This window comes from Polypterus senegalus, chromosome 10, assembly GCF_016835505.1.
Source record: "Polypterus senegalus isolate Bchr_013 chromosome 10, ASM1683550v1, whole genome shotgun sequence".
NCBI classification, from domain to species: domain Eukaryota; kingdom Metazoa; phylum Chordata; class Cladistia; order Polypteriformes; family Polypteridae; genus Polypterus; species Polypterus senegalus.
The window spans coordinates 131,435,058-131,507,146 of record NC_053163.1 but is presented as its reverse complement, the minus strand read 5'-3'; the positions used below and the strand labels follow the sequence as shown (position 1 = coordinate 131,507,146).

Here is a 72,089-nt window from a genome sequence, read left to right as displayed (position 1 = left end):
AGAATGGAAGGCAGCAAAGCTCAGAACTTGGGAGATCTATGGGTAAGTTGTATGTATGTAATGCTTTTCGTAAGTGAAATATATATAAATATGAATAAAAAAAGTGAAATTAATAAAGTATCTATCTTACTGTATAAGTGAGGTGCGATCAATTCTGTTTGTGTATCATTCTCCAAAAAGGACATCAGCAGCTGGTCAAATGTTCACAGGCTGACAGAATACATCACAGTTAGAAATGGCATGGTGGCTTCAAGCTTGCCTGAAATTTGTACTGCGTGTATTTTGTTTTTGACAATTCCTATAACAGCAGCAACAGCTAAAAGATATCAGATTAATAAACAATAAACCAATTTGATATCAACAGTCTCACAAATGAGACTATAAAGCTTAGCAATTTTATGGAAATGAACAAAGAAAGAGCCAAAAAATAAACATAAGAAGTCTCATCAAGGAATCTGCCAAAATGAAATCTTAAGTAGAAAGAAAACAACTTACCAAATATTATTGAATAAATAGTTTTCCTATATGACTAGCATTTATGAGAACAATTTTCTAGTTTTAATTGTAATATTCTGTTGTGAACATTAACATGAGAATATAATTAACAAAGACTTTCTAGTTTATTTGTGTGATATTAGAGTAGCGTTTCTCAACCTTTAAGTATTTGCGACTCGAGTTTTCATAACAGCTTTAATTGCGCCCCCCTAAGGTTTTTTTGAAAGGAGCCCACTAATACCAATTTGTTTTTAATTAATAATATATCATAGATGCATATTTTATTATACCTACTTAACTTTTCTCGACATTTATCTAACTCTATATTTATTTTTCTAGTATCAGAATGTAGTTTAAGTTCATTTGTTTTGGTTTCAGTAGATGTATTTTTCATATTTTCTATTCTTGTTTTCTTTTTTTCACATTTTTGTACCCCCCCTTTTTGTTACTTCGCTACCCCTTAGGGAGGCCTGTCCCACAGTTTGAGAACCACTGTATTAGAATAACATTTCAATAAACTGCAAATCAGGCACTGTGAAATATAGAAAATAATAAATTGATCTGATAAAATACAATCCAGTGTTTGCTTGATGTCATTAATATTACCTTAAGCATATTAAACAATAAAGTGCCCACTTCTCCTGAGGTGACAACCTAGTAAAAAATCTATGCAGCAGTCATTTTAAATTACTTTACATTAAATGTCAATTCAATTAAAATAAATAAATAACCAACAATAACATACCCAGTATTTTAATTTTAAGTGGCCAATTCATGTTTCTGAAGTAATGTATTTACAATCACCCTCTTATACAAAAATTAAATATTTGATGTACAAAAACTTATTTCAAATAAACTCTACATTCAATTAGAAATCCCACATTTTTTCTTAAGTCTTTACATTTCTTTTCCTTTACATTTATATAGTGCTTTTCTCACTACTCCAAGCACTCCATTGATTGGGGAGCCACTTCAACCACCACTAATGTGTAGCATCGACCTGCATGATGCGACAGTATCCATTTTTTGCACCAGTGCACTCACCACGCATTAGCTGTTAGGTAGTGAAGGGAAGAGAGTGAAAGCCATGTTTAAGGGGCTAGAATGACTAGGCCATGGTGGGCAATTTACCCAGGATACACCATGTTCTTTACAATGGATGCCCAGGGATCATTTATGACCAGAGATAGTCAGGAGCTCAATTTTACATCTCATCCAAAGGTTGGTGCCATTTTTACAGCACGGTGTCACCATCACTGCACTGGGGCCTTGGGTTCCACACACCAGCTACAGGGTATTTGCTCCCTGCTGGCCTCACCAACTCTTCTTCCAGCAGCTTTTCCTGTATGGTCTCCTATCCAAGTACTGGCCAGGCTTGAACATGCTTAGCTTCTGGTGGATGACCTGTTCTGAAGTTCATGTAGTATATTTTTGGGGGGACCTCCTCAATATTATGTACTCACTACACCACTGACAAGCAATCAAACAACATATGCAATGCTCTCTCTCACACACACACATACACACTGATATGGAGGGATGAGTACTCAGCATAGTCATCTGAAAAAGTAAGGCCTCTCAATGAAATGTCTGTTTTTTTAACACATATGGACATATCAAGATGTGTTCTTCATTTAAACAGTATTTATAGATAAAGGTGATTTGACAGACAACATACCACATTTACATTTTGTAGTTTATTGTATAATTTAAATAAACATAATTGCAGACTTCACACATTGAGAAAGTAAGCCCATCACTACATTTATCACCCCCTCAAACACCTAAAATTACAATCAGGAGTAGCAGATCAGGTGCACATGCTTAGAACATCATTAGAGAGGACCTTGTCTGAACATGTTTTATTTACTCCTCAGACATTTAGTTTGGTTTTTCTCTTTGTTTCTGAAGAGTGAGTTATCACCATGCCTTTCTAAGGTTACAGATGCTTATGAGGCTGGAAAGTGCTTTAAAAAGATTTAAAAACTACAAGAAATTAACTGTTTCACTATCTAGAAGATCACTGACTAGTGGAGAAGATTTCAAGCAAATACCATCTTTTCCAGGTTAGGCCTCTCCGGCAAGCGTAGCCCCGAGAGCAGAATGCAAGATGCTGAAAGATGTCTCAAATAACGCCATAACCTCAGGTAGCCCTTGCAATTCTTGATGTCAAAGTGCTTGAGTCTACCATTACAAAATGGCTGTGCAAATTAGATCTACATCGGAGGTGTGCCAGGAGGAAACCTTTGCTGTTCAGACAGAGCATATGGGCAAGACCAACGTTTGCCATGTTCTACTAGATAAAGACTTCTGGAACAATGGCTTATGTGTGTCATCATAGGGCAGAGTTTGAATTAGATGAAGAATGTAAAGGTTTTCATGCAATTAGTTTTGCAATGCCAAGATTGAGGTTTGTGCACATTGCTGTGTACTTCAGGAGTTCTGTTCATAGTTTTCAGAAAATGGTGCATTGTTTCAGGAAATGTATCTTAGTAGCTGAGAAAGACTGTAATGAAAGGGTATGTCAAAAAAAGTATAATGAGGAGGAAATACTTGAAGATCATTACAATGCAATACTTTTAGTGAGTCCTTTTGTGAAACACAAATAGACTTGCTGTACATCTGCTTATATAAAAGAGAGTTGGGCACCGATTTCACATCTTTTGCACCTAAGAACCAGAAAGACAGGTGGGGGAGGACTAAAGTAACAAATGCATTTAATATGCTTTAGTAATTGTGAGTGATTTTGTATGGTTTCATATATGCATTACAGGCACGTGAAGTGCCCCGATTCTACTTTGCTTTTTCATCGGGTCAATTTCATTGCAAAGAAAATCAAATTTTTGTGAAGGAGTGTAAGTGCAGAAGTCATAAGTGGTGCATGCTTTGCACACACAGACTGAGAGTGAAAATATTAAAAACTAGTTACGTTAGAGGTCTTCAAATCTATCCATCCATTATCCAACCTGCTATGTCCTAACTACAGGGTCACGGGGGTATGCTGGAGCCAATCCCAGCTAACACAGCTTGTGTCTCAGCTATCGTAGCCAGTGCTTTCTACCTCAATTGTGTTTCCATGAAGCATGCTTCTCAGACTCTGTCATTTCAAGGTGCATTGCTCGGCTCCTGTTGACTTTTTTGACTACTAGCAATGCTAGAGAGGCCCCCATTACCGGTGTGAAAACATAATTTGTATTCTTGTGAATAATTCCCATGTTTGAAGGCAACTCTCACCATAGCTCCTATGTCTTTCCTCAGTATTCTCGTGTGTGTCAGTCTACCTGTCATAACACTTCCTGTCTCAATCATGTTTGACTGAGCAACCACAGTGAAAATGACAAATCAAACCAATACCAAACTGACCAATCAGGTTGCTCAGGGGACTAGGAACACACACACACACACACACACACACAAACATTAGCATTTTATTATACAGATAGATAATGAAGCACACAAAAATGCATTAAATACAAAGATACACGCAGTAACACTAAGAACTTTTTAACTATTGTCAACTGAGAAAATTTGGGGTGCCAACCAAGCCACCACCCTGTTTAATAAGTGGCAATTCAATAACAGAAAAGAGTCCCTTAAGCAGAAAGCAAAGTAAATATGTGCCTCTCGAACAATGACAGAGAGCCCCATCTCATTCTGTTGTGCGGATCATAAAATGACCTCCATATCTCGGCTCCCCAGTTATATTGGCCCGGCGGGTGAGGGAGGGCATGGTGCCATTTCCTGTCAACAGCTCCATGGTATGGAGGAAACATAAGACAGGGTTGGCAACAAAACCTCCTTCTGCCTAGTGGTTGTATTGCTTGGCTTACTTGAGCCATCTGGGATGTCTCCAAGCATGCATGAAATTATGCTCAAATATATTTGAATATTTATTTATTCTTAATATGAGTATTCAAAACCTATTTTTTGTAAAATTTGACAACCTTAATATATGCACACCAGCACATACACTGAGAGCTCTGCTGCCTCCATTTTTTGTGATAGCCGCAAGTCAGATCTATAACAATTGCTCCACTTGGTGCTGTTAACAATGGCACTGCTGAGATACAAACCTACAGGGCTTCTTACAGAAGTGAGGCCTACCAGTCGGCTCCCTGGGATGAAGACTATTCTGTGTAACGATACTCACTTCCTAGAGAGACCCGTTTAACAGAATAATGCCTGCATTTCAGAGAGTGTGGTGGCAGATGGGTTATTGCTCACTGCATCACAGTTCCAAAGAGTTTAGTTTACTTTATGTCATCGACTATGTGAAGCGCCCATATTCTCCCCATGCTTAAGATGGCTTCTGTGGTTTCATTGTACAAGCCCTGTTCAGGGATTTTTCCTGCCTTGTTCCCAATGTTTGCTGGGATAGACTCTAGATCCACCACTACCCATTTCAGGGTAAAATGGGTTTAGGAAATGGATGGCTAGATTGTGATGATATACATGCCAAGTGGATTGGTGACTTTAAACTTTGGAAAAAGTGGGTTAAGAAAGTGAATGAACAAATAAAATCACTGAAGCCTGCTCCATGGAATGTGCACGTTGAAAAGAAGCCTTTCCTACCTTCTGTAGAGAAACCTGCTCTGATCATTTGAGTGCACTTGCACGTGATCTCCAACTTATTGTTTTTATAAGCAAGCGCTACCTTGTCTGCAATGCCCGCCAGATTAGGGTCAGGCCTGCAGGCCTCAGACACCACGTGTGCTGAATGCTTTCTGTGTTCCATAAAACCTTTCTGCCTACTAGAAGGGCTTTCCTTTTTCACACCTGACCATCGGTCATTAGTGCCCGCCTTTCACCCGCATTTATATCCCACATTAGAGCTTTAAAAGGAGAGGCACTTACAACCGGAACCTGCAACGTACTGATGAGCTGTAAGACCGACGCAGATAGGCAGCAGCAGGAAGGAAAGGGAGGGCCTCACAATGGGCGACACGCACCCACAAACATCCGTGGGGTTGGCGTCCCCTTATCAGCAAAGGGCAGGAAGCGGCATGGGGGAAGGGGGGTTCACAGCGAGGTGCCTTCACTGCCAGCCTCTCCCTTTATTTTTGCCACAGTATCAGTGCAGGGAAGAGGATGCGCCATTTGAGCTGTGACGGCAGGCCAGGGGTTCCGCTGAATTATTTTTATACTGGAAGGAACCACTGGGGGTGGGGGTATGGGGGGGGGCTGGCTTTTGGCTGCTGGGAGGACATGAGGCAGGCAGCATCAACAGGCCTTAATGGGATCCAGAGGCAACAGGATGAATCAAAGAAATGAGTTCACTCACACACAGGCAGGCGAGTAGGCAGATACGGTGGAAAATAATATACGGTCATGTGAAAAATTATGTTTTTTCTTTTTTAACATATGTGGACATTTCAGGATTTAATCTTCATATAAAGAGTATCTTTAGAATAAGGTGATTTAATTGAAAGTAAATGAAAACTTGATTTTGCAACAATTTATTCAATGCAAAATGAACAGATATGCCATTTCTATCTGTGGGAAAAAGTCCAGCCTTGACTCTCCAAGCAGGTGTTGCCTTCTCAAGCTGATGTTTCCTATCCCATCCATTTCTGTCCAACAGTCTCTGAGATTGACTGGGAGAAAGTGTTTCCCACTTCTCCATGTAGAATTCTTTCATCTATGTGAGCTTTGAGGGTTGTCATGCATGCACGGCCCATTTCAAATCCCCCCTCAGCAACTGAATGGCATTCAGTTCTCGACTTTCATTGGCCACTCCAGAACCCTCCAGTTCTTTCTTTTCAGCCATTCTGTGCCATTACTTGTATGGTTAAGGTTATTATCACTTTTTGGTTGAGCTTCAAGCACATTACCCTCAAGCACCCTCTGCTACAATAAAGAATTCCTAGTAGATTCTGCAATGGTGAGATGTCCAGGCCCATGTGCAGCAAAGCAGCCACAAATCATAGCATTTCCATCAGGTGCCAGGTTCTTCTGGTCAAATGCTGTGTTTGGTTTTCACCAAACCTACCTTCTGGTAATGTGGCCAAATAACTACGTTTGCCTCATCTGTCTAGAGCACATTGTTCCAAAAGTCCTGGACTTTGCCAAGATGTTCATGGGCAAACTTTGGTCTTGCTCTGATGTTCTTCCTGGTCGGCAAAGGTTTCATTCCTCTTGGCATACTTCCCATGTAGATCTAATTTGTGCATCCTCTGTCTAATGGTAGACTCATACACTTTGAAATTCTTTAGTTTTTCAAGACTTCTCTTAGCATCGTGTATCCCGTTCTCATACTTAATTTACTGGGGTAGCCTGGCCTGAACAAACTGGCAGTTGCTTAAACTTTTCCCCATTTGCAAATGATTTTCCATATAGTGGAGCTGTTGATTTCCAATTGTTTGGAGATTTTTTTTTAAAATCCCTTTAAAGTCTCATAGGTGCCTCTAAACTTTTATTTTCTAAAGGCCTCAGAAAGCTCTTTTGACCTTGGTCTGGCAATACACAAGGAGCAACTAAAAGGAGCAAACCAAACTAAAGATCTGAGGTGTAAATAAGACAGGTTCCTTCTCCAATGATGTTCTAATCATTTGCTCTTAATCTGGTAACACCTGATTATAATTTTAGGTGTTTGAGGTAGTGATAAATGTAGGGGGGGCCCATTTTTCCATGTGTGAAATTTGCATTTATGTTTATTTAAATCATAAAATGGACTAGTATCAGTGGTTCATTGGGAGCATGTGCTGATAGCGCGTGTTGCATGATATTTGTCAAATCACCTTTATCTAACAGATTCTGTTAAATGAAGATTGAATCTTGAAGATTAAATGTCCTCATATGTTAAAAGAAACATGGGGGTCCTTACTTTTTCAGATGACTATGGATGTGTCCTCAGCCTTCCATATCAGAATGTACTGTATGTGTATGTGATGGCAGGGCATATGCTGTTTGTTTGCTGTCAGTGGAGTAGCTAGTACATTTCTACAGATACAATTTGCATTTATTTTTATTTAAATTATACAATGGACTACAAAATGTAAATGTGGCATGATGTTTGTTATTTTGCATCTCCTTTATCTATAGATACTGTTTAAATGAAGGTCTACTCTTGAAATGTTCACAAATCAACATTTCATTTCAATTTTTTCACATGGCTATAGACACAAACACAAAGACAACAGCATGTCTAGGCATAATATAACCCCCCGAGGCCAGGGGGACGCATACAAGCCATGGCTTAATACACAAAGCATTTCTGCGAACACTAAGGAAGACATGTGTAACACTTGCATGCTATAAGAGAAAGGAGATGACAATGATAAGGAATTTTGGGGTGCAACCCTTGTCACCCAGTATAATTAAATTACAAAATAAAGAAAAACGCATCCAATGATTGCCGAGACGACCTTTCAGACGTGTGTTTAGGATAGAACTGACAAAAGATGGCAGAGTGTCCAGTGTTCCTTCTATCCGGCAGGAAGAGGATCCAGGTGGACGGAGACCAGAAGTGATGTCAGAGGTGTTATAGCTGTCAATCATTCAGTCTACAGAGGGAGGATGAGAAAAAAAGGCATTAGCACATAGCGCCAACCGCTGGAGTGGCGGTAGAATTACAATCACTAGAGCCCTTCAGTTGCCCCCTATGTACACGCATGTGACAATGCATACTCAGGAATATGTCCCCTAAAGGGACACTTGAGCTCACTAGCGTATACACCACAGAGGCACACACTTTTTCAGACACAAAACATGTCCATAAGCTCCTTAGAGGTAAATGTCTCTAACACATGAACACAGAGGCTCAATATTGTGATCTAATAGCACACTTCATTAAATGAGCAAACACACACTCATAGACAGTCACACACACAAATGCTTTCTGTGTTTTCAGACACAATTTGTGTCCACATTCAAGTACACGCATATTACTTAAACATAAGAATTTCAGTCTACACTTGAGAATACGTACACATATACATACCATATATAACATAGTATGTGCAGAAAGACTTGCATACACAAGCATTGAGATGAATAAAAGTAGCCCATACAGATGAGAACATGCAGCTTACATGCAGCACTCCTTTTAGACTTTTATCACTTATAAACTCGTGCATATATTTTGAGACAGAATTTGTTTGTGAATCTGCATGTAGCATATGCATACAGGTACAGAACTTTATCCACACCCAGCAACACATTGTAAAAACAGAGACATAGAAAATAGAGTGTAGGAGGAGAACAAGCATTCTAGATGAGATGGGGAGAAATACATTACCCAGATGGGAAGCCAGTGTGACAATGTGAACAGATTGGCCAGAGCAATAAATAAATAACTTTGATACCTGGTGGATATAAGTTAATGGAGGGTCCAGCAGAAGCTGAGAGTAGGAAGGGGCCATTTCAAATCCCCCCTCAGCATCTCAATAGCATTCAATTCTCGACTTTCATTGGCCACTTCAGAACCCTCCAATTCTTTCTTTTCAGCCATTCCATTACTTGTGTGGTTAAGGTTATTGTCACATTTCGGTTGAGCTTCAAGCACGTTACCCTCAAGCACCTTCTGTTACAATGAAGAATTCCTAGTAGATTCTGCAATGGTGAGCTGCCCAGGCCCAGGTGCAGCAAAGCAGCCTCAAACCATAGCATTTCCATCAAGTTCTTCCTGGTCAGCAATGGTTTCTTTCTTTTTGGCATACTTTCCATATAGATCTAATTTGTGCATCCTCTTTCTAATGGTAGACTCATCCACTTTGAAATTCTTTAGTTGTTTGAGACTTCTCTTAGCATTTTGCATTATGTTCTCATACTTAATTTGCTGGAGTAGCCAGGCCTGGACAAATTGGCAGTTGCTTAAAATTTTCCCCATTTGCATATGATATTCCATATAGTGGAACTGTTGATTTCCAATTGTTTGGAGATCTTTTTTAAATCCCTATCAAGACTCATAGGCGTCTGTAACTTTTTTTTCTGAAGGCCTCAGAAACCTCTTTGGACCTTGGTCTGGCGATACAAGGAGCAACAATAAGGTTTCATCCCCCAACTTCTGGACCATAAGGAAAGTAAGGTTGTCCTCTCCTGACAGCGCCCTCTCTTGATCCCCCAGGGTCTGTGTCAGGGCTGCACTTCCAGACTCCATCTCCCAAGCACCCCTTCGGGTGTCCCAACTGAGTTCCCATACGAGGAATTCTGCCACCTGGAATATGGGGGATGGAACAACTCCCGACTCTTGGCTTCTGCCGGTCCCTCCATTAACTTACTTTAGACAGGTATAAAGTTATTTGTTTGTTCCGCCAGCCATTCCATCAGCATCTTCGCACTGGCCTCCCATCCATGTAATGTATCTCTGCCCATTCTCATCCTATAAGAGAAAAGGGTTGAGGTTCTGGCAGGGAAACATTGCTGAAAGCTGGTTTTGAAGAGGCTGCGTGAAGACACCACGCACACTGAAAGAGACAAGTCCATCTACTTACAGCCATTAAATAACCTGTGCATCCTCCCTGTGACTCTTTTAAGAGCAGGTAACGTTGTGGTAGAGCTGGCCAGGGCCCACAGATTGTCATCTGGATCAATGGCTTTGAGACTACAAGAGAAGCAGAGAAATATGTGAGCTCTCAAGCATTTTCTAGAACTCGCTCCCATAGTCCCGTTTTCTTAGTCCCATTGCATTCATGTAAATAAAGAGACCCTTGACAACATACATAAATGTGCACAAGAAGGTTAAGATGTATACTTAACACACAACCTTAATGTACATTTGAGGACACAATCTCTTTTCATGACCAACTCAATGTAGACATCTGCAACACACATACATGGCACTAGAAACACATGGCCTAAATGAGAATATTAGCACTCACTGCCACAAAAAGTCCAGTGTGGCGTGACGTGTCTGTGACCACCTTAAAGTACAAGTGTACAACCCATACACAGATGCACACTAGCACATAGAGGTATAGAGAAACCTGAGACCCCTTATGAATATCTGTAAACGCTGGCACCCACCCCCACACTACCACCAGTCTGCCCGTTTTTTTTTTTTTATAAGTCTTCGCGCTCGTGCCCCGCTCTGTTGTGACAGCTGCCTCACACGCCTCTTTCTGTGCCTTGTTGTCTTTTGTGGCCGGCCCAACACTGACAGCTGTTTTGCTTTCGTTAGGATTAGGCTTGTATTGCTGGCAGGTGAGGCGACTCTGGCCCACGCCCTGTGCAGCTCCAGTTCCCGGCACTCTTTTGTATAGCACCTTTCACACAACAGACACGGACTCACTGGCGGCCAGCGTTCAAACATGCTCTCGGGAAGAGACGCGGCTTCAATGGGAGCAAAGAACAAAAGACAGACCCATTGCCAGCGTCTCCTGGTCTGCAACACGTGGTGACCTCTGACCTTTCAAGGGTTTCAGTTACTCTGCACAGCTGGGTGGGGGTTGGGACACCTTGCTTTTCTAAAGGCGGCCACCAGCCAACTTGCAGTTTGTGGTGTGGAGTGGGTTGTGAGTGTCTGTACCCATATACTGACTGCTTGTGTATGTGTGTGAGAGTGTGTGGCTGAGCAAGAGTGTATGCATTTTGATGTTGTGTATGTGTGTGTGTGCATTTAGATTAATTGTGGGCTGTTTTTGTCTACGTGTGTGTGAGACAAGTACTCCTTATGGACAGTTAGATGAATAAGGAAAGGCCAGAAAAAGCAGGAGATCAAAGTTCACAGTGGCAGAACAGAAGGGTCACTACACCAGGGTCACATCTTAATATTGAACAAATTGAATTCGACCAGAATTGACCTGTTATGCAGACAATCCACAAAGAACAATTTCAGCAAGGAGCTGACTCCATCTGGGGGTATTGTACACACGGGTGCATGTATGTGTGTTTGTGTGTGTGTGTGTTCGCATTTGAGCTTTTGAGAGTGTGTTTATATGTGTGCATTTTAGTGTGTGCATGTACATATTTGTGCTTTTGTGAGTGTGTTTCTTTGACTTTATCTTTATAGGTGGAGTTCTTGGTGTACGATGGGTGTAGAAGTGTTTACATCTTTGTGTCCTTCTAGTCATGCCTCTGAGTTTTTAGGCAATGCTTCTGTCTCTGGCGTGTGTTTTTTGTATATATTTATGCATTTGTATATCTCTGTACGTGAAAGTCTTGTTCAGCTACCAGTGTGTGTATGTGCATGTGTGTTTGTCTGAGTGCATCTTTTTGTGCTTTTGTGAATGAGTTTGCATGGACAAGCATGTGTTTTCGTACTTCTTACGTATATGTGCTTGTGTATATCATTGTCTGTGGGTTGGTTCAGCTTTGCACCCAGTGCTGCCAGAATGGGCTTTGTCACTCTACGACCTTCAATTGGAATACATAAGATGGAGAATGTGAGTTAGGCTGAGTGTTGTTGTGGCTGGCACTGCTCCATCGTGGATCTTGGGTCTGAATCTCTGAGTCTTTGTGTTGTCTGTCTGTGGCGTTCCTGCATTAGGAGTGAGTGGGACATAGATAGATAGATAGATAGATAGATAGATAGATAGATAGATAGATAGATAGATAGATAGATAGATAGATAGATAGATAGATAGATAGATAGATAGATAAGAAGGGCACTATATAATAGATAGATAGATAGATAGATAGATAGATAGATAGATAGATAGATAGATAGATAGATAGATAGATAGATAGATAGATAGATAGATAGATAGAACTTTATATCCCTAGAGGGAAATTTGGCTTTTTACAGAAGCTCTTTCAATAAATAAATACATAAATAGGCAGACTAATAAATAAATAAATATATATACTGTACATATGTATACATGCTGTACATTTACTGTATGTACACACACACACTATAGTCTGAACTCATATGCAAATGACTGAAAGCAAGAAAATTAAAAAGAAAGACAATTTTGGATTTGCCAGTCCCAGTCCTAGTGAGGCATTATGCAAACGTATTGTTGTGGGCATAAAGGAACATTTCTTGACACATGTCTGCTGAATGATTCATTGGCTGAAAGTCCTCAGTGTTAGTGTGTCAGAGAAAGGATGTGCACCATTATTCATAATGGCACTCACTTATGAATTTGCCTTTGTGCTGAAGGTTGCAGTACTGCTTTTGGTTGAGCTGATGGAGCCAGACCAATTGGCCCTGTAGTGTTCTCTATACCCTTTGATATGTGCACATGTGCAACTTGAACTTTCCAGTATAGCAAAGAAGCTGGAAGACAAGAGCCTCCACACTCTTGGAATTATAACAACAGCTTTGTTTCTCCTTTTTAATTGCTTCTCTGCTCTTCCAGTCTGAGCTTTTCCCAGCCAAGGTCCTCCAGCACTCGCTAGCAAAGAGGTACAAAAAGTCCATTTCCATTGTTCCCTTTAAACAAAAGAAAGGAAGAAGATCAATATCAGGAATGTATTGTTGACAGGACACTACAGTGCAGTCTGATATTCACCCACCACTGAGGAGGACCACACTAAATTTGAAGAAGCTGCCAAAGAAGCCTACATGCTCTAGCTACTTGGTTGTATAAAAGAAGCCAATAGTCTGACATTCCTACGTCTAAAAAGTGCTTTGTGTGGAAAGAACAGGCCTGTATATAGAAATTTGCTTTTTCAATTCTTTGCTGACCTCACATTGACTGGCAAACACCTGATGTTTACCGGACAGTTTGAGTCATGTGTGTAGTCTACATGTTCTGTCTGAGTTATTGTGGCTTGTTCTTTTTCACCTCAAACCCATTCAGTTCTAGAGTTGAATTGTTGTTGTTTCAGTTTACAACAACAACAACATTTATTTATATAGCACATTTTCATACAAAAAATGTACCTCAAAGTGCTTTACATAATGAAGAAACACAAAAGACAAAATAAGAAATTAAAATAAGACAACATTAGTTAACATAGAAAAAGAGTAAGGTCCGATGGCCAGGGAGGACAGAAAAAAAAAATAAAATAAAATCTGCAGGGGTTCCAGGCCATGAGACTGCCCAGTCCCCTCTGGGCATTCTACCTAACATAAATGAAACAGTCCTCTTTATATTTAGGGTTCTCACGGACGCTCTTGATGATGATGGTCATGCAGACTTCTGGCTTTTAATCCATCACTGTTAGAACATCACGGTGCTTTGAGTAGATGGTGCTGGCGCAAGCCACCACCAAAAGGACACCAGAAAAAGAAACAGAAGAGAGAGTAGGGGTTAGTACAGAATGAATGAATAGTTATTATAATGAATTGGATATACAGAGTATCAGGATTAAATTACAGTGAAGTTATGAGAAGGCCATGTTAAAGTAATGTGTTTTCAGTAGTGTTTTAAAGTGCTCCACTGTATTAGTCTGACAAATTCCTATTGGCAGGCTATTCCAGATTTTAGGTGCAGCAGAAGGCCGCCTCAGCACTTCTTTTAAGTTTTGCTTTTGGAATTCTAAGGAGACACTCATTTGAGGATCTGAGGTTACGATTTGGAATATAAGATGTCAGACATTCCAATATATAAGATGGGGCGAGATTATTTAAGGCTTTATAAACCATAAGCAGAATTTTAAAGTCAATCCCGAATGACACAGGTAACCAGTGTAGTGACATCAAAAACTGGAGAAATGTGCTTGAATTTTCTTTTCCTAGTTAGGATTCTAGCAGCTGCATTCTGCACTAGTTGCAAACTAGTTAGTTTAAACTGTCTAGTTTAGACAGCTCACAGCCAATAGATTTTCCTAAGCAGTGATGGTTATGAGGCTCTCACTTTACTTAGCATTTAAATGTCCAATGCCATATTTTGTCAGCTGATAGAGATGTCAGAGTCTATCACAATCATCTGATGCCTACCAAGGCAGGCCAGGGCACCAGCTTCCCATTGTATGACTAATTTTCTGTGACGTGAAGACTGTGAATTTGCACATCTCGCTTGTCATTAGCCAAAGAGGGCAGACATTATTAGATAGGTAAGTTACTGTTAATATTAAATAAGTCAGTACACAGAAATGACAGTTCTAGTATGGCCCAACCTGTATTTTCATGACATAAACACCACCGTTCTCCTTATGTCTATGTGGGTTCTCCACCTAGTACGCCAATTTTTTTGCAACAAACCAAAAGATACACAGTTAAGTTTAACTGGTGACTCTGAATTGGCCCTTGTGTAGGTGTGTGTGGGTGGGCCGCATGACAGATTGGCAACCTTCTTAAGGCTGGTTGCTGCCAGGATAGGCTCTGGCTCTGTGTGATCCTGCATTAGACTAAACAGGCTCTGATAGCATTATGTTATCATCAGAGTCGGCCTTAGGGGTGTGCGGGGCTTAGGGCTGACCAACCCCACACAGGGCCGGTTACGTCAAACGCTGTTACTGGTATGTGTGGACTGCATAAATTTGCTCGCAAATTTAATAAAAATAATGCTAACATACATTGGATTTTCTCATTACAATATTAAGCTAAATTGTGGCAAGATAACGCATGGACTTTATGAAAATATCTACTCTATATATATAAAATCCTATGCCTAAAAATGCAACGATTTTGTGCAATTTTATGTGACTTTTTTGTCACGGTTTAATTCGGGCCTATTTTAAAACCTACATATATATGTTTGGTATCATTCTTTTCAGAATTTATCGAATTTTAATGTGATGTTGGTATATTTTCAGATTCTTATTACATTTTTAAATTATAAACTAAAAAATATCAAGAACTCACATCCAGCGAGACGAGACTTAACCAAGAGTGCCAAGAGATTTGACCAAGCCCGGTGCCGGAAATGAAACACAAAGACAGCTGGTGTACAGGCTTAAAGAGGAGGTAAAAAAAACTGTATTTGATTCCCATTGTATCACTGTTTAAGAAGGGGTTTCGGAGGAGCAACTGCGTCTCCTTGGGGTGCGTTCAGCCCCCCTCTTCACAATGCGAGTAGCAAAGACGTGAAGTGGCTGGCGCATAGCGCAGGCCGGGGGGATGGCAAGCGAAGCGAGCAGAGGATGAACTCCCTAGTAACAATATAATTTATTAAAAAGTGCAATTCATAATGCATGACAATACCACGACAGTGCAAAATGTGATGCGATGTCATGCGAAAATTAGCAGGGCCTCTTCTAGAATTGCCCAAACTGCAAGTATATTCTGAGTCTCGATATGCAGGATGTCAGTCATAATTCACGTTGATGTCATGCCAGCCGGTTATCATTAGCGATACATGTTTTTGGGCATTCATTTTCGGACATGTCTATGGCCTATGAATAAAATGTGAGTTTCAGTGTTTTAACAGGAAGTATGAAATTAATGTAGAGGTATCATCATGAAATCTCTTACCGGTTACCAGGTTCAGAGACGAAAATCCACTTTCCTTGCCTTCGAATTGGAAAAGTCGTTGATGACATCTTCATAGTCTAATCTAGATGCATTGTCTTTTTTCTATAGATAGGAGAAGTCAACCCAACATCTAATGGGTTATACTGTACCTATTTTAGGAAGGGATTATAACGGCGACCCTTTTTGGGTGATGAAGTTGGACTATGGAATGTTCCCAAAGATGTACATGTATGGTATTTGACCTTGAAGAGGGATTTTAAAAGGGTTCCTCTTAGAAGCACCTCAAATGTATATATACTGTATATATACTGGAGAATATAATTTGACAAATCCGCTTAGGCACGGGGCCTGGGGCAGTCACCCCACTTGCCACCCCCAAACGCCGCTCTTGGTTATCTTATTGTAAATGAATACATTTGTGTATATTTGTGAGATGAACTGGTTTTTCAGCATGTGTGTGTTTTTGCACTTGTACAATATGTTTCAGTATATATGCATATGTGAAAGTCTTGTTTTTCTGTCTATGTCTGTGTTTCATTGTATTTGGGTTTTTTACATGTCTCTGTGTGTGTTTGTGTGTCTCAACAAGTGGTCAGGACTTAACATTTCATGACTCCTAACTCGGATTAATGATGGGCACTGTGAACTCACAAATGCTGTAGCAGATCCAGAAGGCCCTTTCAGCCAGGAGGTTTGAGCCTGTGTGGCACCAGAAATGCACTTTTGCACACCTGCAGCCCATTTCACATGTGTGGTAAGATCCTCGTGACTAAGGAGCCAGGACAGGACCTGCCTGAGGGCATCAGAAATACAAAAGTCATTTCTAGAAAGGCTGCAGACAGCTGACTGCCATCATAGGGTTTCCGGCATACCTCATGACTCATATTGTCCCAGTGCCACAAAGACGCAGGCACGGCTGAAAAAAAGAGTAGCTAATATGAGGAGCCAAAGGGTTAAACCAACCCCACTTGATGTAGGCCACATCAGCAGCTCTGAAAGTGATGCATCTTATGTTAGAAATATGTGAAAGACACTATACTGTATACTACCAGCTATGACACTGTAGCTCGGTAGCTCGGCCACTCAGTCTGGACCGTCACACTTCTGCAAGGAATGAGGTTGTTCCCAGCAGTCTTTGCTCTTCTGACAACCTGGAGGATGGAGACAGACAAATGATCCTCATGATGATGCTCCTCATTCTTGTTATTAACAGGCAGACATTAGGATTCACATTGTGCTATATCCATGTGTGTTTTCAGGCCTCATAACATATGTGTGTACATGATTGCTTGCAAGTGCTTCTCAATCATATTATCAGCATTTGACTCATATAGTGCCTTTCACAATATGAGCAGTGTGTATGCCAGTTGATACATGTGCTTGCCCATGTGGCTTCTCTGTGTGCCTTTTGCATGTCTGTTGTATATATGTGTGCTTACATGCATGTGTGTTTTTGTCTCTTGACCTACAAGCATATATGCATGCTATAAAAGAGAGACCTGGGGGAACTGCAGAAAAAATGGATTAGCACAGGACAGGAATCAGGCCATGAGATGTTCTGGAGGCAGGCACACTGACAATGATGACATTGTTGAGCAGAGAGTCGAAACCTAAAATCAGGCCTGTCTTTTCTCTGCACCCAAATCTAAACCCAAGAATCATAGTGAGGAACAGTAAAAGTTTAAATTGCAAAACTATTACACACACAAAGGTTGTGAATATCCAAGAACTCAGATTGTGACACATCTGAAGCAGTGGATCATTATGATGGTAAAGAAATGGCACCCCACAAATAACAAAATGGTAAGGGTAATAATGAAAAGCAATTTTTTAATAACTGAAAAAAAAATTAGATAGATAGATAGATAGATAGATAGATAGATAGATAGATAGATAGATAGATAGATAGATAGATAGATAGATAGATAGATAGATAGACAGGAAAAGCTTGCATTGCTGCTAGAAGAGGTGTTGGTGTGGCTAGCGGGGATACCTACTCAGTGGTCTGAATGTGGACCCAATGCCCCAGTGCAGTAATGTGGACACTGCGCTGTAAAAATGGTGCCCTCCTTCAGATGAGAGATAAAGCCAAGGTGCTGACTCTCTGTGGTCATAAAAGATCCCTGGGCATCTTTCGGACAAAGTAGGGAGTATTCTAATATCCAGGCTGAAATTGCCCACCACGGCCTAGTCATTCTAGATAGATAGATAGATAGATAGATAGATAGATAGATAGATAGATAGATAGATAGATAGATAGATAGATAGATAGATAGATAGATAGAATTTTATTAGTCCCCTAGGGGAAATCTGGCTTTTTACAGAAGCTCTTCATAAATGGGTAGTAAGTAAATAAAATAAATAAATATACACACACACTTTGGTTTGAATATAGTATGAAAGTAAATGCAAAAATTCATATTCAGCAGGACCGCCAAAAACACATCATAGAAAAAAAACAAAATTTGGAAACATACAAAATCGTAACAATGGTGGTGTGGTAACATCACAAAAATAAAGCTACAAAATAACATGTCATAAACGTGCAAAATATTAACAGAAATGAATTTTCATATAATCCAAAACTTCAAAAATCATGACACCCAGAAGAGACTCCCAGGCCTGCCCCAGAAGTCACTCCTGGGTGGAGTTTGAAAGATTTCCTCCAATGACAAAATGCTTGGTGTCATGATATATTTTATTAATGTTTGTATATTTAAAGGTGCGTTCTTGCATTCCTTTAGAGCGTTTCTAAAGGTGAGGAATGTAATTTTGAGATCAGTTTTTTTTCTGTGTGTGTGTGGTGAATTTTTTTGTGCTCTCATCATTGCCTTTTCATTTTTTATGGATGCCGCCATTATTTTCTAAGCCAGTGCCCATGTTGCTAGGGACATCGTTTCCTTGAAGATTGTGACCTACTGATTATGATGGGATGGTTTATAAAGTTAATCTTTTTGGGTGCTTCCTCATCCAAGTTTGTAGATTCAAAACCATTTTTATGTATTTATTCTACAAATCTGATTACTCAGAAGTCATTTTGGGTGCTGACCCTTTGTTATTTTTTTACTTTGATTTTTGCCTCTCATTTCAATCCTGATGCTTGATTTCTCAAATGTCAGTGTTAACCCTTTTTGCCTTTTTACTATGTCTTATTTGCTGCCTCACATCAAAAACATCCAGCTAGCTAGCTAGCTGACATGTGGAGTCAGGAGGATTTATGCAGGGAGGGTCCAACATGGGAGGACAAAGAGAAGCCAGAAGAAGAAGAAAGGGTAGAGCGAGTGAAACTGACAAAAAAGGTAGGAAAGTAGACCAGCCGCCCTAGAGAGGAGATGGGGCATCTGTGACTGGCTGGACCCAAAGGGGCTTTAGACTTTGTTGTTCTTCCTTCTAATTTTCTCTTGAGCCCCCTACTGTACTTTCATATGTCTATGATCTTTCTGCTCACAAGCTCCCCTATTGTTCACAATGCACATCACTCTGACTGTGTGCCCATTTGTCTGTCTGTCTAGGCTGGCAGTGATGTGGATGATGGCTAAGACAGATGGTGAGAAGACAAGTTGCTATAGGAGGCAGCTCCTGTGTTGCCCTGCCAGCTTCAGCAGCGGTGCCACTCCCTCAACGCCCACCGCCTGCAGCTGCCGACTCTTCGAAGTTCTCTTTTTTTTTTTTTTACAGTTCTGCAATCTGATGGGCTGATAAGAGAAGTTTCCACTGCTCTCAGAGACTTGCTTTCGTTTCTCTGCTGAGAGTGTGGAAATGGCGCCAGGCTGGGTCGCTGCTCCCCACTTGCCTAATTTGCACAGAATACAGCCTTACTGCACCAGCTTTGTACACCCCACCCCTGGCAGATGCAGATGGGCTACAGGAACTGCGCCAGTTGGTTGAGGAGGAGGAGCTAGAAAGCAACTTTGCCCCGTAGGACAGTGACCAGCACCCGCTGAGTGTCGTCAGAGGAACTGATTCTCAGCCTTTCTTTACTAGAAATGATGTCAACAGCTTAGCACCAAGGGCTTCTGGTTTTTGGGTCTGTCACCATGGCAACTGTCACCACTTCCTGCTTCCTGTGTTCATTCAGTTTTTTCTCTTTTTTGTCTTTTTTTCCACCTCAGACACCCAGCATGAAGTTTATGTTTACAGTTACCATAAAAGGCATTGGGTGCTGTGCCATCTGTCCGGGTGAGGTTTAAGGTTGCTGGAGCTCTTGTGAGCCAATTATAGGCAGAGGCCCCTTCATGGTGGTGTGAGATGGCAGGTGCGGGGAAGCTTACATTAACCCTGTACTTTAAAATCTTTGTTGACACAGCTCCCCAAGCTGTCTGAAGCATGCCTAGGAAGGTGCCACCAGGGCAGGTGCATCAGATGCCACTTGATGTCATCCAGTGGGATTTCCTATCAGGAGAAATGGGTGATTTGTTACAGAAAGCTGTCGATGAGTCACCTGATCAAGGGGTCTACTGGGGATGGGAACCACACTTCTTGTTTTAGAGAGAAAGAAAGAAAGAAAGAAAGAAAGAAAGAAAGAAAGAAAGAAAGAAAGAAAGAAAGAAAGAAAGAAAGAAAGAGTGGGCCTTACTGACACAAAAAGTCCTGTTCCAGTGATTAAGGAGAGGTTTAATGGGGCTGAATGGCATGTCATTCTACACAGAACGGGCACAAACGCTGAGCAAGGCTGGAGGAGGGTGAGGGGAGATGCTAAGCACTCCTGCCCGTAAATGAAGTGACGGGGTTAGTCAGAAGTGGGGCTGTGCTTATTAATTTCTGGCTTACGCTCTGCCGTCTTGTGGCTTCGTAGGCGATTTCTTATCGTGTGTGAAGCTGCTTATTCAAATGAGTGAAGCTCTCACTGCTCCTCAGCTCAGAAAGGTCATTCTACTGGGATGCAGCTCGCACACTTTTGGGCCTTCGCTTCACTTTGGTTTTTCTTCTTGTCACGTTAGGCTCTGGCAATTTTTATGTGAGAGAGCACTCCCCGGGCACTGATTTAGTGACCCTTCTTTGTTTGTTCAAACGAAGTGGCCTCTTCTTAGGTTCTCTCCCTCCCTCATGCCCAAACTGTGGCAACCGTGCTTCACTTGGCCGGGTGGTGTTATTCACTTGTAGGGTGCTCAGACCTGCAGGGAACTGACTACCAGGAGCACTTGAGATTGTCTTCTCTTGCTGTTGATGCCAGCATACACCCACTGAGGATGCTTACCTGTCCTTCTGAGCATTCACGGCAGACAGGTGAAGGTTGTTCCTCTCCCTGCACTAACACACAACATTGTGATGTGCAAGCATTAATTTCTAAATGCAATGAAACACCCAACACCTAAAGAAATGATGCTATGCAAGGCAAGCTTTTATTAATTGTGACAGCTCGCCCATCCAACTCGGTCTCCCACCCAATACCAGGAAAGCCTGGTCAGGCGGCGGTTGGTGGTTAGCACAGACACTTCTCTCTCTCTCTCTCTCTCTCTCTCTCTCTCTCTCTCTCTCGCTGCACACTGTGGAGGCGGCTCACACAGAAGTGGCCTCAGGCTTCTGGGAAATTTCAAGTGTTTGGTTTTAATATTACTGTACAGCACAGTGCCCTGGCAAGCGGGGGGTTAAACACAAAGCCCTGAGCTGTCCTGTGTGGGCTCAATCCCCCACCCCCTTTAACTGCCACGCAGGTGCCAGCAGTGCCTTAACTTTCTTTGCAAGATTAAAGAAGCATTGCATCAGCAGTGCATAGGGGGGTGATGTTTACTAGAGGGGCAGTGGGCAACAAGACAAGGGAAAGTGGGCCACAGGAGACCATCAACCAAAGGTCCCCAAATGCTGGTGGGAAAATGAGAAATAAACTGCCCTTCCAGCCAACATCCTAAAATGGAGCCAATTGAACACACCAACAAGTAATAGTTCAGGGGTTATAATGTGTCTGTCCAGCTTGGGGCCATCAGAAGACCACACCCTGGCACAGTGTTCTGAGGTCTAGCAGAGGTGAATGATATCGTTGGGCATGAGGCTTCATTTGTTATGCAACATCTCAGCCCCTGCTGGCCAGTGTCGCCACCGGCCAGCGTGCCATGAGTGCCAGTCCTAGTGAGCCATCTCTCAGTTCAACCAACCATTCTTAAGCATTTGCTTGCCTCTATACCGGACTCACGTTATGTGCACAAGACACCTCCCAGTTTGGTCAATGTGTTTATTCTGTATAATGTACACTATACACAAAGGCAATCACAGGAAAACCATAAAGTTGTGAGAAAAATTCTAGACACTGAGCCATTGTCATGGAAGCTGGCAACCTCACTAGTAATGACATTAGGAGTGCCTAGCAGATAGAAGTATGGTGCAATCAATCTATATGATGTCATAGCAGCAGTAAAACGGCGACAGCCCCACTGAAAACAGGCACTAAAGGGGAGCAGCATTCTGTCATTCTCCTCTTGAGCAGTGAAGGGGTGAGACCTATCAAAATTCATGGGTGAATGCCATGGACTTGCTGCAACATGACAATGCTCGGAGCCATCAGCTGGAATAACAAGGACCTGCCTTTGAGTGTCTTCCACATCCACCATACTCTCCCGACCAGTGGAATTACCACATCTTTGGACCACTCATAGAAGTGAATGGAGGAAAGCCAGATGAAGAGGTGAAGCAGGTGGTGCGTGAGTGGCTGTGCACATAACCAAAAGACATTTTTTCTAGAGAAATCCATGTGCTTTGCAAGGGCTGGTGGACTTGTAGTGAATGGCATAGAAACTACGGAAAAACATGATGCAGTTGACTGACACCTTTACGACAATACATTAGGAAGAAAAATATTTAAGGCATTCATATGACTCACCCTTGTACATACTGTTATATGAGTGTGTGTGTATATATGCTGTATATATAGTATATATACTGCTGAAAAAAAGGACGACATTTTAATAAGATTATAGCATCAAGTCAATGAAACTTCTGGGCTATTGATCTGGTCATTTAAGTATCAGAGGGGGTTGTTAATCAGTTTCAGCTGCTTTGGTGCTAATTAAATTAACTAGAGGGGCAACAAGGAGACGACCCCCAAAATAGGAATGGTTTAACAGGTGAAGGCCACTGACTTTTTCCCTCCTCATCTTTTCATACTGTTTATCTCACTAGTTTTGCATTTGGCTACGGTCAGCATCAATACTGGCAGCATGAAGCGATACCTGGATCCTACAAAGTTTAGTTGTACAGGTAGCCCAACGTCTCCAGGATGGCAGGCACATCAATACGAACCACTGCCAGAAGGTTTTCTATGTCTTCCAGAACAGTCTCAAGGGCATGGAGGAGATTCCAGGACTCATACAGTTACTCTAGGAGAGCTGGACAGGGCCGTAGAAGGTCCTTAACCCATCAGCAGGACCCACCGGTATCTGCTCCTTTCAACAAGGAGGAACAGGATGAGCACTGCCAGAGCACTACAAAATGATCTCCAGCAGACCACTGGTGTGAATGTCTTTGAACAAACAATCAGAAACAGACTTCATGAGGGTGGCTTGAGGGCCCTGTGCTCACTGCCCAGCACCGTGGAGCTCGATTGGCATTTGCTATAGAATACAAGAATTGGCAGGTCCACCACTGGCACCCTGTGCCTTTCACAGATGAGAGCAGGTTCACCCTGAGCACATGTGACGGACATGAAAGGGTCTGAAGAAGCCGTGGAGAACGTTATGCTGCCTGTAACATCATTCAGTATGATCGGTTTGGTGGTGGGTCAGTGATGGTCTGGGGAGGCATAGCCATGGAAGGATGCACAGACCTCTACAGGCTAGACAACGGCACCTTGACTGCCATTAGGTATTGGGATGAAATTTTTGGACCATTATGTTTTGGTCCATCCAACGGCACCAGGTTGCACCTCAGACTGTCTCTGGTAGGAGATCCCACAGGACACCATCCATCACCTTATTAGGAGCATGCCCCGATGTTGTCGGGCATGCATATAAGCATGTGGGGGCCATACAAACTACTGAGTATGATTTTGAGTTGCTGCAATGAAATTTCAACAAAATGGGCTCGCCTGCCACCTCATTTTTTTACTTTGATTTTCAGGGTGTCTTTGAATTCAGCCCTCTGTAGGTTGATAATTTACATTTCCATCAAACGATGTGGCATCCTTCTGTTCCTAACACATTACCCAGTCCATATCAGTAGAGATATCCAGCAAGATAATTTTTTCCCATTGAGATCTGATATGTTTTCAAAGTGTTCCTTTAATTTTATTGAGCAGATATACATACAGTATATATATATATATATACATACAGTATATATTAAAGGCATTCGTAGTCTGAATCACAATCTGATTGTATGTGTGGTTACCTACCAGGTAACGCTTGGGGTTGGTCAGCAAGTCGGCTAACGTCTGCCACGGTGCCTTCTTTCAGTTGCGAGAAGCAATTGCATGTAACTACCCCGATCTACATACTGTCAAATAAACTAACCACACGCCGCGTCACAACGCAAGAGGCTTCACCGCTGACGTCCGAGGTTCGATTCCCGAGAGGGGGTGTAGTGAGGGTGTACACCTAAATAGCCCAGAATTAGGGCGAAACACGTGTCACATACTCTTTGCATTATTTGACAGTAAAACTATATATATATATATACATACAGTATATATGTTGTAGGTAACTACCCATACAATCAGATTGTAATTCAGATTACGAATGCCATGAATATATATATATATATACATACAGTATATACTGTAAACATATACACTTATACAGAGAGTGTAAAACAGTGAATCCATTAACTGCCAAGTATTCATTAACCTCCACAATCAGTTCATGCCTGCACAAATAAATCCTCCAGCCTCTGGCACAAACTCACAGGGCATTCAGGTTAGTAACCCCCACCCAACATCCCAAATACACCCTGTGGCCACTACCCATTTGAACCAATAAATCCCATTATGTTCCTAAGGTACAGACTCCATTGTTTGCCCTCAAGTCTCCTCTCCTCTCATCCATTGCCATCTGGCCTTTGCTACGGTATAGTAAAACAATAAACTAGCAACTGCAATACATTAGAACTTAAAGGATAAGTAGGTAATGGTTTAAGAACTTCAAGGTATTAGAATAACTGTGACGAGAACAGGCCATTCAGCCCAACTAATTCGTCCATCCTATTCATCCTGATTATCCAAAATAACCTCAAGCCACATATTCTATAAACTTGATTATTATTTTAATGCCCTTATTTATCTAAGGTGATTTATATTTATAGCATTTAAGAAGCATTTGGCTACAGTTCTTGTGCTTTTCCAACTGGAGCACAGGCAGGTCAAGTGACTGTGCACAAGGTTGACGAGTATCAGTAACGAGATTTGAACCCACAACGTCTGAACTCCAAAGCCTTACCCAGTACGTGACACTTAAATACAGGTTTATTGTTAGTATTACTACATTTTGAAATTCACTTAATTTCTATTTTGGGGCCACCAGAAACTGGGGCTTATCCTGCCCCACTGGTGGCAAGGTGAGAACCACAAGTCCATGGACGGACCAGTCCATTGCTGGGCCTTGCTGCACACATTGAGGAGCTGGCCAAGTAAGAGTTAACTCTACAGACACGTGTTTGGAGAAGTGGGAGGAAAATCCACAGATGTGTGGAGTACATGCAAATTCCACATAGGCGGTGATTTAAATCTGTAAAGCACCAATGCTAATCTCTGCACCACAGTGCTGCCTTATTCTTTTTATAGCATATTCTACCTTGAAACTGTATACCTCTTTTGTAAATCACTTTGGAAAAAAGCATCTGCTAAGCAAATAAAAGTAAATTTTAATATGAATTATAATTCTGGGTATCCATTTAATATATGCACACAGGAAAGGCACTACATAATTAACATGCATTATTATTAAATTATAAAAACTGTTATAAAAACATATTTATTACTAATCCTCATTATATCCATGAATCATGTGTATGTTCAATGACTGGCTCCCAGTTTACAAGCCCGTCAACGTCCAGCGTTTCTCGCTAGCAGCCTGAGCCGCCGCCCTGCCTAAGCTGTGTGCCGCCATCCTTCACGGTGGAGTATTCTCAGGAGGGCCACTATAAAGTACACTTAAGAGAATGGATGAAATGGTCAATAAAGCACCTCGATTGAAATGATGCGGCATCACGCTCTCTCATTTGGAGATAAACGTTGAGGATAAAACGCGTAAAATAGAAAAAGCAAAGGAAACAAAGTGTCACGCTTTTTTAAATTTATTACCTAAAAAAAAAAAATTTAAAATAAAATTAAAAATTAAAACAAACATATTCTATCACAAGTCACACGGAAATGTATTGCTTAAGAAAAAATATACATATATATGCATATACATACATACATACATACACGTGTGTGAATATGTAAGCACACACAGGAAATATACATACATATATAATAATATACATATACACATATATATCAATATACATATATGTACATATATATTGATATGCATATACACTCACATATACAGTATATATATGTATACATATATATATATATATATATATATACACACACACACACGTTTTGGAAACTGTTGTGATTTCCTTTAATATTTCACCTCTCTCTTTCAGGAACATTGAGTTCTGAGTTTCACCCCCTCACCAACCCGCCCCATGCTAAAAAAATAAAATAAAAGTGAAAATAAAAACACCCTCTGAAAGTCACAAATAAATACCTAATTCACAGTTACCATTTTGGCTTCATAAATTAATAGTCACACCTGTGCTACACCGCTCTAGCTCTAGAACATTAGAAATTTTATTTTTCTGTTTTTTTTTTTGTTGTTTTTTTTTTTTAAATGGTTGGCTACAAGAAGTAACAAGAAAATTAAATGAGGTGATCAGAACATGGAATCACTCCACCAACAAACTGGTGAAATTAATGCTTTTTTTTCCTCAACCCACGCCCACCTACCCCCACCCCACCCCCATGATCCCATAGCCCAGCCCACCCACTCCCAACATTTTGCTTGATATTCATTCCAAATATTTGCAGTAAGGGGTACAATGAGGCACACACAGGATATATCAATATTTAGATTCAAAAAGGGAGTCAAGTCTTTCATTGAATCAGGATGATCTGAGGAGGAAGGAAGTGCACAGAGTCCCGTGTCCACAAGGCGCATCCAGGAAATGGCACGCTTTTTTTGTATGTACTTTTATATGTTTTTTTATTATTATTATTATTATTAAAGGGGTGGGGGCTTTGCCAGGACGATGTCAACTTTGAATTTCATCTATTGGTTTCCAAAACGGGCCAAGAAATCAAGAAGGATCCCGGCATGAGGTCATTGAGGACAGATGGAAACAAGATGGCAGACAGAGGAAGACAGGGTTACAGGAAACGCAGATCCAGCCTCTGAAAAATGATTGGGTCTGCAGATCCAAGCTGGTTTACCTCCACACACCCAACCTCAGTCACATCATCATACGGGCTCAACAAACCCAACGGATATCGATTTTCTGACACCTCATTCTTGTTGCACTTTCAAGTCTTTAAACGGGAACGCTGGGGAGCAGAACAGACCTCGTGGCAAAACCAGGCGACCCTGAAAGCAGGGGAGTGCTACGTCTCTTCGAGAGCAGAACCCTACATCTATAAACAGCAAAATGGTTGGGCCTACTTTCAGAAGGGTGGCCTCTCGGTCCTGCTTAGTTACAGCCTTCCCAACATCGTTTGTTCACATTTTTAACAACGAATGGCTCAAGCTGGCCTGCCAATTTCAAGCCTACAACTTCTTGAAATGTTCTTTTGACTGACTTTTGTGCACAAGACTCTGGAACGATCTTCCTAATTTGTATTCTACACTATTGGCTCACAGTAACACTTTTGCTTCCCCACCCTCCAGCTATGTCTACGACAAAATATTTGAAACGACCTCCTAGATGATTGTGTATACAATATGTCTGAAAAAATGTCTGTGCAGCCCTACTGACCATGCAGAATTCTTTTGTGAAACAGCCAGGTTTTTGAACCATGCCTTGTACCAGATGTTCAGCACTTTCCCCAGATTATTTTTTTAGTCCTGTCCAGTACTCAGGAATATTTGTGTTTACCACAATGATTTCAAACATCCTCCCCAATCTAGTTCGGTCATATTCTATTGAATCATGATAGGATATGAAGTTAATACGTGTCTGCACAAAGACTTGGAACATTTTTCCCCAGTGATCTTTGCTCAACTAACAAAGACTTCATGATTTCCTTCAGCTCTGACACAATCAAGGACAGTCTCCCTATTTCTTTTGCGCCTCGGAGGCCTTCCATTTTCTTTTTCCAGTCAGCTATTGACTCCAAGCGACTGCTCAACTCGTTTTTGTGCCCAAGCCAACATCTCAAATCAATCTCATGCTCGCCGTTAGTTAAAGCAATGACTCAGGACAGCCTACCGATTTCTTTCACATAAAAAGCAATGATTCAAAAACGACCCACAAATTCCTTTTGTGCCTACAGCAGTGACTCACAACACACGCTCAGGTCCTTTCGTGCCTACACCATTAGCCAAGGAGAGCTGCTTGATTCCTTTTCCTTTTCAAGTCAGGGACATTGGATTGTGGCTATACTGAAATGTAATTGCCAAAAAAAAAAAAAAAAAAAGGAAGATTGCCAGGAAAAATCTCTCATCGTCATTTTCAACGGATGCTTCAAAATTGGCAGGTGAACTACGTCAAGAGTTGAGGAGGATTTCAGGTGAAACCAGCTTGTTTTGTAAACCGTGGACTGGCCGAGTCAGGCGTTACAGTGGCACACTGGCATCCTACCAGCATCCCATCAGGCTGGAGTTTGGTTTCAACAATTTTATGTTACATCATAAAGTACCAGTCCAAGTAAGGCATAATAAAAAGATATCCATGCTGCCCTGGAAAGCGTGAATTGCCTGCATGTTTTTTTTTTTTTTTTTTTTTAATTTTTACAAGACAATCCGGGAAAATGCATCACACTACTTGATGCTTCTTCTTACAAATGATCGATTAATGGCTTAAACATAGCCATACCAAGTACTGTTTTAAATTCCAAAACAGTAAAACATGAAAAAAAATAATAATAACAACAATAATAATAAAATAAAACAAACAGACACAAAACGGAGAGTCACATTGTCGTTCCTCCAAGGCCCCTTCTCCTTTAAAAACCAGCGCCATTTGGAAATCAGAGAATGTGCAAAAAAACATGTCTGTATTTAGAAACCTGAATGCTTTGTGAACAATGCTACATTTTTTTTATGGAGAAGAGGGGAAAAAAAAAAGCCTAAAACAAAAAAAAAAAATCAAAACAAAACATAAGCACAACCCTCCTTGAATTTCTTGCTCATAAAGTGTGCCTGGGACTTGATGACAACCCTTTTCGGCCTGATAATTCCTCTGTGTCCGTCGTTATCTTGTCCAGTCTAGATCACCATGACAACAAACATTTGTGTTCCAGATCCTCTGCCAGTCTCTCATGTCACACTCAGTGCTAGGTCCTTTTTTAGTTTTGTTTTTTTTTTTTTCAACACACGATAAAACTGGTGGTCCCAGAAGATTACTGTCATCACAGCCCATCAGGGGAGGAGATGCACAGCCGATAGGCAGAGAGACGGGGCGGTGCGAGTTTTTGGTCACCAAAAGAAGTGCAGTCCCTCCCATGGGCCACCTGTGGTCTTTCTCTCAATTTCTCTCTCTCTCCCCCCTCCCCTGCCTTATTGCAAGCAGGCAGACTTGTAGGTGGTGGGTGGGGGATCGGGGGAGCTCTTCAGCTCAATCATGCCACCACAAACTCTGATTTCATGTCCGCTTTCACATCTGGCTTCCACACAGGCTCCTCAAAGTCCAAATCTAGGCTGCCGTCACTTGATACACTGCTGTTGCTGTTGCTACGACTAGACTTGCGGTTTGGCAGCCACTGGTAGGGAGCCCGGGCATCACGCCGTGCCTTTCGGCGTAATCGCTTCTGCTGCATCAAAAGTTGCAGTCGCTCCACCTTGCAGCGTGTGGCACGGTTCTCGGTCTGCCGTGAGCGGTCCCCTGTAACGGCAAGGAGGAAAGTGAATTGTTAGCACTAGATGGCAAAGGAATAGCAGAAACCTTCAAGGGAAGGGACAAATGAACATGCTGCTTCACAAAGTGCCAACCCCTTTTAACCCAAGGCTAAAAGGTGCCAGTGTTAATCCTTAAAAGTCAATTTCTTTAAGAAGCTAGCAAGTGTTTCACATTGAGCACAAGCACACGCACACAAACAACACAAAAGGTCAAGAAAGCATATAAACCTACATACAGGCATGCCCACGCTAAAAAAAGGGTCTCTGCATGCTCACTCAAAAGCCACCTCTTCTTTTACAGGCCTTGCCTCTTTGCAGCAAAGGTAAGAAAGCATCCATTCCAATTTTATTAAAGTTGTGTCGATGAAAGTCAAATCAGCAGAGGCTTAAATCAATGCTGCCTTAGACAGAGGAAGTATTTGTACTAGGCCGCACTGACACAAAAACCACAAAACGCATCAATGCCCATACTAGACAGGGGGCTTCAGCTGCAACCAGTCCCGCACATTAGAAATGCCCAGATTCTCTAGTGACTCCAAATTCAAACCCTGGTCTTAAATTATAAGAGAAGCAGTGGTAGTGGGGAAGTTCTTACCAACACCAAATGAATTTAAAACTTGCCTGTCTAAATGCAGCAAGTGTTTACACTGGCCCAACCGCACCCAGTCTTTTCTTTTTACCAAACTGCCACAAAATACAAAGCCTTTTTTTTTTTTTTTGCATGGAATAATTTGCCCATCCATTAGGACTGGACTCCATCTGACTTGCAAAAGGCACTGTGGCAGCCTGGTCATTTGATAAACTGAAACCACAGATGTTAAGTGTAAACACACTTGGGTGAGGTCATTACTGGTGGTGTCACGAGAAAGTACAGTTGGCAAAAGCGAACCACTTTTATATTTTCAAGTAATAAATCACTACATCCTGAGAAAATGACTGGCTAAGGATACAACAACAGGCCCTTAAAGTGAAAACTGCTCTGAGGTGCTGTACATTGGCTAACCCTGCACTCCAAAGGTCATGCAAAAAGATAATTTCTTCAATATAACATAAAAATAGAAAATTCTTTCGAATACTGGTATGGTGTTTGTAAGATTTTGTGGGCCTTCCCACTAAATCACCTCATTTTGTTAGATGGGTCTCCATTTTTAGGATTTACAATGGCACACCAGTGCCCTTTCAGACAAGAAAAATAAGTGCAGGTATTATCAAAATGTTTGACAGGGAACACAATCTTTTTTTCTTCTTCTTAACTAGCATGGTTCATGAAAGATTTAGTGAGTGTCATACTAAAATGGACTTATCGTCTTAAATTGGTCTTTCAGGATTTGCAAAGGGGACATCAGTTCCCATTTCTGATGCTGCTTAATAGTAAGGTGGGCAGTGCTGTTAATACTGCTGCCCCACACCTCCAGGAGTACGGTGTTTAAATTTCTGCTTCTTTAAAAAAAAAAAAATGGGTTCACACGGGTTATCTGTGGGCCACTCTGGTTCCAGGCCACTAACAATTGTTACTTAAACTGACGTCTCTAAATTGTTTGTTTGAGCGAGTGATGATTATCCGTTGAAATGGAGTGGCACTCTTAGCCAGGATGGCTCCAGCAATTGAAAGAACTGCATTTATATGGGGGGAAAAAAAAGGGATAGATGCCCCACTTTGGTTTCAGTACTTGGGAGACGAAGGGAGTCATTTCTTTTTATGACACACTTAACACGGAGGGAAGTCACCGTTCTTTTATTGCCACGAAGCACAAGGAGACCCCTTCCTGACATTGCCATGGTGCTTGAGAGTTCTAGGAGTCTGCCATCCCTTTCAGGCACAGTCACAATGCATGAGGGGCCCCTTTTCTGACAGTCATGTGCTCGAGAGTGTAGCGGATTCTAGTATTAGAATTGCAAGTCTTTGGGAAGGATTTATACAACTTGTTTAAATCACTCTTGAGTGGAACACAGCTTTTCACAATCTAACTGCCCCTAGGAATGAAGGATCTCCTCATCCACAATATTTATTAAAAAAAAAAAAAAAGCTCCATTTTGCAAACACTCAAGAGTTGAGTCCTTTCACAAAAGTAGGCCTGCGGACAGCCTGTGGCCGGATGCAAACTGTGGAATTTTCTGAATGAAAGCCCAGCAAGGCGCTTGCTTTTTCCTTCACACAGCAGATACTATTCTCTCTCTGCCCTTCTCATGCAGTGGCTATTTAAAGTTGTGGCAAACACAGGCTGCTATTGAGGGCAGCACTGCATTTCATAGAGGAGGTTACAATTTCTGAAGAGTGCTGCCGGAAAGAGTAGGACAACCCATTGACTGGACTCTGTAGGCAGAGAAAGCCGCGGGAAAGAACAAACAAAGAGGCTACTTCTCACTGGACAATAAAGAATAACTTGCTCGAGTATCAAAAATAGATCCGCAGGATGAGCCATGTGTGCCGGCTTCCGCACATCTCTGTTCAATCATTAAATCTTCCCAAAGGTTCACTGTACAATTATACTTCAGTCCTTTCAGGCACAACCACCCCCCCCAATTCAATGCAGCAATAGCCACAAATATCCATGCCTAATAAGGATGACTTACCACTGGGCTTGCACATGCGGATTTGGCTTTTGCACTGTACCAAGGGGTGCAGGCCAGGCTGGCTGGCGGTAGCCACTGAGGTAGGTCGAGCAGAAAGGCCTGCGAGCACCGTAGGAGGAGAGGGTGGCGGGGATCTGGACGGTGAAGCAGGGCCACACTGGGTCTGACAGCGTAGCTGTGCAAGAGAAGGTGGAACTCCCTGATAGTGCCGTGTGGCACTCAAGAGGTCATTGAGAATCTGAAGGATGGTACCAATGTCCCGTCGTGGCCGTCCACTGCTGTCTTGGCAGTTGGGGTGTAAAGTGCCTGAGAGAAAGAAAACAGGCAAAGGATGAGCACACAAAGCCACATACCAAAGCTACAGTTCATTCTGAGTGTACAGGACTCAAGTGTTCTTACCTGAGAATGTCCCAGAGAAAACCCCAGGTGCATGGTTGACAAAGCTTTCTATAATGGCACCTGGTTTCCGAGGTCGCCCTGTAGAACTCTGACTGCTTGCACTTTTTGAACTGCAATCAGCCTGCAAGAAAAGAGAACCGACGGTGAGCAATGGCAGCACAACCCTAGTATCATAAGCAGGTAGTTCACTTTCACCAACAGCTGGCATGAAAAATAAAAAAATATATATATATCAGCTTACCTCTGGACACGGGGCTGTTTGACTGGAGGACTGAGATGCCGGAGGAGAGACAACACTGCTGGAAGCTGTTCCTGGGTTTGAGACAAACATGCCAGCTGAAACAGACGAGGAGCGGCTTGGGGCACAGTAATGGGGAGAGAAGCTGGGTTGTGTCGTTTGGCTGGCAGTGGCAGCAGAATGAGAATGCGGATGATGAGATACTCTAGTGTGTCCAGCAGCAGAATGTGCAGTACTGGTTGATGAGGTTGTGGCTCCGGCTGACCCCACAGTCTCTCCCCTAGTAATGACATGGTGATGCTGAATCTGCTGTGCACCCGACTGTTGTGCTGCCAGCTGCAGCTGTACAAACATCATGTGGTCACCAACCCGCAAGGCCAGGGTCAAGGGGGACCTTCCAGACAGGAAGTCACTCACCTGAGTAGAAAGACAAAAGTGATGGTCAATTAACAAGGTTGAGCATAAATGGCACCTAATTCCTAAAAGGATCTTTGTTATTAAACCATACTATTCTGCCTCTGAAAAAACGAAACAGGCCCAGGTGTGAAATTTCTGTAAAAACGTCAGAAAAATAATATGTTCCCCTTATGCAAGGGGCACAAATACAAACTGTCCTCATACATCATTGAAAATTAAGGCCCTGACAGAAGCAAAATATTTCCCACTGTTTCCAAAAAAAATAAATAAAAATCACATTGAGGGCAAAATTACTTCCCTGTAATGCAGTAGCACATTTGCATAGTGGGATGGGTGGGATGATACATACTCTTCCACTGGGGACAGCTAGTAAACTATAACTTGACATTTTCAATCAGACTTGGTCTCATTTTGGGTTGTGGTGGCTGGAGCCTCTCCTGGAAGCAGTGGGCATGAGATATGATCCAACTGTGAATGCAACATCAGTTGGATCACTAGGCCCACTCACATCCCCACACTCAAACTGGGCCAATTTACATTTAACAATTAACCTAAACACACATCGTTGGGATGCAGGAAGAACACTGGAGTAACCAAAAAAAAAAAAAAAAAAAAACAAACAAAAACCTCATGCAGTTTCAGTCAACTAGTTATGAAGAATAACACAATGAGTCACAATGCACCATTCTCGGTTACGTTCATTTTGACACTACGAATCCCCTCCTTCCTTGGGGCAACATGTGACTTGGCAGGGTGCACACACAAACGGGACTAATGTGCAGGCGTTGGGCAGACATCTAAATGGTTATCCCAAATAAACTCAAACCCCCCCCCACCCCAACCCACTCCTGCGCTACCAAAACAAGCACATTTTTTTTACTAAGTTAATGCTGGTCAGCATTACTGGTGCAGAGTTAATTTCCAATTTAGTGAGAATGTGGTTCTTGTACCTTAAATCCAATCCAATCCTGAACCCACCACCCAAATCAACACCCCCCTCCCCAACCTAGTCACGACGCCACACACTTGAGCCACAAAAGCAACAGAAATGAAAGGGCTGGCAGTCACGACACAAGCTCTGCGCTCCATTAGAAAGAAAGGAAAAAAAAAAAGCTTTCATTCTCCCACCCCCACACTCAAGGGCACAAGACCCCACCCACCCATCCATCACTATGTTAATGTACAGCAGAATGAAGTCCAGACGATTTCACAAACTACATGAAGACAGATCTTCCACCAAAAGGGCAAGGATTCCCATTCAGTTAAACTATGGGATTTTGAACTCTACCAGAGGAAAAAAGTATTAAGGGGGCCTTCTCAGTGGGGTCTAATCCTGCACTGTGCTCTGCACTTTATCTGTATATATTCTCTGTCAGACCATGGCATACATGCCCATTCCTTTCTCTCCTCTGGGTTAACGGTTTCACCTCCATCCCAGTGAATAAACACAGTAATATCAGCATTGAATGAGGTCAGTGGGCAGTACTTGCAACGTCTAGAGTATATAGTTAAAAATAACACACTCCAAAGAACAACCCTTCAGAGCCTACTCATTCTGCTCTGTACCATTTGTATCTATCACCTTCCTGATCACCTGGCCACTCCACAACATCTCCTGGAGAGAGCCTACGGGGACGGTCAAAGCTGCAAGACGCATAAAGTCAACATGTACAGTACACCTCAGATGTAAGGGGGCACCTCCACCCTTTAAAAAAACAACCCTTTAAGTGCAGGGAGTACCTCCATTCAAAACACACCCACCCCCGATTACAAAATTCATATAGAGGTATAAGAGACAATGGCCTTTGTTTTCTTGAGTGTGAATAAGAGCCACATTTCCTGCACCCACAGCAATCTTCTCCACAAAAGCAGATCTGATCTTTCAAAATAAACTCAGGATTTCCCGGTTAAAAATACCAACAGGAAACGAGCCGGAGATGTGCCACTCCACCATTCACTAAATTAAGTAAGATGGATTCCACAGACCAGGTAAAACCCAAGCTACACAGAACATACAGAAGCTAAAAATGGCAATACAAAGAAGCTATCCAAGAAGATGAGCCAGACTCAACAAGCATATATATTGCACCTACTGTATAAATACATGAACATATGCAATACATATAAATACATATCCCATTTTTAAAACTGGCAAAAATACTGCCTTTGCTCAGGCCTCCTTCAAGGTTACCACCAAAACCAACATTAAGTGAAAGACAAACATACAATTTGTTTAAATTGCCTACACAAGCATACCCCTGCGCCTCTACACAAAGCTCATGAACGGAATTTTGTTTAAGGCCGGTCTGCACTGCCCATGTGATAAAGTGACGCCTGCAGCCTCTCCCATTCGTCACGGACGCACTTGTTTTACCCAAGAGGAACTCAAAAGGGATTAGACATGGGGCATGTCACCTGTACAGAACCCACAGAAATGAGTGGGTGAAGTGAGTGGTAATCGGAGTGAATGGGCATATTACCCCACCAGTACACTTAGGAAGTAAGGACAGCAAATAAGAATTAGAACGAGGAAAAATAGATCCCACGCAAGTGAGAGGTGTATGGTGAGTAAAGGAATGGACACATTGGCCCACTACCACATTTAACAACAAGGGGCTAGGTTGTGGATTCAAATTCAGCTGACATTGTGTGACCATGAGCATGACACTTCACCTTAATGTACTCCAGACAGAAAAACGAAAGAATTGAACAAGTTGAATCTTATATATAATGGATATGCTGCAATGTTAAAAGCCAAAATTAAACCATTTACTTTCCCACTACATCCTTATTGACCTCCAACCATAAAAGTATATTAAACACCAGAGGGTGGGAGTTTGGGTCATTCCAAAAATCTGCCTCACCTGAGTTTCAGTTAAGCTCTCCAATGCCTGCATCACAGACTGCTCCGGTCTCGATGCTTGAGACTAAAACACAGAGGGGGAAATGAACACATTAAGAATAGGTCAAGGGACTCAATAACCACAGTGCATCTCTGCCAGTTATGGAAACAAGGATTGCTTTTAGCATTAACAAATAACACCATTCTTCACAAAACATTTATTCACTGGCAAAAATGCAAAAAGAATGGACAGCAAAACAAAGGTCAGAGAATTTTAAGTTGTTGCACTATATGGCCTCATTTTATGCATTTTCCTGACACCGTTAAACAAAGAAATATACATATTATAAGAATATAGTATCAGCACTTCCACATTTTTTCCAAACAGCCAGACTAAACAACCTCCTCTGTATTAGAGGAACTGTGCAATGGAGGCTGAACTGGCAATATTATTCCCGACAATCTGTAATGTTAGCTAATAGCCTATATTGGTAAATGCTATCTTATCAAACACAGGAATGTTACATGAACCAAGACACACATAACAAAACAGTTTTGAAAACTCTCTACTCACCATGAGGCCAGCTTCCACGGTAGGAACTAGAGTTACCTTGCTCCCATCAGACACTCCAAAATCTTGAAGTTTCCCTGAACTCAGTCTCCTGTGTATACAAAAACAGAATAGAATGGAGAGGTCGGTGGTACTAGTGATGAGGTGTTTTTATTCATATATTATTTAATAGTGGAAGGGCACTTGCAGTTTGATCGGTTACCTACACATTTCATTGTTTTAATGAAATCAGGGATCCAAAGAAATTAGTGCAATCTGATTATAACAGCAACCATTGGTAATGAAACTAGATCCCAGCAGGCAGCGAGGAGCTCTTATTTGAATAAGGTTATTAATATGCAGATTTTCCTCACCACCCGGCCAACAAAGATCTCTACAAATCTCCAAGCGCCCCGCCATAGCTCTTCTCCAGCCACCAACACCCCACGTTTCACAAAGACGCACACCCTTGGTTCTTTTTTTTTTTTTTTTTTAACCTCTGACGTAACCTCCCCCCCCCTCCACTCTTTACTACATCGTCAGCACAAAAGGCCCAGCAGACTGCGAGGCGGCCTGAAGGCTCCGGATAAGCCAACCATCGAAGCCCAAGGATTGCTGGAATCGGAGCTAAAACGGAGTGGTGGGGGGTGGATTAGAGAATTTTGCAAAGAATCTCCGGCTACCCCACTGATCTCTGCGCCCCCCGCTATCATCAACGTGTATAAAAAAAAGGGGGTCATGCTTAGTTAAACAAAGAGCCTCCGGCGACTGTAAAGATTGCGAAACATTGGTGGGGGTGTAAAGACTGGTCTTCGAGGGGTCATCAGGGTTCATAGTAGAGTCACGCACGCATGTAAATGGTTAATTACAAAAGAGGGCTCCCACTGCGGATTTCGTCGTGTAAATCACGACCGAATATCAATTAAAATCCGAAGCGGGGACATTAATACACATCCCCCACCAAGGTCACACAAAGAATGTACACACGTATACAGCTTCTAATATTAAAAGGGGTATACTTGACCTAATAGATATAAAAAAGGGACACGACATACGCCGTTAAATCGCGACAATGCTGATCATCTATAGCACTTCGACACAAGAGCACCCTACTTCTTGAAAAGTCCAGAATAAAGCAGCGAGGATCCCTCTTAAATCACACAATCAAACACACGCCACCCACACATACACCACCACCCTTCACCTTCAGCACTACATCATGGCGGGGGAAAGGGGGCTGCGCAACAAACGGCGGAGGGGGTGGGGTGGAGAGCGTACCTTAAAAAATTAAAACTTTATCTAGACTTGGGTGCAAGACGCGATCCACAGACCTTCTTTAGTCGATGAAATGGGGAATGTGGCTGTGGGATGGGATAGTGTTAATTTTCCCCTCTTCATAACCTTGTTCTCACCCCACAACCCCCACAATGGTACAGGAATTTCGTGTGTGTGTGTGTGTGCACACATTCCTGAAGCAGAGGGCACACACCCAACATGGTGCACAACCAAACAGCCGGCGATTTACAATCCCCAAATAGCCCTTCAACCCCCCCGGCCTAAGAAGCACAGGAATCGCAATGCGGGGTTCTACTCACGTCTCTTTGTGTAGAAGTGCAAGCCTTTCCTTGGGTACTTTGAGCCTCTGCGATAATCTCCGTTTGAGTCCTTCCACCGTCTCCTCGGAAGGGACGGACAGTTCAAAGCGGGTGCCGGTGGTGGTATGGATGAACAAATTCATGGGCGGCTCGTTGGGAAGGGCCTCGCAGGCTGTGGCTCCGCGGCTACTAAAGCTCCTGGCGCCGGGATGTGGGTCCATTCGATGACCTGTGCTCAAGAGGAATATGAGGAGGTGGCGACGAGCTGCAGGGTAATTAAAAAAAGAAAGAATGGGATCGAACGAATCGTCACAGTGTTCACCTGCAAAGAAAATTCTTCAACAATAAGCTGCCGAGTTCTTCGTCTAGGTCGAGCTACGATGCTGCTTTTGGATCACATATACATCCCAAAATTGAAAATGTTTCCTCCAGTTGCTTTCAATAAACGTACATACTAAGCGCAACAACAAAAAAGTGCTCCTCCAGAATTCCGTGTTTCAGAAGCACTAGGTTAAAGCCCATATAACACTGAATGACGCAAAATCAGAAATGATCCTTTTAGAATGTCTGTCCTGATTTTACACCCCGCAATTCTCTTCTTACGGGGTTGTCCGAACACGAGTAGCCGGAGATCAGCACTGCTGATTGCCAAAGACCAAGCCGCTAGGGTTGGAGCTGCGCTGCGTCCGCGCAGCTGATCAACGCAAAGTCAACAACGTCGAGCGAAAAAAATGTAACAAAGTATCGGCGCTAGGCGAGGACTAGCATCAACGACCAATCAGCACGCCTGGGCCCCACAGCCTGTGCAATAGTCAGCCAATGTAAGGCAAAACCGAGACACCCACGTGGCGGAGTAAAGCACCGCCTGCAACCCGCTGGCTGTCCGCCCAGCTTTGTGAAGTAAAGCCAATCAGACTGTGGCGGGGGGCGGAGTGAAAAAAGCACAGCACGGCAGCGGGGGGAGGGGCAGAGCACTGCGGATTGTCCATTCATAATATATTGGAGTCATAAAAGGGTAGCTGAGTGCGAATGCGAGGGGCCTGCAAGCTTTAAATAAAACGGCAAAATGAAACACACAGGTGTCTGTGAAGCGCTTCTTTTGTTATGGTAATGCTTTTCTGTTAGTTGGATTGAGAATTATAAGAAAGGGCGACTCATGGTGACTTGACAAGAATTCGTGATAAAGCCTGTCATAATTCCAGCTACGATTGCAACATTCAATGGGAACACCTTTATAGCTCCTGCTGCTCTGCTTGCGTTCTGTATTGACATTTTCTGCCGACAGACTTGCGCTTTTAGCAACTTCTCGGTTACCCATGTAGGGATCGGGGTTTGATCGGCTTGGTGAAGGAGTAGCCGCACCCCAGATTTCGGCATTTCTGCACTCTTCTTTTGTATGATGGGTGCGTTAGCCCCCCTCTGGACAAGTCCCACACGCTTCCAGTTAACACTGAGTAGGCGGCAGTGAGTTCCCACGCACTGCGGAAAGGCTGCGTTCTAAAGAGCAGACTTCACTGCCCCCTGCGGGTTTGTTCTTTATAGTGCAGCGCATCGTTCGCGTAAGAGTCGTGTGACGTCACTGGAGTCGCTATTGCGTCACACGAGGCGGGGCCCAGTCTACTGACATAAGTCCGCTCGTTATTGTCGGGGCTCATTAGTGGACTTCGGGAGGCAACGCTAAGTGTTAACGTTTTTTGTTTCATGTGCAAATCAATAAATATGGCTACAGGTGTTAATGTTATTACTGCAGATTTTTATCGCCATCTTTCATACATAACCTTTGTATCCTTCGCACATACATATATGCATTTATAATCAGATGCACACCTTCACAGTAAAACCGACTCATACCTATAAAGATATGTATGCATACCTATATATTACAAATAACAGTTGTCCTGTTATCTGTACAAGGAACATGATTGCTACTACTACTAATTAACTACTTTTCTAATCTCCTTCAAGTGTCTTACATAGACTGTGTGGGGCCATGTCAACCACCACCAGTGTGTACCATCCACTTGAATTATGTGATTGTAGCCATTCTTGTGCCAGTATGTACATTAGCTACCAGGTGGTGAAGGGAGTGAGAGAGATTATTAGGGTGACGTGTATACAGATGCCTACAACTACATTGTCACACACAGTATGCTTACACTCATGCCTACATATATATCTACATTCATACAGAATTATATTGATGCCAGCATATAACCAACATGGAGAGACACTGAAGCCCACATACAACTCTTTGTACACGTATGCTTACAAATCACAGCCACACAGATATGCACTCATGCCTACATACAGTCATAGGGATAAGTGCCTACATATAAACACTCACAAACGTACACTTAAGCCTACATATAACCAGTGCGGGCAGGCACTAATGACTTCATACAAATGCCCACATAGATACGCATCCATCCTAATCAGTACCTCCAACAGATACCCGCTCACTCATGCAAACACATTCACGCAAATACATGTTTACTGTAAATAAACTGTGTGGATTGGGAGATGCATTTAACTTTCAAAATTATATAGTTTACAAACCATATCTGATGTGACGTCACAATCTTAAATACCAATCTGTACATCAAGAAGTTGTGTTTTTGTTATTTTCCTCTTTCTTCTTTCAAAACAAATGTTTTTGGTTTTATGCTACATGCTTATTATTTTTCATTGTGGCAATACTGTAAGCTTCCTGAAAAGTAAAGAGAACCTGAGATAGTAAATATTCATTGCAGCATTCTCCCTTAATGATATGCTTTATTTTTATTCTAGAACGTTAGCAAAATCGTCCTGTTAATATAACATATTGGAACATAACTAACAGCAAGAAGAAAACAAGACTATTTCTCCGAAATTCATATGTTTACTTATATTTACTTTTTTTTTTACAGCGCCAAAAATATTGAAATGATCGAGCAAAAAAATGTGAAAAGGTTCGCTGGCGACCTCTGGTGGCAGTTTGGGGGGGGTGCTTTGTTTTTCTACTTCGTTCAACTAAAAAGAACTACTGCATTCATAATGATACGGAAACATTCAGAATAAATAACTATATAGTTGTAAAATAGTTGTCCTCATGTGCAATAAGATTTCAGAAAAAATAGTCATAACAGCTGATGGAGCTGTCTTAAATATTAATCAATCAAACAAAAAAACAATACATGCAAATTTGAATACATGATCATAAAAAATACTCATCAAAAACGTGTTAAGTGTGAATACAATCGTCTATATAAGCACTCTAAACTAGAAAATCTGACCTATTTCATGCATGTTATTAAGTTAGCTAACCACTAATTTGATCCCTTATATCATCACCCACTTGAAAAATGTGACAGGGCAGGTTTTTATAGATTCCGCTATCCTGGGAGAAAAGAGGTGCCCCTCCTATTCCTCTTCAATGCATCCTACCCACTTATTTTTCCAACAGTGTCATCTGACCTAGGTGTCATTTTTTAGCAAAAACAAACTATTCAAGGTTGGTTTTTTTTTTGTTTTTTTGTTTTGTTTTAACTTGGCCTTACATCAATGAGTCCTGCTAATGCCCAGACTTTGCATTGAATGGTGGTGTGCAAGACCTAATTGTCTTTGGTTCTGACTGTCATTTTTCAAAAATATCTGTCCACCATCTATGAGTAACCTTCTGTTTGAGACATATTTACTTGCATATTTGCAATGTTCCATTTTGTCTGACTATCATTTCTTCATTTATTCAGTGGAGGACTTTATGAATAATACTGTATAAATTTTGCTTCTCAAGTTTATGACAGACCTTGATATCAGACCTCTGATGAAATCTTGGGTGTCTGGATTAATTTGATCCCAGGAATCAGGGCTAAGGTGCCAGCTAGGAGCTTAAAAGTTGGGGCCTAGAAGATGGATGAGAATCAGTTATCCTTTCACTGTTCCTACAGAGATGTACTGTATAGGGCATCTCTTTAGAGCACTTCAGAGTACTGAAGTCTTTCACCCGGCCTTGGTTGTCCCATTTGCCACAGCAACACTTGGTGCATGCCAATATATGTGGATCTATTTATTTTTGCATCATATGCAGATACTTGTGGGATGCATTGATGGAGGCTGCCAAGGCTCAATAGATTACAAGTCTGCAAACTGCTCTGTTCTTCTGCTCTCTCTCTGCCTTAGCAGATTTAACAGCTATTAACCAGTTTTACCTAGTCTGACCCATTGTCTCCAGTTTCCCTTTCTCCACTTTGCAGGGTTTTCAGCATCCTTATTTATAATATGTATGGATGTTTTCCCAAATTTACTAGGTTTATTAATTACTTCAAAAAGTAAATGTAGGTACTGCTCAAAATGAATGCTGCAATTAAAAAAAAAAGATTGATTCATTCCATTCAAGAAAGTCTCACGCTAATGGATTCATTTGATTAAATGTGGGTAGAACTTAAGTGCCAGGTTTTTGCCGCAGGAATGATTTTAGTTTTATCAGTGTGGGTTGTTGAGCACTTTGTATGCTTGGTAGCCGCCCACCATTCTTCTGCATCTCCTAGCGTGCCCCTCTCTGTAACAAATTGTACACCCCTGCTGCATATCATGAATATGACACATTCTTCCTCAATGGATTATATTACATGAGTTCCACAGAGATCTACTAGAGAGCATCAGTAGACACAGGAAGAGAACGCCACAGGAACAGGCAGTGTAGCCCAGGAGAGCAGAAGGAGACTTGGCTGCAGGCCTAGGTGATAATTGGCTTTATCGCCTTGAAAAAGAATACCATCGCTTGGCAATCATGCATTTGCTTTTGTTACTTATCGTAACCAGATGTATTTAAGTTCTAGCTACACTTGTGCCCACTACTTAATGTCAACCTCCCAGCTATTGCATCTGATCCATATGACATCTGCATATGGTTGTACCAGACATACACATACATTCTCAAACTCTCTTAATCCAATTTAATAATTTCATTTCATGCATAGCTTTCCCTCTAAGTTAATTGGAAAGTGAAACACCCATTTTTTGTATTTTTGCATATTTTATTTTTATATTTGCTTTTCCTAAAAACACCTTGTACTGGTGTATGTTATGAAAGAAACAATAATGAATAACTAAATGAGTAAGCCTGGGTTTAGCTATTCCATAAAATGTTCTTGTCCATGATTATGCTGTATTTCTTTGTTGTTCCTGGTTTTGAAATGTTCAGTTTTAGTCTTTCACATGGGTGTTCACAGATTTGATGGAGATATGAGGAAGTTTTAGCCATAATGGAGCAAGCCACAGATTTAGACATCTCACCGATCTACCTTCCTCAGATTCTCAGTTGTTTTTATTTCCATTAGTTATGTATTAGCACCTTATATAGCTAACACTAGCATATTTCAAAGCAATAGACACGACTACAATACTAGATGAATCATCTGACTGTGCAGTAAATGTACCCATGAATCCCATCCAAGCCTGATGTAAACCAACTGGAATGTCAACAAAAGTTTTCTTTCTGCCCCTATTCCCTAAACCGCAGAAGCAGACTTTTTCCATCATCAAATAAACAAACCGAGAATATTTTCTTTCTTTCTTTCTTTCTTTCTTTCTTTCTTTCTTTCTTTCTTTCTTTCTTTACAAACTGCAATGCCATCTTGACGTTCTTCTCGGAAAATGTTACCTATTAGAAGCAAGATCCACATGACCTTCACTTTTCTCATTCAACTCGTTTTCTATGACTAGTTAAACTTCAGTATATTTAACATGTACAGGAACCTGCTTTAATGTACACCCTTATGCGACGATAGAAACAAGCAGCATTGACACTTTCGTGTTTTTCTTAATTAGAGTTAACATTACCAAATGATTTTCTAACCCGGCTTTTTCATTATAGGGTAAAAGAACACAATGTAAATGCCATTCAAAAGTGTCAGACGGTATAAATAACCTTAGTGTTTTGTTTTTTTTTTTTCGTTTATCGGAACATTTACAATTACTCATGCTGCTAGACCTTTAAAATAAATACATCAGGGTAATGTAACGTGGCTTTTAAATGAATGGAAGAGTGAGGAGTGTGCTGCCAGGCACCAACTCCATCTCGCGGGGCACCCGAGGGATGCGTGGGTTTCTTCACCTGTCTGTGTAAACCACCTTTAACCAATCTGAAACATAAAAATACGGTGGGCAGGGAAGTGTCGTAAGCTTCTTTTTTCTTATTTATTGTACCTTAACGTGTTAGTTGCCCTGCGTTCGCTAGCTTTGCGTTTACTGTGTGATCTCAAAGCTAATTACAACGAAATCATAACCACTAGGATCGTTACCGATCGCGGTTCCCAATCAACCTGCTGCACCCGACTTAACCCCACCATCACATCATTTGACCTCCCCGACTTTTGTATACTTTCAATTCAATAAATCGGCAGACTCACAAATATTTTTTTCTTTTTTTCTGTTCCAAGGCAGAGTAATAGCCACAAACGATCGAGATCTCCGGGTTACTGTCTTCAAAGGCCGTAGGACCTCTTTGTCCCTGGACTTTTTCCCTGCAAGATACCCCGATGAACACGGATTCTCCTGCTCGGTGGATCTCAAAGTCACTGCATTCCTTGCCCGTTCAATTCCCCGATGGAGTAGACTTCCCACGCGTTTGACCTGTCCTTTGGATCTTACGGTTACTGTATTATATCCTTCCTCTGGTTCCCTCGCAATATTGTCAACAGCCAGAGAGTTCTCCTGGTTACTTCATATTACGTTGACTGGCTTTTCTTATCCTTAGATCGCCCGGCCGCTAGAACTCACACAGCAGCAATCGGCGGCTTCGTTTCACTCTGAAGAACTGCACTTCTGCCGAGCCACTTTTTAACTCCTCTGGGTGGAGTCGAGTCCTCCCTGACGGTTAAGGTGGTTCTACACTTTTTTCATTCATTACTGTGTTGGAAAACAACCCCCGCCTCAGCGTCAGGTAGAATTCGTTAACAGTTCAGGCAATTGTTATCATTTGTTGTAGGCCGGTTTCTTCCAGTACCTGCAAAAACATTGTCAGTTAAGAATTGGCGCTTTATTTGTAGTAGACGTAATGATATTTTCAATTTTATGTAACATGATGATGATTATTATTGGTAGTACTACTACTATTTTATACATACAGACGGTATCTTTGAGAAAGTTCACAATCAGAAGAAGCAAATGAGGTAAAGCTATATCAATTGATATTTGTCTAGCAATGTATGTAATGTAGAAGTTGGAGCTGAGATTTAAGGATAGTGCCACGGGAAGGAAAGGTTTTAACGGGTCAGAGGTATCACCACACAAGTGTCTCCAAAGTGCCAGCATCGCCAATGAGGCCAACTAGTCAATATGTCCCCTGTTACAACTAGGCGGGGCGTTTATTCCTTTGAGCTTTTCTAACGGATCAAATTTATGGAAAGTCTAACATATCACAATTGCACCATTTCTTGGCGCGCCACAAATCGTTACAATTTTTAAGTGTAAAATCATGATACAATCTGGCGATGTATAACACTGTGTTCTCTTAGGGAAAACGGGTGGTGGATTCAAGGATATTATGTCCGTTACTAAACTGCTTTTGTCCGCCCTTTCAATGCAGATTTAAAGCTGAAGAGAGGCAGCGCTTGTTTCCACCTTAACAAAACAAGGAAACTTCGTGCGGGGGGGTCAGAAGGGAGGCTGAGCTGCGTAACGAGTCTCTGACGCCTGAGAATAAACTGAATCACCAGGCAACGACTTCAGCCAAACATTGGGAACTGCCTCACTTCATCCCAGGTGTGCTCACAGAGGGTCAATGAAAAGCAGGTATGCCCACATGAGCCATTGGGCATCCAGGTGTACTCACGCAGCGTCTGGACAACGCAGGCGTACTCATGGGGTCTCTTTATGACCAGCGGACTTTAAAGGGCAGGTAATGTGTACCAAGCGGGTCAGATATTATGCAAACTCAGTTTCAGCAAAAGTCACTTGTATTTACAAAAGGCGACTGGAACACAGGTGAGTTGACAAAATGACAGTAGAGGCTTCTGAGTCGGTGAATACAATTTTCATGAAATTTCAAAATTCTGACTGATTATGCAGATGTGCTGACAGAAAGCTAGTGCAAACCATGTTCACCTGTCACTGAATTGACAAAGGGTACTTTCAGGTTAGGTGTCTTTAAAAGCGATCACTGGGTGGTCAAGTGTGCTTACATTGTGGGTACTTGGCAATCTGGATGAATTTGTACAAGGACAGTGCAATTCAGTTATGCTTATTGGGCATATACGTTCAAAGATGGACCAATGACTCTCACAAGTATTAACAAGTTCACTGAAAATGTATTTGTGGTATCAGAAGGTCAGTAAAATCCAGGTGTGCTCGAAGATGTTCAATGTACACCCCAGGGCAATTACAGATCCTTATCTTAGAAAGTATGATGTTACATTCACTGTGCACAAATGTGACATAATATTGGAAACAATACTAAAAACAAGCTGACCACTAGTGGACGTTGATTTGTTTAGATGCTTTAGAGTCATCAGTAACAGACTCAACTGTGTTTGGGAAGCATTTGAAGACTGTCTTGTTAAATGAATTTCTATCTAGTTGGTAATGGGTTTGTTAGGGAAGTGGAACTCCCTTGTATTTCTTAGCTCTTCCCTTGTACTCAACAGTTTTGTACCTTTGTCCTGTAACACTTGTTCCCAAGCACTGTCTCAGACTGATGACTATTTGGTTATGTTGACCTCTTTTGTAAGTTGCTTTGGATAAAAGCGTACAGTAAGCAAATTAATGTAAATGTAAAATGTTAACACACAAGTATGCATGCTAACTAGGGGTCAGTGGGTATTACAGGGTGCTCACACAAATTAAACATAATCTACATATTCTATCAAAAGGCTTCTGGACACCCAAATGTCCTCTCAAAGGTTATATCACAAGATATATTTGCAGAAAGTTACTAAACACACAAGCAAGCTCACAGAAAATCTCTGAACATTGAGGTTCAGCTCACAGAGAATCACTATACAGAGTGATATAGTTCATCTCAAAATTCTAATAGAGAAATACTGGACAGAGATTCATTTCCAGGTGGACACTTTGTCCTTGCCCCTTCCTTTCATCTGTACACTCAGCCGTGATTCAGTGTTGGCAATTACACCCCCAGATGCCTCTGCCGCAGTGACTGTCACCCATTAGCAGCTCCAGTGCCAGGCAAGGAAGCACCTCCTTCTCTTATGAGTCATAGATAACATTCCAGGAATGCTGTTCCTGGCCAAGAGCTCCATGTTCTCTGCTTTCTAATATTTCAGTTTCATTTTAAAAGCACAAAATAATGTAGCCAATCATAGTTTGGACTATTGCTGCAATGTTCCTATGACAAAGTGTCAAAAAGATGTGAGAACACACAGTCCGCTCAGAGTTCTTTTGTAATGAGAGTTCGGCAGCTACTTTGTTGAGTGAATGTGCAAGCACAGCATATGTGCATGGGGATTATGGGCGCATGCATGAACTCCTCCCTGACATATCACGTGCACTGTAGCTCCCCTGCCTAACCAGTGACTCAAAGACAGACACATAGCGTGTCACACAAGGTCAGTCTGGCTTAGTATAAAACTGACAGAATTTTTCCATGAGCTGCAGCAGTGTATCCAGCGACTAGCATACAGCATTCTCAGTAGTGCAGTCTATAATGTCACACTGCACCTTTACAGTGCAAATGGATTGCTGTAAAAGAAAAAACATTTATTTAACATAGCAACTTTTAATATTGAACACCATCCCTAGGTGCTCTATAAATGAGAAAAAAAAACAATTGTTTATATATATTTTTAAAATTGCATCATAAGCAGATTAAATTACTTGGTCAGGGTGACCCTACTGAGTCAGAGATTGTGACTGAACATATTACCTTGAAGTGAGCAGTTCAACAGGCTTAAGGAAATAGGGGCCGCCCTCACATAAGTATACACTTATTATTTAGGTTCCTCTGAGCAGAACATCTAGAGGCTTGCATTAGAAAACATGCCATCTGCCATCTGAGGGTGGCAGCCTGTAACCTGTTCAGTGTTTTGTGTGTATAAGAAAGGCTGCTTGTGATGAATTGTGAGCTGTACATTGCCACAGTTCTTGTTCTTAGTCTCAGTAAGTTGATACCAAGATCACTCTGTTTGGACATATAGGTTTAAGAGAAGAGTGAAAATGCAAGAGTCCATAGCTAAAAGAAGAGAAGAAGCAAAATAAATACCTTACAGAAGGTGACTTAAGGACACACTGAAAGTCAATATTTAAATTTAAAGATAAAGCAAACTTAGTGATATACTGGGAAGTGTATTATTGTGAATGTGAGGCAATCTTTTGGCGTACTGGGGGTTACTGTAACCTAAGTAGAAAATTGAGAAACACAGGATATATTGGGTCTTTGCTAACTTATTTGGAGCCAATGGCTAAAGAAACATTTGTCTGGGAATCAGTGTGAAAATTAGAATATGAAATATCATGATTATAAATTAAAGCAAGCATCAGAATGCTTATGTTGTATTATGAAGAAAAAAGGTATGTCCACTCTTAATCTGGAAGACGGAAGTATTGATGGCTATAATCAGTAGAGTGAATAATGGATCTATAAATTGCGGCAACCTAATGATCTGTAGAGAGCCAGTACATAAATCGGAAATTTTTTTATAGATAATACTGGGAAGTCACTAATGACCTGAAAAGGAAATGAGTCAACATACTAAAATGTTATGGAATCAAGAACTGAAGAGGAGAGGTGACTCAGGAACATATTGGGAAGCAATGACTTGACTTTGAGGCAAAAAAAAGGAAATTGTACAAGTTAGTTTGAGTGTGATGCTGTTGGGATGAGAGTTAGCAGCTCTTACTCCCATGATTATCTCCTCAAAAAGAGTTGATTGATCTCTTCGGGTAATAGGTGAGCAACTTCTCAGGGCTGGCTCTACCATTTAGGTGAACTAGGTAGTCAACTAGGTTGCAAAACTGGTGGGGGGCTGGATATGTTTGTGGTTTGTATTGGGCAGTTTAGCATTATTTTTAAACAACACAGACCATGATAAATGAACATTCCAACAACTGTCTGACTTGTATTAACCCGAATATATTGTAATAAGCATGGGGACCCCTCTGTATAGACACTTCATCATGCTGTGCTTCAGTTGCATTGCTTCACAATGCCTTTTCTGGCATGTGAATCATCAATACTCCCATTACACTACATACACACAAGACTGCAGCTCTTCCATCCAGCTCCTGTTATCCACCCAGAGGATCTCCTCACACAGGCTGTTCCTTGTCTTCGCCTTCTGGAAACATCAGACCTGCCAATCCTCATGATGCTGGTTTAAATAAGTGTGGGGTGCCCAGCCCCTGGATAACACAACCTAGAAAGCAGTGGAACAAAAATGATGTTTAAGGAGTTCACTGTCAGTCAGGGGGCTATGACTTCCCTACAGTAAACAGAAGAAAGGTTAGTGCCAGTGTCATCCATTTAATTATCTCTCTTTGTTTCCTCCCCACACTTACATGCTTGACAATATACAGTATAAGGGGTGCAACATTCTCTTTGGAATGGGTATGCCATTTTTTTGACTCAGTAACAAAGTCCCTTAGTCATCAGGAGTAACTTATGGCCATCTCCTTTGAAAAAAGTGCAGCGTCTGTCAAGTCTGTCACGATTTAGAGGACTGCACATGAGTTCAGGTCTGTGATATCCTTAGAAATCCCCAGTAAATGTAAGTTAAAAGCTTGCACAAATTAATTTGTACATACCACCCATTACTATTACTGAATGGATGGTTTAGTAAGGTCCTCGGATCAACCCTGCTGTTGTCTCTCGTGGCCTCTGGCGGAGCAGCAAAAAGACAATAAAACTTGACTATAAACGAAGTAAAATTCATAACAAGGTTTCTGTAGGTGAAATATAGGAATGATCATCACCAAACCTAAAGGAGCAAGTGCGGAGGGCTGTCGCATTCATTCAACCCCGTCTCACCATGCCTATTTCTTTCCATATATCCAATGCTTCAGTATCCATGATTTCCATTTCCAAGGCGTTTTCCATAAACTGTGTTATATATGTTGTATCACTTCATATAATTTTCAATTCAATTTATTCAACAATGGATTTAAAAGAAATAGTTTCTAAGATCACAAATATGAAGTGAAGAAAAGGGCAGTTTTGAATTTCAGTGATTTTGTATTTTTATAGTTGAAAATAACTAATTAAAATATAATTGTTGTTCACTTTCTAAAACTGGAATCCTGTTTGTAAAATAAAACTCCCATGAACCAATTCAGTTATTTACTATTGTTATATTTGTGTTCACAATCTTTTAAAATAAAAATATTAAGTCAAATTTATATTTACTTAGTATCTGTTTTGAACTATGGCTGGCCATTCTTCCCAGCCAATACCCCCACGTCGCTAGATGGAGCCCTTCTGGCAGCATGCCCCGAATTCCAGCAGTGCATCATGGATATTGGAGCCCTGCTGGATACCATGGGGGCCGCAAGGGGACGCTGCAGGGAGGCCCGGAGACAAGGGTGTTCACTACAATCCGGAAGTACGTCATAGTCACGGGGACGGAAGGACCAACGTACTTCCAGGATGAACAAAAGAGGACTTTTTATCTAACCTGGAAGTGATGGGGAATCATGGACTGAGGGATGAAACACTTCTGGGTTAAGAGGTATAAAGGACTGTGGAAAATCCCAGACAAACGAGCTGAGCTGGGTGGCAGGGTGGCAGCGCATCTGGGAGAGAGGAGGATTATTGATTATTGTAGGAGTACAGTAATCCCTCCTCGAATGCGGGGGTTGCGTTCCAGAACCCCCCGCGATAGATGAAAATCCGCGAAGTAGAAACCATATGTTTGTATGGTTATTTTTATATATTTTAAGCCCTTATAAACTCTCCCACACTGTTAACATTATTAGAGCCCTCTAGACATGAAATAACACCCTTTAGTCAAACTTTTAAACTGTGCTCCATGACAAGACAGAGATGACAGTTTTTTCTCACAATTAAAAGAATGAAAACATATCTTCCTCTTCAAAGAATGCGTGTCAGGAGCAGAGAATGTCAGAGAGAGAGAGCGTGCGCGCAACAGAAAAGCAAACAATCAAAAAATCAATACGTGCTTTTGGGCTTTTATGTATGCCGAAGCACCTTAATAAGGCGGCATTTTTTAGAGGAGCATCTGTATCTTCTAAGCAAACAGCCCCTCTGCTCACACCCCCTCTGTCAAGCGCAGAGAATGTCAGAGAGAGAGAAAAGCAAACAATCAAGCACCCCGTGGGAAGCATATCTTATATCATTGAGGAGTTTTAGTTAATAAGTAATACATGCTCTGATTGGGTAGCTTCTAAGCCATCCGCCAATAGCGTCCCTTGTATGAAATCAACTGGGCAAACAAACTGAGGAAGCATGTACCATAAATTAAAAGCCCCATTGTCCGCAGAAATCCGCAAACCAGGGAAAAATCCGTAATATATATTTAGATATGTTTACATTTAAAATCCGCGATAGAGTGAAGCCGCAAAAGTCGAAGCGCGATGTAGCAAAGGATTACTGTATTGTTTACTTGTATGAGTATTGTGGAGAGGAGCGTGCTTTGTGCACATTATTATTATAATAAATCCAAACTTTGGACTTTTACCTGGTGTATGACGTATTGTCAGCGGGTTCAAGGGGACGACAGAGCCCCAATCTGTCACACTGTAGTAAACTATTCATTTTCCTTGCCATCATTTGCCAAACTTTTTGAACTTCACTAAAACAAATCCTGTATATACCTAAAGTCCACATGTCTGTGAATATAGAAATAAATTCATAATCCATTTAAACTGCCAGGCTACAAAAACTATTATAGGTAAACTTAGATTAAATGGTAAAACTCTAAATTTATAGAATTCTTAAGTCACAGAAAGGGTCATACGATTTATGGGGGCACTGTTTACATCTTTGCCAAGGACAGGAAAAGTGTTAGAGGCAGCCCCACAGCTGCCCCAAGTGGACAAGTACCTTTTCAGGAGGGAGGTGAGAGGTCATGGTGCTCATGTAAGACATGTTTGCATAAGATTTAGACCAATTAGCTCAGTAAGGTGAAGTAATCTCTCTGAAAAGTGTAATATAAAAGTAAAACTGATTGTCTGAAGTGAGTTGTTGAGGAAATTACCCTAAGGACATATGTGAAGTATATGCCTGAGCCTGTTGCAAACCTCAGTGAGCAGAATGCCATAGCCATTTATTGAAATGAACAGACGCAAGCAAACTGCAAGTGCGACTTGAGAGCAGAGAGGTGAGTAGCACTTCAGAACTTCTGAAAGCAGTGTGCACTTTGTTCACTCTTGAGGAAACAAGGCAGCTGCTTTTCCAAACCTCCACTAAACCCAATTCAAGATTTGGGGAGAAGGAGCCGATGAGAGAAAAGGCCCTTTTTACAAGTTTAGTCCTGCACTAGATGTTCTGAACAGACATAGGAGCTCAAGGAAAAACTTGTTAGCCAATAGTGACGTGCTGCCAGGAATGTGTGAAATGTACGGGAGCCATCCATCTGTGACAAAGAGAACCAGAGCAGACAGCTGACTGACAGGAAACTGCCAATGAGTGGATACTGTCAAAAGTCAACTTCATTCAAGACTGTACAGCTTGAAGCTGTCACCATAACCAGATTTATACTGCTGAAAGTCATTGCCTCGGCATTTGTATGAAGCTGCTGCTCCAGTTACCTGACCAGTATATTTAGCTCTCATATTTTAAAACTACTTTCCATATATACACTTTTAGGGACTAGTTTAAAACTGACCATTTTGCTGTGATGTGAGAAAAGCCCTATTCCTGCTGCTTCGTGCACAGATTCAGAACAATCCTTGGATGGAAGTGCAGGCCTGAAGCAGGAAACGAGCTGAGGTGCTGTGGGCCTGCTTGCTAATTAAGTGTTGAGGCAGCAGGTGGACACACAGCTGAGATTGCTGAGTCCAAGATAAGACACCCACTTTAGCTTGCTTTAAATGGAAGCACTGAATGTTGGGAAGAAAACTGCATTTTTGTTTTATTTATTTATTTTTATTGCAGCTGGTAGGTTGTGCTGTGTGTATTGACAGATCCACATTTGTTTAATTTGGTTGTGGCCTTTTATTTTAGAAAGATTTTAATAAATTGCCTTTGTTTTATCTCACATACTAGTGGGAGGTGTTTTGGTGGTGTTATACTAGAACCTAAGGGATTTTTTTTTTGTTTTTTTTTTTCTTAATATTTCAAGCAAAACAGAGTGTTTTGGTTTTTTTTTTAAGGATTGGACTTGGGGTTTCATTACTTATGTGTTGCTTCTCTACAAAAGGTTTAAATTTTAAATGGTATTAAATTTTACTGTTTAGATTATGGAAGAAGGAATATGAAGTATTAGTTCAATACTGATCTTGTTTAATAATGAGTTGGTACTTTGCAGGTTTTTATTTTTATGGTAAACTAATCTTAACACTTGTTATGTTGCAAGATTGTGATTCACCTTATGTAAAGTTTTAACCTGTTCTCAGCGGCTAGCAATAAACCGATATTCTGTATCTGTTTGAGATATATTTGGTATTGTTAAAGTTATTTCTTCATAATCCTGGCATATATTAATTTGCCACATGAAATTTGCCTGTTCTTGCAGTTTACAATGGAGCTGAAGGTGTCCCAGTTCCAAACATTAAAACAAAAACCTTAAACTTTAATGAGTATGAAAGCATGAGTGTTTATCAAGTATTCATCCACATCTTGATATTGCACAAATTTTATAAAACAGTGTATCCATGTCATTTTAGGTTGGGGAACAAAACATTTTTGTGACGTTATGCTATTTTAAAAGGGGACTAGCTATGCACTACCTGTCTTGCCTTACAGCAACCTGTCACCCTCAGCTGTATGGCTTCCTCAAAATCATCTCCTAGCATTGTTATTGACATTATTGAATGTTGAAACCTAGAAGTGAATTACTGCCTCTGTTCTGCACAAAATTAGACAATAATCACTGAAAAAGGTCACACGATAACTCATGTTGCTACCCTTTCATACATAACAAACTGTATACCCATAAAAAAGGGATGGATGTCATTTTCTTCTCAGCACAAGAAGGACTAAACGTTTTTTGTTAATTAAGACGTATTACTGACATATTTCCAGTATTCAGAGTTTTAAAAGGTAAATACAGGAGGTGAACATGCAGGAATGACATCTCTACACCCTGGCTATAATAAAATATCTGTATGCTTTAACCTGATAAAAGCTAAATGTGTGCCTAAATTTTCTGTTAGGTTCTTGTCACTTGATTGCACACTATTCACATGCTCAAGCTCTCACTATCTGTCCCTTGACTATGGAAGAACACATGCATGATAATACCAGTGGCCACAGGCTATATCTTTAAAAAAAAAACATATATATTTTTGAGTGTCAGGAATAAACTTTTGTAAGTGTTCTGGCATTAGGTGTGTGCCAGAGAAAACATGAAAACTCCACCCCATTGGCTGCTGTGAGAAGACAAGTGAATAGGAAATGTATTCTTAACATCAAGAAAAATAGTAACAAGAATCTGTGATAAAATTATTACTTCTAGTTTCCTTTTGTTGTAAAAAAAAGACATCTCAAACAAAGAAGTCCTGTTTTCTTAAATTAAAACTTTTAGTTTTTCAAATTGGAGGTATTTGGTAAGTTTCAAGTCTTTTTTTTTTTTCATTTTTGGACTCTTGGCACTTTCAGCCCCATTAATAATTGGAAGAACAGACAGCATAATTGTTACATTTTTAAAAATGCTTCAATTTAGAACACAACTTCACATGACAAATTAATATATACATACCATGCTTTTGAAGAAATAATATTGACTAGAAAAATAACAAACTTATCTTTTAAGTTAATATGAACTCCCCTGGGATGCTGTATCACCCCTTGCAATGTCTTCAAATCCTGACTCAATGCTTTGCCTTATGGACATTTTTTAGGTGCTGGAAATTAGATTTTCTACTCCAACATATTTTATTTTAATTGACCTTCTTAACATGTTATACTGATGATCTTAAGTTTTACAGTAGAACAAATAACAATTAGGTGTTTTTTTATGGGTACCCTAAATGGCAAGTAAAATCATGAAACTATATGGTGGGTCAAAATTGACATGAAAGATATAGTAGTGTTCAAAATGTACTGCAGCTGTACAAAAACGTGACATATGAATTTTTCACATTTCTGTGGTGAAAAGATTACTTTTTTGTGTGTTTTGTTAAGGGCTGTGAACAAATCATCCGAAATAACGTACAGTGAAAAATCCATTAGTCAATGATGGATCAAAATGGATCCAAAAGACATAACAAGGTAATTTTCAGAAGCTGTAAAAAATCGTGTTTTTTAATTTGTTCATTAATCGGACAAAATGTAAGAAAAGTCACAAGGTTTCATCCTGAATGCAATGTCACAGACGGTCTCAAGCCAGGAAATCATGCAGAGTCCAAAGCCTTGCATTACTAAAATTAGCGCTTAATTATATCATAAATTCTAATTGTTGTTTATACTATATTCTAATTTCTGTTGCTAAATATCCAGTGTGTGATTGTATAAAAATACCCAATAACTATTCCTATCGATATTGTATATTTCCATAACAGCTGAAGTGTAGGGTACTTTACTGCTTTCAAACACAAAATCGGGATAAATTTGAGCCAAAGACGTTTTAAAGATTATGCCTATTAGAAGGGAGCTTAATCTCGGTGCAGTCGTGAATTGGACGAGTGCTACACGGCGCCAAGACGCTGGAGGACACACCTGTACTGGTCTGGTTTATGTCGCCGATTACACCGGCAAGCACAACCGTGAGTATCCGGAGAGAACGTCTGGGCGCGCTGGATCTGTAGGCAAATCCCACACCGACATAGCCGACTACAAGATTGATGAAAACAAACCAGAAATGGGACGAGTACCTACCGAAATAGAATACATTACAATAATTTTAGCAGTCGTTTAATTTTCATAGCATTGTTGCAATTGCTAACTCATTGCATGATATACGCAGCTGCTTTGCAGTGCCTTGATTCACCGGAACATACAGTACCAGGTTACAAACTCTTAATCATTTGGGTAGCGGACTCAATGCGCTTCCAAATTAACTGAAATGCACATTTTTTCCCCGTCCTAACTACTATTGAATTCATCTGTTGCAGACACCATGGCCAAAACGAGCATCTCGAGTCACCCGAATCTTATGTAGGTAAGGACTGGCGGCCTCTTACGTCAGCAGTGCGTGTCCAGGATTTGAGCGGGAGCGGACTGGGAGTGTTGCGGCTAGAAACTGTGAGCTGAGAAATGCACCGATATGTACGAATGTTTTACTGAAATTGTATTATATAATACAGTAAAGCGTTTCAGGGAATAGGAGCTTATCATTGAGCAACTAAATAACCCGTAAACATTTTTTGTAAACTATATGGGCTTTTACATGTGCATACCGGTTTGAATTGTGTGTTGGAGTACGAACTTCACACTATCACTTGCGCTGCCACCAGCGCGTCTTTAGAAAGCAAGACTCCACATGGCCGTTGAGCGAGCAAGCGCTTGGAGCTAGGGCCTTGGAAATGTGGCAACAGTGCTAAGCAATGCCGCACTTATAAACAAAGACGAATATGCTGTATGCATAAATAGACTCCAACCATCAGAGCTGGCCTTAGGGTTGTGCTGGGCCTAGGACTAGGACTCCCAACCCCACGCGAGGCCGGTTTCGTAAAACGCTGTTACCGGTATGTGTGGACTGTATAAACGAATTTAATAACAAATAATGTTAATATACACCGGGTTCTCTCCATTAGAGTATTTAGCTAATTTTTTGCAACATAAGACGCGGACTTTATCAAAATGTAACGATATAATCCAGGGGTGGGCAAAGTCATTCCTGGAGGGCCACAATGGCTGCAGGTTTTTGTTCCAACCCAATTGCTTAATTAGAAGCATTTATTACTCAACTTCTGCTTCATTTTAGTGCTCTCGCTTGTTAAGATTTTGAACCCTTATTGCTTATTTTAGGCTTAAATGGCTGTATTTTTGGTATTGAATTGCTCCTTATTAGCACTTAGACAAAAGGGACCAGCATTTCTCCACTTAGCTCATTTCCATTTACACCTGTGTGTATTTTTCGTGCACAGTTTGGTTTAATTAAACACTTCGAATGACAAGTGAAGGACTGAGAATTATTCATCCGTTTTAGACTACAAATCATTTGGATGATATCCTTAGAAAGGAAAAGAAAATCTAGGTTATGAGACCTGACATGGCAGAGTTAAAGCACAAACAAGCCATGAAATGACATTATTGACAAGGATTGTTTACTAATTAAGAAACTGGGTTGGAACAAAAACCTGCAGCCACTGCGGCCCTCCGGGACTGACTTTGCCCACCCCTGAAAAAGTGCGATTCATAATTCATGATAATACCATGACAGTGCGAAATGCATGCGGTGTCATGCGGAAATTAGCAGGTTCTTTCAAGAAAACATACCCAAATTGCAAGTATACACTGAGTCTCGATATGCAGGATGTCAGTCATAACTCACGTTGATGTAAGGTCAGCCGGTTATCATTAGCGATACATGTTTTTGTGCATTAATATTCGGACTATGGAATGTTTTTAAAGACTTAAATGTACGGAATTTGACTTTGATTTGATATTGATTTATATTCTCCAGTCTATTGTGTAATCTATATATATATATATATATATATATATATAGTGTGATATATAGATATATATATCTCTATATCTAATATATATATATATATATATATATATATATATATATATATATATATATATAGACAAACACACACACACACACACACACACACAATAGACTGGAGAATATAACTTGAAAAAAGCGGGGCCTGGGGCGGTTGCCCGACTTTCCACCCCTAAATGCCGCTCTTGCCAACCATCCATTTCTGTGTCACCTTTAAAACTGAAGGTACATGGGGGCAGGGGGAGCATGTGCGTGTGTGTTTTGTTGTTTTAAGACTGGATCATGTACTGTATTCTGTTATGGGATTCTTTTACAGAAAAGATCAGCGGAAGCACCTGCTAATTGTCTACTCCTGGGGACCCACTGTGGCTGCAGGGTTTTGTTCCAAACAGCTTCTGTTTTTAATTGGACTCCTGGACTAATTAAGTGAACTGTTATTTTCCACTTATGTGTTAAAAAAAATGAAAATATACTAAGCAGTTATATGGGAATAATATTTGTTTCTTTTTAACAATATTTTCATGATTTTCATTCTTCTTTTCCAATTGTTCTAATTGTTTAATTAATCTATTTAATAATTAGTGGGTCTGATGCTAAAGTAGTTACAGCCTTCTACATTTCAATGTTGTTTGGGTGTCTGCTCTGCTCATTTTTAATTGCCATTATTAAGATACAGTGAAGGAAGCAAACTGCAACAGAGAAAGGGCAAAATATAATGAAATCAACAAAAGAGTTAAGCATTTAAAACTACAGGAAAAACAGAAATATTTCTAAATGTCTTATAAATGTAAAAATCATGCTGCTGTGCTACTCTGAATATAGAATAAGGGGGAAAAAAAGATAGCAGCTAATAAGATCAGTGTTATCAGTTGGTGTCACTGATTATGGAACTGGGTGAAACAAAACTCTGAAGCCACAGTGAACCCCCAGGTCCGAGTTTGAGGACCTCTAGTCTACTCTAATGTCTACTAATGTGTTTTCCAATGAAAATCTTCAATGTTTGAACAGCATTAACAATTACATCTGCCTCTGTAAAAGAGCATTCTTATGAAATATATCAATCTTAAATACTGGGCACTACCAATCATGAAAGAAACAAGACAAGTCTTTTTGCCATTCTCCAACAGTGGTTCTGTACTGCGTTTCATACTCCTTATTCTGTCAAAAATATGACATGAGAAGGTGTGATAGTTTTTTTTTTTTTTTTTTGTCACATTTGTAGTCCTGTGTAGAGATTGGGAGATTTGGGGAATGAGATTTGATTTACACCACAAATGAAAAGTCATAAGACCTTGTTTCCAATGTCACTTTCCACAAATACCAGAAAAAAGAGTTATTCTAAATCTGAGTCCCAGGAAATCAGAACATTTGATGCAAGGGTGGAACAAACGCTGCAGAGACCACAAGTTGTATAACCTGAACTACTTTATTAATAAAGTTGTCGATCTGCTTATTCACACAATGTCATTAATCAACCCTTAATTCAGTAATTGCAATAGATTTATATGAAATGACAAAAGGGGGTTTTAAGAATTAATTTGTGATAGATTACTTCATTTCTGTAATATTAGAATCTTTCAGCAATGACCCACATGACTTCCAGTCCTGCCACAAGATTTCTATGGATTTAATGTTTTGCCTTTGCTTTCTTCAGCTATACTGTCACAAATGCTTACGTGTTTTATCTTTGCCTTGCTTCAGCAGAAGGCTGAATTGCCTGGTTGCCTCAATTACAAAGATGACCTCCCGATTCCTCTACTGAATGTAAGATTTGCAAAGCATGCACAAAAGAATGATATTCTCATCCCAATGGTAAGCAGTATGTAGCTGTTGTGACATTCAAGGTTTTATTAGACATGAGGCCAAAAAGTTTTATAAATCATTCTTCCACTAGGCTTTAGGATCATCCAGATGCTTCCTGGAAAACGTGGGGTGGCACACTAAGAACAATGGATTGTGTGTTGCTACTTCCTCAAGTCCTGTTAGAAAAAAGTGTTTTTCTGATGGTGGATTCATTAATAATGTATTTCTTTATGATTAGAGAAGCCCACAGTTCTCTAGTGTTGTTTGTTTGCTCCTCAGTTCGGCTTTCCTAATGAAGACCCTCATTTTAAGTTACTTGTAATATAAAATAGAGTAACAGGACAAAACTTTAACTGTTATCAGGGTAATTTTGTTATCTTGTCCATATGTTGTGTTAAATTACTAAATTCTTGCTTTGTTTTTCACAACCCTAAATAAACAAGTTATTTAATGGACCAGTTCTGAGCCTGTTTGATATGGTTTATAACTGTGTGTGTGTGTTTTAATCTAAAAATCTTGCAGGTGAGAACTGCACAGTGTTTAACACCATGATTTAACAAGAGCAAATATAAGGAGGAAAAAAATAAGCAAACTAAAATATCTCACATGAGGTAACAACACAGAGAAAAAGTAGATAAAAATGGCTAAGTTTCAATTGTATGTTGAAAGCAAATATAAACGTGGGGGTGTGAGTTGATCCTCTTAACACCTGGCATTAATATGTCTTCAATGTCCATATTGATAATGGTTGTCAACTGCCCCATGTAAAATTTGGATCCAGTTATATGCATGCAGACAGAAATTAGGGTTGTACAGTTGTTTGTGTGGTTGCATCTCTTAAACACTGGTCAGATCACAATTGTATTTAAAACCTGTTTTAATATGACCAAGTGCTACCTGTCTCCATAAATGCAGGTTAATGCCAGATGTGAAGGGGACCCTTGCATTGGACTAGCTCTGCATACAGTGTTGGTTGATGAAATGTTGGTTCCAAGATCTTCCAGGAAAGTCTGTGTCTCCAAGAATTTCTAAATTAGATTAAGCAGGAAGCTTCAGTAAAATTATAGGCATGTAATAAAGCAGATTAAATAGAAAAATCAGATGCATATGGATCTGTCCTGTAGGGAAAGGTGGTAAGCTCATTGTATGATTTTTAAATAGCTATTGAACAGAATACTGTATGTAAAATTATTTTGAAATTATGCAAATCTGTGTTGGTGTTGCATAATTAAGTTTTTAAACCAACCCAAATGCTATGGGCGAGAGTCTACCAAATTGGGGCAGTGCTACACTCTTATAGTGAACTAATATTCAAATTTGAATGCAGTTATAGAACTGCTGAATATTTAATCAATTTTAAATATTAATGCAATAAATAAGCCTAGAAATACAATGAATAAAAGGTTCCTCTAGATTGGAATTGGAAGACTTTGTTTCCCCTCAAAGAATTAGTAAGTGAAAAAGGCGCAGGTCTGGGCAGCTGAATTTGTTACAAACACTTCACTAAAAGAAAAAACATAAGATGCATCTATACAGATGTGTTCCCGGAGTTAATAAAGTATTTGCATAAGAGCATGCCCAGAAATGTGAATTACTCTGTCTGGCATAGCTAGAAGATGAGAGCTCAGTGACAACGAAGGCAGAACGTAAAGACTGATATATACTTTTGCATTGTGCTTACACCATAGCTATGTCATACCCCTCGTAGCCTGTGGTGTAGTTGAAGCATAGCCTGAAGAGCATCTCTTCAAAAATTTGACAACTTATTGCATCAGTGTTGATCCTATGCAGACTCCTACAGTTCCAATTGGGCAGTTTGGTGAGAGCATATTTCCAGAAAAGCATTTAAGTTCATCTTCCACTATTCTGAAGTAATCATGGAACAGATCAAGGAAGGATTTGTCAAAGAAGTTAGAAAATACAGGTATACACATTTATATGATATTTAATCTCAGCACTACAATGACAATCAGATGGTGGCCTATTTGTGTCTAACACATATCGGTTAACACTTTTCTTATGTACTGGAAATACCGCCAACTAGTGTTCGGGCATGTGCCTGCAACACACCACAACACTGAAGTATAAACTGCTTTCAGCTGCATAGCCTATGGTGTAGGCTCAATGCAGAAATATAAATCGGCCTCAAAAGGCTTCACCGATGGTGAAAGCAGCTAAGTTTGTTGTGTGTTTAAGAGCAATACAGTATAAATGAAGTCTTTACATTCTAAGTGAGGTTTTGTTGTGGTATGTTTTACCATGGTGATATTAAGCCATTAATTACAAGTAAGATGACCAGAATCTATAAACTCTATATATTTCATTTCAGGGTGCAAGCAGACAGCTTCATTAAGAATGTTCCATTCAGAAAATTTAGAGTAAGGGTATAGTGAGTATAGCACTCCCAACCCCTTGCAAAGTGCAATTGGAATACCTGCATTGGAGTAGAGAACACAAAGGACTAGAAAGCATTGGAGTGGTTTAATACAGTCATATGAATCATTCTTTAAATCAAGTGTAGTGTTCCAAAAAGAAGTCCTACTGGCCTAAGCATTGGCTTCTAATTATGAATGCTTCTGGTATTTTTGTGAAGTGCATTTTCATGGCATTGTCAGTTTTGGGCTCTGCCCTTGGTCATTCTTTTTTGCCTGCATTTTTGCCCCTGCCCCTCTTTCAAGTGGATTTTGCTATGCAACCTAAATGGCACGATAGGAATGGGAGGGTAAATGGAGTTTTTTTATTTGTGGTACTGTTCTGTATATCTCTTCTGTATCTGTATAAAATCTAAAACCTTTCAGTGTGGTGGTCAGGGCAGTTATGGTGTGGGTGTTTTTTCTTTCTCCCTCGTATGCCTTGTGTTTTGACCTCTAGCAGATTTTTTTTGACTTACTTCTTGGATTACAGATTTCATGATACATTTTAGTCTTGCTTTTTTTTAAGTTAGGCCTGTGCCAAGGGCTTAAACTGCATGGAATGTCAAGTATGTGGGTGCAGCAGGCAGGTGTGCATGTGTCGGGCCTAACCACATCTCCTGAATGTGAGGTGAAAGCAAATCACTACCTTTTAATTCTGACTCGTATATCCCAGCATTTTTACTTCTCCCTACAATGACAGCGCCTCATATACAGAGCACATATAGCAGCCTAAGAGCTTAATGAGTGTGATCCTCCCAGTAAACATATTTGAATCAAGAAGAGCACTTGATAGACTCTGCTAGATCAGGAAATACTTTTCCCCACCATAAAGAAAGTGGAACCTGACTAATGTAGCTAGACTCTTCCTGCAGAACTCCAAACGGTATATATTCTGTGACACTGTGCATATAAGTGGTTCTTGTAGCCCATCTGCCCACTTAAGCCACTTGTGTTTCTGCCATTTCAGCCACTAACTATAGGTCACTAGATTGTCTGTCTGTTTTCAGCTAATGTTATATTTAAACAGAAGTATCTTTTAATAAAATATATATATCGTGTTGTGTGTGTTTTATGGATGAATAAGTTTGTGGATAGTGGATTGGGTAGGATTTGGGTGGTATGTATCTTTATCTACCCATTGCTGATATCAATGACAGCAAAGTCTTTTTTTTTTGGTATATGAAAAAGGGGTTAACTTCAGTTTATCTCAGAAGCTGATTTTAATCTCCATTTTATAATTTTAAACAGTAGCATAGTGGTGCAGTTTTCAGAGAGATTCTGCCTCATACACTTGTGTCTCTGAGGGACTATCTTTCCAAATCTCAGAAATGTGCACTTTATGATTATTTACAAGTAAGGGTGCTGTGCAATGAATACTACAGGGATACACACTGGCTACCCACATCCCTGACTTCAATGAGTGGGCTAGTAAATTGATAGATTTATAATTTAGGTGTCTGCAGAACATGATGACCTTTAGGACCTATTGTCTGAGAAAATAAATTCTCTGCTACTGTATGTGTACTGTTTTAGTCTGTACTAAACTTGGGATGAATCAAATGTAATAAATATTCACCTCTTTCAGCTGTAAATTAATACATATGTCTGTCTAAAGTATCTATAATCTGCTTCCAGAAGTCATGGTTTCTAAATGTTGTGGTGATTGGGACAGCCATCCTAAAATATATGAAATTTATATATATCTCCGTCCTGTTCTTCGGACCATTATTGTGATAAATTGCACTACTTCAACACAATTTACAGTATTTCTTAAGATACATTACTTTATTGCCATTTAGTAAACTCTTTAACAAAGTGCATGCTGCTTACACAATCCTTGTAAAGCAGGGGTTCTCAACGTCGGTCCTGGGGACCCCCTGTGGCTGCAGGTTTTTGTTCCAACCAGATTCCTAATCAGTGACAACACCTTATAGCACTGATCTCATTTAATTAGCTGGTATTTTTTTTTTTCTTCGACATTCAAAAAAAGCATAGCAGCATTATTTTTACATTTATAAGACATTTATAAATATTTCTGCTTTTGCTATAGATTTAAATGCTTAACTGTCTTTTGTTGATTTCATTTTACTTTGCCCTTTCTCTGTGCAGTTTTTCCCCGCTTCATTGTATTTTAATAATGACAACTTAAAACGAGCAGAGCAGACACCCAGGCAAACAACACTGAATAATCAAAGGCTGCAGCTACTTTAGAGTCAGACCCACTAATTAGTAAATAATGGATTAATTAAACAATTAGAACACCTAGAAAAGTAGAATGAAAATCAAGATGAAAATACTGTTAAAAATAAAAAAATACATTATTCCTATATAACTGCTTGGTACATTTTAATATAATTTTTTTTTTTTAGCAAACTTAGTTTTCTAATTAATATATTGTTCCTTAAACACACAACTTGGGAAATATCAGTTCACTTAATTAGCCCAGGAGTTCAATTAAAAACAGAAGCTGGTTGGAACAAAAACCTGCAGCGACAGGAGGTCCCCAGGACCGACGCTGAGAACCCCTGTTGTAAAGGGTACCACATTTCATAAGAGAGCCACTGTAGGGAAACGAACCGTCTGGTGTCCTCCTGATGTGTGCCTTTCTAGCATGCTGGACAAATTAAGATATTCTTCATCTTGTTCTCATCTGACTGTTAATTTCTTTTTACTGCTCAACTGACCTATGCTTTTATTCTTTATAGTACTTTACATGAACAACTGCAGTTTAGATGTTGTAAGAAGCTTTTTTTTTTTTTTACTACTAAACTCTAGTATCCCTCTGTTAATTTCTCACTAGACTTTTCTTGATGGAACTTTAAGCAATGACCTTGAATTATACCTTGTAAATACATTATTCTGAGTTTTTGATATCCACATTTGCCCAAGGTTGATGCCTTTAATTTAGAATACTATGCAAATGTATTCCAACAATATATCTTGTGTAAGTCACAGAGATCTCATCTGAGACATCAGCACCAACATCATGAGAAACTAAATCTTAATTCATCAAGCAAAAAATATTATATGCCTAATTGTTCCAATGAGCACATCCGTGTAGAAATACACTTTTCAGCCTATTGGCTATCTAGAATACTCAAGAGTTTGGTGCCAGTGGAAAAACATGGGCTGTATAGTATTTGCGTGCATAAACTGAGCAAAGTTGCAAAGCCATTTTAACATGAACAGTATAGCTATGAAAATACTTGGATATATTAAGAGAAAAGCACAATGGAAATTCTTTTGCTTAACTAGTAGCTAAGTTATCACAATAATTCCTCATTTTTATTTTAAAGATGTTGTCAAGGTTTCCAGTACAGGTTAAGACCTATGACTTTGTTCCAGATACTATCTAAGTATCTTTTATTTCCAGTTACTTGTACTTGTTGCACTCTAAGAAAAGGCATGAAATCTACAAAAGAGTACATCTTATCAGTAAGTTCTATCCCTGCCCTAAACTTAACCAAATTTGAAAAGGCCACTTGTTTAACAAAAGCATATTTGAGAGAAAATAGGAAGCCATTTATAATGTTTAAACTGTTTTAAAATAAACTGTCATTCTACAAAGATAGTCTTACCTTGTGTATTAACAGTATATTTTCAGTAGATGCTTGAAGGCACTGATCATCTAAAAACCCCTGACTATGCTTTTGTAATTCCTGTGTGTATTAGGGGGTAGTGATTGTTGTTACTTTAATTCTTGAGCTTCTGTAAAAAGCAAAATTACACCATTGGGACGAATAAACTACTACCTAAACAAGGATTAAGTGCTGAAAGATGTTTTAGTAGCAGCTGATGCTAGACAGGAATCTAACCTGAATGGGAGGCTGGTACATAACTGGGTACACCAAGGGCCTCATTTGTAAAACTTTGTGTGGACTTGATCGTGAAAATGTGCACACACCAAAATAAAAGGATAATGCATACACTAATAAAATTGGATATAGAAAACTTGGTGTATGCAATTTACCTTTTTTTTTTTTTCTTTTTTTTTCCCAACAATCATTATGAACACGCCTCAGTGCACTCTGGACAAAGCTGCAGATGTTCATTGGCTAATAGAGCAGTCTCCCTCCTGATGTTTTGAGACCCCCCACCACCTACATTCAAGAGCATCTGCCTGCTCTCTGAAACAGAGGGTGCCAGATCATGCATGGCATTAGAGCACCTAAATATTGAATGAATATTATAGAACATATGAAAAACTGAGGGTTAGGCCACCTTTCCAACATGCCAGCCACCCTGTACAGTATTGTCACAACTACCAAAGCTAATTTGTGTCAAAATAAATTAATCAAGAGTTGTCAGTCTCATCTTGGCATTATATATGATTTGTGCAGTAATGGAATATAATAGCTTATGGTTAAGAAAAGCAACTTCATTCTTGCTAGATGCCCTTATGGCAGTATGAGTGCAGTAAAGTGATCCGTTTACATTAGGAGAGCCAGACACTGCTGCAAATTGCCTTTTTACATTGGCAAAATCATGTTCTGTTTTATGTATATACACCCACACCATACAAAAACTAGATGTGTCTTCTCAGTCAGCTAATGACTTTCAGCACAGTGGGCAGGATGGAATGAAGCTTGGCAAACATTTTCCTGACCTAAAAAGTGACAACAGGTAGCCAATATAAACACAAAAACAAAGTTTTTTAGTGTCAATATGCACCACTGGCACCCTTAAAGGGAAATAAAATACAGCCTGTGCATCATATTTAACACTTTTGAGGTTTAATATGTTTGTCTTGTCATCAAACATTATAATAATGACTTGGCGATATGAATTATTACATGTGTGAGTCGTCATTTAAGTTGTCTGGCTGTATTTTCCTGTTTGATCAAGAGTGTAGTCATTTCCCACTTTCTCCGAAATGTTGTGTATGCATGGCTCAGAGTTGACATAAATATACATGAACTTTTGCATCAGGTTCTATTTTATAAATCCCAAGGTTTGTGTGTAAAGTTCATTATGTGCATTACAAACCTTTTTGTGTGTGTACTCAAGTTTTATAAATGAGGCCCCAAGACAGTTTAGAGCTGCTAATCAATTTCTCCAGATTATTTTACATTTTTAATAGTTTGTTTTGCGGTTGGGAGTATGTATGTGGTTTAGCTGCCCATCTCATTTAAAGCTGAGCACTGTGAATCTTTTTTATAAAATGAAACACTCTTTTCTAGTGAGTGTTAGTTTTGTTTTGTGTGTGTGTGGTTTGTTTTTGTTTTTTTTGTTTTTTTTTTTTCCCTCTTTCTCTTAAGGGTGGTCCACAGGTTTGCCTACGTTTTCATAGCCAGTCCTTTAGTGCTTTGACCTGTGCTCTGTCCTAACAAGTCTTCAAAATTATCCTTAAGTGTCTGCCCAACACTTGTGGGTTTTTTCCCACCATTCTAACCTTTCTCATCCTACTCTTGGCAACATTTAAAACCACATGTGAGGGAAAGCTGGGGTCCCTGGAAGAATCCCACTTACACAGAGTGAAACTATGAAAAAACACCCCCAGCAGAATATTGGACTGGATCAAACTAGTGTACGGCAGTGGGTTCACAGACCTCGAGACCACACATACTGACTTAAGCACTAGACATGTGTAATGGAGATAGGAGCACAGAGCTGCTTCAGTAAAATAGGATGATTCTTTAGCTGTATATATTGGGGTGGAATGTGGGCAGATTGTAAATATTGGCACTTAAGAAAAAAAATCTGGCTGATATATAGAGAATAAACTTCTCATTGACATTACTTTTGGAACAAGCTTGTGACTGTGAAACTGAAGCAGACATTTCCATAAGTGGTGGTTGGATTAGTCATTGCGAGCCAGCTATAGTAACCAGAGGCTTGGATATGAATGCTGGCCCTAGCACTGTCAGTTTGGACATCCTCACCAGACCATTGTAAGCTGTCCACTCACATCTTAAAGAGATGTGTTTAAAATAATTGTCAATTCATAAATATGTTTGAGCACTGTGATGGACTGACACTCCCTTCGGAATAGGTTCTGGCATTGTAATTGATGCTTCCAAGATAAACTCCCATTTCTGTGACTCTGTAACTGATAAAGCAGTTTAGATGAAAGATGGAAATTTCCAGAACCCAGCTGGCACAGTGATTCAATACCCCTGCTTCTCGACTCTCCACAAACTGGGGCTTAATTGTCAGTCTGGTCAGTGTGTTAAGTTTGTTTATACCATTCTAATAGTTTTTTTTTTTGTCTTCTCTCCTGGGTTTCTTTCATTTTTTAACAAGCCTAAACATGTTAGTTTGTAACTGCCGACTTTAAATTGGCTTTGTATGCTTCAGTGAGTGGACCCTGCACTGGACTGCCTTCCCTTCAGGAGTTGATAGAGTGACCTTCTGAAACCTAAGTTCATGTTCGCTCATTGGATAATGCAGTACTCATCAGTTTTTGAAATGTGTTTGTAAAACTGGAGTGAAATTGATATACTTTGTACAGCACCTAATGTATCCGAGTTTCCAAACAATTAAGCAAACTCAATGTTATAAACCAACTTGTTGTGTCAATAAATTAAAACTAAGTGGAGTGAATTTAAATTCTGGGAGCAGTTGCAGTCTCTGGAATGTTAGAGAGTGCAGGAATGAACGTTTGCAATATGCTTTGAGCCCAACTTTGCATCTGTAGACCTGCTGTTAGGTTTACAGGCGAGTGTATGAAACACTGGGGTGTGCATTAATTGTCTTCCCTTCTGAGACGGGTTCCTCACTTAGACGTTTTAAACATCCTTACATAGTTCTTTAGTTTCTTTCTTCTTGTCAGAGACATCTTTTATCTGTTGTTATAAGTACGTGAGGCAGTAGGCAGTTTGTTGCACAATCATCCTCTTTCAAGGTTGGCTCCCACGTGCCATCTTTGGCCACCAGGATAGGATCCATGTAATCCGATAGTACAGGGTGGTCCAGATCTAATTATGCAGATCCAGATCGTCTGGATGACTTTGATTTATGCGGGACGATTCTTCATGTCGTCAGTTCGCACACTTCTCCATGGTCCGGGATTTTTCGGGTGATTTTCAATGTAATATACTTAAAAAGTTATAGCGTAATAAAAATTGCATAATTAGATCTGGACCACCCAATAGTGAAGTAGAAAAGCGATGAGTGAAAAATATTCGATTAAATGTCGTTATAAAGGTTAGTAAGTCGGCATTAGTAATTTTTTTTTGGTACTAGCACATGCAGGGTGAGCATGATTTCCTTAAATAATTCCACATTCATCTGAACGGACTTTATTGGTATTAATCAGGAATGTTGTATATTTCTTATGGCCTCCATTATGTGTGTAAATAATAAATGTTCATTTTATAGCTTCCACTAGTTTATTGGGATATTTTTGGCAGCACTAGAATGGGGGTTTGTGGCAGGATTTACACTCCAGGTGCCAAAAAAAACTCCCACTGTTCCATTCCATTCGAACTAGTGTGGTGCTGAGGTGTCACCCATTGCACAGCTGCACTCGGGTCCATACTGGGATCCTGAGATGGTTCGTCGTGTGGTGGGTGCGGCAACGCGCTGCAGTGCTTGCTCCAACATGAATCGCCACAAGTGTACAGTATATAATTTAACCCGAGGCGCCCCTAATTCCTCTCATGTGACGCTGCGCGGAAAAGCAGTTCTCAAGATGTGACACAGCATTAGCTCGCGTGAGGCAAGCCTGAGTCAGAAGGCTGCAGGGCGGCACCGCCCGCTTTTAAGTCAGTATTTTGTACTCCAGTGTCTACGGAACGTTCGGGCAGCCGGAATCCCGCACAGAACCAGCCAGCCACATTGCGAAAGGCACCGTCAAAAGATGGAACAGCACAGTAAATGCACCACTACAAGCTGAGAAGACTCAGTAATGCTGTAGCAATAATTTTTTTTTTTTTTTGTTCTTATCAATGTTATCTTTAATCCTGACCAGTGTTCTCAGGATCGACTTTGAGTCGGTTTTCACCACTCGGTATTTAAGATCAATTTTTACTTTTACATGACGGTAATCGGTTGATCCCTCGGGACTGCAAGCAGCCAATATAATTAAAATGCATTGAGAATATGTCTAAGTGAACACCTTTTGTGAAATTATTATACGTAGGTACGAAAGTGTTTTTAAATTATGGAAGTGTGAAAATATTTTAGCCTGTTGTCTAATGGAAGTTCTTTTTATTAATGTCTCATATAACTGACAAGACAAATTACATGTTTTCTGGCATAATCATGTTTAAATAACAATCTTTAACCTTTTTGACATTTTCTTCCATTCACCTTTTATTTTCTGTTTTTAATTTTAAGTTAAAATTTAAACATCCCTTGATCCAGTAAGTTTTTTTTATACAAAGGAGGGCAGTGTGGTAGTGGTTAAAGCCTTGGCCCTCAAATCCTGAAGCTGTGGGTTCAAATCCCGCCTGTGCTCCAATTGGGGAAAAAAATATAACCAATTGCATCATAAATGTTTTTAAATCACCTTGGATAAAGGTGTCGGCCAAATAAGTAAATGTAATGTAAATTTAAACAACCAGTTATTTGTGACACTTTCCCCATCCATATATACCTCCCTCGCAATGCACCCTTCAGTGGACTAATGCTTGTTTTCAATAAAACCATTTGGCAGTCGTTTTTCTGAGGCTGCTTACCCAGAAAGCTGGTAACTAACAATACAGCCTAGATATGCCATTGGCGGGCATAACTGTAAGGCACACCAACCATCACAAAGCATTCAAGTTAATTTATATTCCTCAACCTATCTAAGTAGAATGGCTTAAGAAATCTCATAAGGCACCAGGAAGAACAAACCAAACTCCACACAAAAAGCACAGCAGCCAGGAATACTAATAAATCTGGAGCTGTGAATTAATTTTTAACCAAGTGCATCACTATGCCACAAAGTATATTTAAGGATTCATTAACTTACTGACTCTATCAATTACATCATCTTTTATTTTGCTTTTTGTTAAAGTTCGTGTTTTAAAGGGGACCTTTCAGTAACTATATCTTAGTAAAATGATAAACAAAAAAATCAGCTTTAAATGGCATGTTCCTTTCAGTTTAAAAATTTTTCTGCTAAGAGTGACTAGTAAAAAAAAAAAAAAAAAAGTTGCCCTATTTAATCAAATATTACTGTACCTTCTAATATTTAAGTATTTTTACATATAAAAATACATGAACACTTCAATCACTCTTTTGTATATTTATTTTTTCAAAATCTGATTATTATAATACGTTTTCTAAGGATCAAACCCAGTAATTGTAGCATCAATTACTAAAGTGTCCCAGAGGACACACACTCACACTGGGCTGATTTTAAAATTGTCTATCATCCTAAACTGCTTGTTGCTGTGATGTGCAAAATAGCTGGAGTACCTAAAGAATCCTCACTTAGCAACATGCTAAATGAATTATTTGTATAGTGATTTAAAACAGTTAATATTTTAATACATTTTATTTTTCATTGTACCAGAGAGTGGCATTGTGTTGGTTGAACATTCACAAACGCTGTACTCTGTATATACACATAACATTAATATGACTCAATATTTGAAAGAGCATGGATTATTATTTTGTATATAACCCTTTCATTAACCTGTATTTTTAATATTGTTGCTTTCATTGTCCAGTATTTTATATATAATGCATTTTCTCCTTATTATCACTAAACATGTGTAAAGTACTGGGTGTTGTAGTTTAGTAATTGGCACATTTTTTTTTTTTTTTTACCATTTTACACTAAGGCTGTTGTTTTTTGCCAGAGAAAGTGAATGTTCTCTTTTGGATCA

At 40.3% G+C, this 72,089-nt stretch overlaps 1 protein-coding gene across 1 annotated transcript; it reads right to left on the bottom strand.

Annotated features, from left to right (window-relative positions):
- Positions 1-28,646: 28,646 nt before the first annotated feature.
- Positions 28,647-45,074, bottom strand: midn (midnolin). The gene is made up of 8 exons (XM_039766663.1): positions 44,771-45,074; positions 38,382-38,646; positions 36,811-36,898; positions 36,259-36,321; positions 32,981-33,394; positions 32,740-32,860; positions 32,341-32,646; positions 28,647-29,752 (listed from the first exon to the last, which is right to left on the bottom strand). Exons 2-8 carry the CDS (start codon positions 38,600-38,602, stop codon positions 29,490-29,492), a joined length of 1,476 nt encoding a protein of 491 aa, XP_039622597.1. The 5' UTR covers positions 38,603-38,646; positions 44,771-45,074; the 3' UTR covers positions 28,647-29,489.
- Positions 45,075-72,089: the final 27,015 nt, after the last annotated feature.

Bases quoted from the DNA above. Each gene is read 5' to 3' on its own strand.
- midn (XM_039766663.1), bottom strand. From the start codon at position 38,602: ATGGACCCACATCCCGGCGCCAGGAGCTTTAGTAGCCGCGGAGCCACA. The intron at 32,861-32,980 runs GTAAGCTGATAT...CTTTTCTTGCAG, and splicing joins AAACAGCCCCGTGTCCAGAG to GCTGATTGCAGTTCAAAAAG. The intron at 29,753-32,340 runs GTAAGTCATCCT...TTGCCGTTACAG, and splicing joins CCGCATGTGCAAGCCCAGTG to GGGACCGCTCACGGCAGACC.